The sequence below is a fragment of the Schistocerca americana genome, chromosome 8 (genome assembly GCF_021461395.2).
Source record: "Schistocerca americana isolate TAMUIC-IGC-003095 chromosome 8, iqSchAmer2.1, whole genome shotgun sequence".
NCBI classification, from domain to species: domain Eukaryota; kingdom Metazoa; phylum Arthropoda; class Insecta; order Orthoptera; family Acrididae; genus Schistocerca; species Schistocerca americana.
Window position 1 is genome coordinate 265,721,357 of NC_060126.1, and position 72,089 is coordinate 265,793,445.

Here is a 72,089-nt window from a genome sequence, read left to right on the forward strand (position 1 = left end):
TGTGCATCTGCTCGACGACCCTTCTTGAAGACTGGGACTACCTGTGCCCTTTTCCAATCATTTGGAACCTTCCGTTCCTCTAGAGACCTGCGGTACACGGCTGTTAGAAGGGGGGCAAGTTCTTTCGCGTACTCTGTGTAGAATCGAATTGGTATCCCGTCAGGTCCAGTGGACTTTCCTCTGTTGAGTGATTCCAGTTGCTTTTCTATTCCTTTGACACTTATTTCGATGTCAGCCATTTTTTCGTTTGTGCGAGGATTTAGAGAAGGAACTGCCTTGCGGTCTTCCTCTGTGAAAAAGCTTTGGAAAAAGGTGTTTAGTATTTCAGCTTTACGCGTGTCATCCTCTGTTTCAATGCCATCATCATCCCGGAGAGTCTGGATATGCTGTTTCGAGCCACTTACTGATTTAACGTAAGACCAGAACTTCCTAGGATTTTCTGTCAAGTCGGTACACAGAATTTTACTTTCGAATTCACTGAACGCTTCACGCATAGCCCTCCTTACGCTAACTTTTGACATCGTTTAGCTTCTGTTTGTCTGAGAGGTTTTGGCTGTGTTCAAACTTAGAGTGAAGCTCTCTTTGCTTTTGCAGTAGTTTCCCAACTTTGTTGTTGAACCACGGTGGGTTTTTCCCGTCCCTCACATTTTTACTCGGCACGTACCTGTCTAAAACGCATTTTACAATTGCCTTGAACTTTTTCCATAAACACTCAACATTGTCAGTGTCGGATCAGAGATTTTCGTTTTGATCTGTTAGGTAGTCTGAAACCTGCTTTCTGTTACTCTTGCTAAACAGATAAACCTTCCTCCCTTTTTTTATATTCCTATTAATTCCATATTCAGGGATGCTGCAACGGCCTTATGATCACTGATCCCTGTTCTGCACTTACAGAGTCGAAAAGTTCGGGTCTGTTTGTTATCAGTAGGTCCAAGATGTTATCTCCACGAGTCGGTTCTCTGTTTAATTGCTCGAGGTAATTTTCGAATAGTGCACTCAGTATAATGTGACTCGATGCTCTGTCCCTACCACCCGTCCTAAACATCTGGGTGTCCCAATTTATATCTGGTAAATTGAAATCTCCACCTAAGACTATAACATGCTGAGAAAATTTATGTGAAATGTATTCCAAATTTTCTCTCAGTTGTCCTGCCACTAATGCTGCTGAGTCGGGAGGTCGCCAAAGGGGCCAACTATTAACCTAGCTCGGTTGTTGAGTGTAACCTCCACCCATAATAATTCACAGGAACTATAAAAAAAATGGTTCAAATGGCTCTGAGCACTATGGGACTCAACTGCTGTGGTCATAAGTCCCCTATAACTTAGAACTACTTAAACCTAACTAACCCAAGGACAGCACACAACACCCAGCCATCACGAGGCAGAGAAAATCACTGACCCCGCCGGGAATCGAACCCGGGAACCCGGGCGTGGGAAGCGAGAACGCTACCGCACGACCACGAGATGCGGGCACTCAGGAACTATCCACTTCTACTTCACTACAGGATAAACTACTACTAACAGCGACAAACACGCCACCACCGGTTGCATGTAAATCTATGCTTTCTAAACACCGTCTGTGCCTTTGTAAAAATTTCGGCAGAATTTATCTCTGGCTTCAGCCAGCTTTCTGTATCTATGACGATTTCAGCTTCGGTGCTTTCTATCAGCGCTTGAAGTTCCGGTACTTTACCAATGCAGCTTCGACAGTTTACAATTACAATACCGATTGCTGCTTGGTCCCCGCATGTCCTGACTTTTCCCCGCACCCTTTGAGGCTGTTGCCCTTTCTGTACTTGCCCGAGGCCATCTAACCTAAAAAACCGCCCAGTCCACGCCACACGTCGGCCGGAGTGGCCTTGCGGTTCTGGGCGCTACAGTCTGGAACCGAACGATCGCTACGGTGGCAGGTTCGAATCCTGCCTCGGGCATGGATGTGTGTGATGTCCTTAGGTTAGTTAGGTTTAATTAGTTCTAAGTTCTAGGCGACTGATAACCTCAGAAGTTAAGTTGCATAGTGCTCAGAGCCATTTGAACCATTTTTTTTCCACGCCACACAACCCCTGCTACCCGTGTAGCCGCTTGCTGCGTGTAGTGGACTCCTGACCTATCCAGCGGAACCCGAAACCCCACCACCCTATGGCGCAAGTCGAGGAATCTGCAGCCCACACGGTCGCAGAACCGTCTCAGCCTCTGATTCAGACCCACCACTCGGCTCTGTACCAAAGGTCCGCAGTCAGTCCCGTCGACGATGCTGCAGATGGTGAGCTCTGCTTTCATCCTGCTAGCGAGACTGGCAGTCTTCACCAAATCAGATAGCCGCCGGAAGCCAGAGAGGATTTCCTCCGATCCATAGCGACACACATCATTGGTGCAGACATGAGCGACCACCTGCAGATGGGTGCACCCTGTACCCTTCATGGCATCCGGAAGGACCCTTTCCACATCTGGAATGACTCCCCCGGTATGGACATGGAGTTCACATTGGTTTTCTTCCCTTCTCTTGCTGCCATATCCCTAATGGGCCCCATTATGCGCCTGACGGAGCTCCCAACTACCAGTAAGCCCACCCTCTGCGACCGCCCGGATCTTGCAGACTGAGGGGCAACCTCTGGAACAGGACAAGCAGCCATGTCCGGCAGAATATCAGTATCAGCCTGAGACAGAGCCTGAAACCGGATCGTCAGACGAACTGGAGAGGATTTCCGTTCAGCCCTCCGGAATGTCTTTCGCCCCCTGCAACACCTCGAGACGACCTCCCACTCTACCACAGGTGAGGGATCAGCCTCAATGTGGGCAGTATCCCGGGCAGCCACAGTCGTAGTCCGATCGGGGGATGCGTGGGACAAGCAGGCCGTCCCCGACAAACCCCCATCCCGACCCCCTCAGTGATGCCCATTGGCAACAGCCTCAAGCTGTGTGACCGAAGCCAACACTGCCTGAAGCTGGGAGCGAAGGGATGCCAACTCAGCCTGCATCCGAACACAGCAGTTGCAGTCCCTATCCATGCTAAAAACCGTTGTGCAAAGAACGTCTGAACTAATCTACAGAGAGCACAAACAATTCGACACAAAATTTAAACGGTTATTAAAATACAAGATTGCCTAATAGACGCAGTAGTGCTGCTACTTGCGCACTGCTGACACACTGCTCGGCGGCGGAAGGAGACTACGCGATTTTGCACTATTCAGGTACTAAAAACACGATGCTACACTCAAATACTATAATATGCCCGAAATTTATGAATTAAACAATGCAAGTACCAAAAAAGCGCAAAGAAATTAAGAATTAAACTATGTAACAAATAAGTGGGCTAAGAGTAAAAGACTTGCTGCTGCAGCTGCTTATCCAACGGCGGCAGGGAGCACACTGGCTGTGACCAACCGACACTGACCGTTCAAAACAAAAACAGAAGACAGACGACTACGCGATTATACACTATTCAGGTACTAAAACGCGATGCTACACTCTCAAATACTATAATACGCCAGAAATTTATGAATTAAACAATGCAAGTACTAAAAACACGCAAAGGAATTAAGAATTAAACTATGTAACAAATAAGTGAGCTAAGAGTATACCACTTGCTGCTGCAGCTGCTTATCCAACGGCACAAGCTCTTCCACCAATATGCCGGTCTACGACGTTAAAATCACCGTTCTTGAAGTGTTGAAACCACTTACGACACGTTCTTTCACTAATAGTGTCCTTACCATACGTACGCGAGAGCATTCGATGACACTCAGCCACTGTTTTCTTCATATTGAAACCAAACAGTAATACCTCCCACAAATGACGAGAATTGTGCTCGTAAACTGACATTTTCAATCAAGAACAACTTTATGATGCAAACACAAATCGACTAATGTTTGAATGAGGTAATGTTGACCGAGGTTCAAACTAACTGCCTGCCGTCTGGGATCTGGTTCTTTAAACCGCTACTTACCGTTGTCGCCACCTATCGGCAAACGGCGGAAGCAAAGTTGTACACCTTTTACATACAACAGAGATTTTTTACAAGCCGCTTGAAGATGTTCATAAATTAAACAAAGCGGAGCACGTGCGGCCCCCAAAAAAATAGCGTTTTAATCAGTTGCACAGACTGACCAAGTCTCCAAGAATACATTTACTGTTCAAGCAAACACGGACACAAGTGGAGAGCATTTTGAACAAAATCGTTTCGAGGTGAGTATGTCACAAAAATGCTCAGGAAACCTATTGGTGTAAGCTGTAAGAAAGGCGTCGTACATAGCGGAGACACCGAGTTTCAAACAAAGCTACATCGTCCATACAAGGCCATAGGTGCTGCGTTAAATATTTATAGTGGTTCGGTTGTAAATTTATTTGTTGTAACTGAAACAAAGATACGATGTCTTATGTAGTACCACAGTCTAATACATACAGTCACCACACTGGTTCAAATGGCTCTGAGCACTATGCGACTTAACTGCTGAGGCCATCAGTCGCCTAGAACTTAGAACTACTTAAAACCAACTAACATAAGGACATCACACACATCCATGCCCGAGGCAGGATTCGAACCTGCGACCGTAGAGTCACGACACTGTCTGGTGCAAAAGTTGTGACCGTTTGACAGCTGAAGCGACACTAGGGCACCAAGCGGCGAATAAGCAGACACATGTGTCATAAAGAAAATGTTTATTTTTAATTATTTTATACTTAATTAGCGTTCCATTCATTAGTAAAGTTCGAAGAGTCGTGAATTATCGTGAAGTGTATGTATAAACAGTCGAATCACACTGATTCGGTGACATAAGGCGCAATTCTTTCGTGAAGAAAAACTTTCAAATATGTGTATATTTGCAGCTTACTGCGCTGAAAGCAAGAGAATTTTAACTCTTTTTCATTCATGAGAATCATATATTTTTGATGTTGTCTGCTGTTATCATCATAGACACCATGTAACAATCAAAAAAATTTCACGGAATCTAATGATTCGACCATTCTTCCACTTCACTCAACGTTGTATTACACGAATATGCTTGCAAATTTACTTTTGCTTCAAAAGCCAATGTGCTGAAGATTCTTGCCGTTTTTTTTTGCTCAGATTTTGCAACAATATTGTGGAATTTTTTCTTCTGTGATGGGAGACAGTTTTATTGCTTTTGACGATTTATCATCACATCTGTGTGATTTTCCCTTGGGCTACAGATGTGGTGGCTTGTTTTGTGCTTTAAATAACGCAGGTATTACATCCCATATAGGTTTCTTAAGTTGCACATTCACTGATTCGGTTGAAAGTACAGTGAACAAAACTCCACTTTTCTCTGTAGATACATGAGTTCTTTCCGAAAAAGGTCAGGTTTTCTGGTATTAACTGGCAATCGTTTTGCTATTAAAGAAAAATGATATTCAGCAAATATCTGAGCGTTAGTTGACAATTGTAAATAAACTGTCCTGTAATGTACCATTTCGTACCTCCCTGGGTTCTTAGGAAACTAAAGGTGACAAATATGAGGTCATTTCTTAATTATTGTCGATTTCTGTGGCACAGCATAACGTTCTTACCGAAAAAACTACGTTACAGATCAATACAAACATGAATATTCGTACTCATCGGTAATTTTCAAGAATGATTGCCTATCGAAGTCGCCGGGTTCAAACGATACATATGGAACGTGCGATTGGAAATCGATCATGCGACTCTGGTAGCGTTACAAAAATACTTATAATTGCAAAGGAGACGACTTACCTTACTCATCGTCGGTGTTGTCATGTGAAAGTCCATTACGGTGGTCTGGATGGATAATTTGGAAGAGTCGAATCATATATTCTTCCTGATACTCGTTCTTTTCCCGCACTGTCCGCAATGAAATTGTAACGGTATTTCAGCATCGAAACTGATCTTACGAAGTTTTACACACTTCGCACCACCACTGTCTACACAGTCCATTCTTTCCTTGTCTGGTAGTACTCTATATTTAGGACAAAAAGTCGAACAATTTTCTACGCTGGATAAACACGGAATTAGATTCTTCCATGTGAGAGAATCCGCCAAAGAAACGTCAAGAACATCAGACATCCCACTCACTAACAATATATATCGTCTGGGTTCCCCTAGCAACTCACACATAATTAGCTGAGGTATGTAATTTATAGAAAGTAAGGGAACGAGGCAAAACAGATAAAAATTATGATCGCAAATAATTTGCCACAACGCCAGCCACCAAAGTCGCATGATCGATTTCAGATCGCACGCTCGATATGTATCGTTTGGACCCAGTGACTTCGATAGGCAAGCATTCTTGAAAATTACCCAGTCATCCGATACCTTTTTCAAAAATGTCGATTGCTGGCCGCTTGGGGCGCTGCTATCGCTCTGGGTAACAGAAACGACATGAGGAGTGGCGACTGTTTGTTACACTGTGGTAATACTATCATTGTATAAAATATTTGAACTTAGTTACGATCTTCAATTGTCAAAAATACACTCCTGGAAATGGAAAAAAGAACACATTGACACCGGTGTGTCAGACCCACCATACTTGCTCCGGACACTGCGAGAGGGCTGTACAAGCAATGATCACACGCACGGCACAGCGGACACAACAGGAACCGCGGTGTTGGCCGTCGAATGGCGCTAGCTGCGCAGCATTTGTGCACCGCCGCCGTCAGTGTCAGCCAGTTTGCCTTGGCATACGGAGCTCCATCGCAGTCTTTAACACTGGTAGCATGCCGCGACAGCGTGGACGTGAACCGTATGTGCAGTTGACGGACTTTGAGCGAGGGCGTATAGTGGGCATGCGGGAGGCCTGGTGGACGTACCGCCGAATTGCTCAACACGTGGGGCGTGAGGTCTCCACAGTACATCGATGTTGTCGCCAGTGGTCGGCGGAAGGTGCACGTGCCCGTCGACCTGGGACCGGACCGCAGCGACGCACGGATGCACGCCAAGACCGTAGGATCCTACGCAGTGCCGTAGGGGACCGCACCGCCACTTCCCAGCAAATTAGGGACACTGTTGCTCCTGGGGTATCGGCGAGGACCATTCGCAACCGTCTCCATGAAGCTGGGCTACGGTCCCGCACACCGTTAGGCCGTCTTCCGCTCACGCCCCAACATCGTGCAGCCCGCCTCCAGTGGTGTCGCGACAGGCGTGAATGGAGGGACGAATGGAGACGTGTCGTCTTCAGCGATGAGAGTCGCTTCTGCCTTGGTGCCAATGATGGTCGTATGCGTGTTTGGCGCCGTGCAGGTGAGCGCCACAATCAGGACTGCATACGACCGAGGCACACAGGGCCAACACCCGGCATCATGGTGTGGGGAGCGATCTCCTACACTGGCCGTACACCACTGGTGATCGTCGAGGGGACACTGAATAGTGCACGGTACATCCAAACCGTCATCGAACCCATCGTTCTACCATTCCTAGACCGGCAAGGGAACTTGCTGTTCCAACAGGACAATGCACGTCCGCATGTATCCCGTGCCACCCAACGTGCTCTAGAAGGTGCAAGTCAACTACCCTGGCCAGCAAGATCTCCGGATCTGTCCCCCATTGAGCATGTTTGGGACTGGATGAAGCGTCGTCTCACGCGGTCTGCACGTCCAGCACGAACGCTGGTCCAACTGAGGCGCCAGGTGGAAATGGCATGGCAAGCCGTTCCACAGGACTACATCCAGCATCTCTACGATCGTCTCCATGGGAGAATAGCAGCCTGCATTGCTGCGAAAGGTGGATATACACTGTACTAGTGCCGACATTGTGCATGCTCTGTTGCCTGTGTCTATGTGCCTGTGGTTCTGTCAGTGTGATCATGTGATGTATCTGACCCCAGGAACGTGTCAATAAAGTTTCCCCGTCCTGGGACAATGAATTCACGGTGTTCTTATTTCAATTTCCAGGAGTGTATATGAGGCACGAATAGCATCCTACCTTCTTCTTTCCGTTTTAATCTGCCCATGTCAATGTAGGGACGAACTTTTATGTTACGCTCAGTATTTTTAATAATATTCGTAATAGTTTGAAATACGTGTTTCATTTTATTTTAATCACTTGAAATACCATGAGAATTAAATCTCCAGCAATTTTTTGTGTTTTAGTTGTAATTACGTCGGGAAGCGACCAGTTTGGTGATGTGTCGATTTGCGCGTCGTCTGTACTACATTATGCGCAGATTTACATTTTACTACAGTCGATGCTTGGCGTCTATATTTCTTTCAGAAAGTTAGATTAATTTTTTTGCAGTGTAACGTAAAAAAAGATCGCATTATACGACATAATGTCGTGGTCTGCCGTCATCAAACTTATCTGCTCGCCAACAAAGACCGTCTGACGACTACTAAAGCAGATAACTACATGAGTCTCTTAGACCATAAGCAGGCTAGATTGAGAATGTTTATTAAGTCTTTCCATGCTCTGCTTTTGCTCTGGTCGCTGTGATGTCTCGACTTCCGAACAATTATTTTTTGGAAGAAAGCGATACTAGCAGATCGAATTGAATTTCTCTTCTTATTTCACAGAGACAACGTTACGGTTTAAATTATATCTTAAACGAGTTGATTGTGTTGTTCCGACTTATTGGTACACTTCATTCGTTACACTGCTTACTCTTGTCAGATCATTAAGAACATCAATGAATAGCTAAGTGTATAAATGGTTATTATTGAGGAGCACAAAGCGTTGGATGTGATGTCTTCAGAGTTACATGAACAGTTTTTAAAATCTTACTGCATTGTAGATATTCTCAACTGTTTCGAAATTTAGAGCTGTTTCATAACTAGCCTCTAAATTGCCTTTAAGGACGAAATTAAACTTTGAAGTGATTTTATACACAGCATTGTTCACGCCACTCTCGGCATCCGAAGACTTTCTCGCATCCAGACCCTTTTACATACTGTCTCTCATTCGACTGAGAACCCAGACTGATCTTTCCCATGAGTAGAGGTGGTAAATAATTCGCGTACCTTTACGTCAGAATGATTTCCAGAATTATCTCTAATTATTCTATCCCGAAATAATTCTCTTTACTGATTTTACTAATTCATTACTTTTTCATTTTAAAATTTCTTCATCTTTCCTTTTTTTAAAATTTAAGATCCACCTATCCCAGCCAGTCTAGTTACACCCTGCTACATCGCTGCATAGTTTTCTGAATTGTTCGTGATTATTTTCTTTATAAATTTCAGTCATCCATAAACATCTAGGTTTTGTCAATTAATTGCACCCTAATCACAGATGTCAAATCCCCTGCATCTTTCTGAGGATGCATAACAAATTTTCTAGGGCATGTATATTTAACGAATGTGAAGCTCGTTAAGTCTGCAGCTATTTTCACGGTTATCTGATTTCGAAAACCAGTCATCCTGATTGATGTGCATTTTCAACATCTCGCGGCGTAATGAATAGTCCATTAAATTTCGGGCAAGCAGCCGGCTCTTGGGGTAATTAAACTGCAGAGAAGTCATCATGGTGTCACCACCGCCGATCATACATCGATAAGCGAATCGAATGTTTGTACGCCTTCGCCACAGGCGGCGCATGTGTAAGCGTATTTCTTTGCCGCCGATCAGCGTCTGTGACCCGCATGCGCAGTAACGCCGCTCTGGAGCATATAAGACTGCGCTTGGCATCTTGTCAGTCTTGTGACTACTCTGAGGGTGGCCGGAGAATACGCGGCCGAAATACCAGTGGAGGAAACTTTATTTGCGCGGCTGCATGCCTGATTGTTTATCTAAGTTTGTCTGAGGCACTTTCTTTTGGAAGCGCATGAATTTTTGCAGGAAAATCGGAATATTACAAATTAGACATTCTTCTAAGAATTTCCCGGGCCAGATAGTCTCCGTATTCTCTTGTACAGACATTGTTCGATACGTCGACTATGTCACCATGGTGTTTTGAAACGCTTTCTCGAAGCACGTATCAGAAAAATGTATTATAATCGGATTTTCTAACGATTATAGTCGAATTCCAGACATGCAGGACTATGACAGACAGAGTGCAGGAAACCTTTCCATTGAAAACATGTCGACGGATGAAACAGCTACTTTCTGTAGGAGACAAAATGCTTCATAAAAAAATACTTTGAAGAGAAGGGACACACAATGATGACTGCAGTCAGTGTAGGTAGACAGAGATACGGTGGACTGAAGGAAATAGACAGAACCTCCCATTCAGAGACGCAAACGTCCGTTGAGGGAGGCATGTACTTACGGCTAGTACACCATTCAGTCCAGCGTAACATAAATAACTCAATTTTAAATGCGTTTTTGATAAGGTTTATCTCTAATTCTGACAACAGTTCCGCAGTGGAACATGTCTAATATAGAACGAGTGAATGAGAAAACTGAGTGAGGCTAACCGTATGTTCCTTCTTCTTCAACTCTTAGAAGCCGCAAAAGAGATTTTTTTCCTTGAGTCTCTACATCTGTAAATGAAACCACTTCATCTACCAACTATGAAACCGATTTCTTTTCTAAGGAAATTTGGAGAAACATTGAGTCTGCCTACGCAGTCATTTTGACTGCATATTGAAACGCGTTACTGCGACTTGCTCGTAGGGCTCAATACGGAGCGCGCTAGCATATCAAACAGGGAGGTGAGCAAGCCTTGGACTAACGACTCCTGGGTCTGGTACACCGCGCGCACGAAGTGTGACTTTCAGGCAGTTTCAACGAGATCGATTTGGCATCTGGAGAGCTGTTCCTTTTTTCCGCTCGAGAAAAAAACACGATCCAGAAACTGCTAAAATACAGTTCGCACGCTACAGGCCTAGACAGCATCCTAATACCCACAAACACTAGCTAGAATAGTAATCTAATGTTGAAATTAAATAACAAAATTAAAAAACAAAATCAGTAAACGCACGACACTTCACCAACAGCACAAGTTGTCTCCACACAAACAAGCACTCACAATGACAAAATACTGATCGCTTACAAGAAAGAAGACTGAAGAAACGACGCAGTGACACACAAACGCACACATAAAATAACTAACTTTTTCAAAAGACAAGTTATGAACATCGATTCCCAGAGAGACATTTCAGTCCAGAAGTACATCTCAAAATAGTAACAAAAATAAAAAAAGTACGGATATCCACAAAAAATGGGGAACGGAGCATGACTAAACCAGTCACAACGCAGTACATGTAATGGGAAGTATGTGAGGCAAATCGGTAAAATATTCGACACGAAGAACACAGCAGAGCCTGGAAATACGGGAAAGCTACTCAACATTTACAGAGGACACCCAGGACCTGTTAATAATGTGAAACGCTTCTAATTGATTAAATACATTGATTTGCAGCATACAAAAGTTCTTTTAATTGATACAAATTGAATAACTGCTCCTGAAACTCATTATTTGAAGCATGCTACTAAATAATACAAAGTTTAAATCACTCGCAGTCGATTGACAACATTCATAATGTAGGTTAAGTGGCAGGAAGGACATTCGCGAACTATGTTAAATAGAAGGTATAAAGTAAAGGAGTCCAGTACATGGAAACAATAAAGTCTCTACGAAAAATAAGGTACTTCTATTGTTACATACCTCTGGTAAATTAAAAGTGAGTGGATAAATTAAATCTTCATCTGTATATATGCAAGGAAATGAAATGTATCATGCATGCTTTGATAAGTGTGCAAAACACACGTGTCGTTATCGCTTCGCTACTTGCCTTAATGCATGAAAAAACAAAAGCGAATTTGTTGACAGTTGACTGTTTTAGTGAATTTATGATTATATATAATGTGCTCTTGAATAATTACAAAATTGTTCAAATGGCTCTGAGCACTATGGGACTTGCCTTCTGAGGTCATCAGTCCCCTAGAACTACTTAAACCTAATTAACCTAAGGACATTACACACATCCATGCCCGAGGCAGGATTCGAACCTGCGACCGTAGCGGTCGCGCGGTTCCACACTGTAGCACCTAGAACCGCTCGGCCACCCCGGCCGGCGAATAATTAATTTCCTTCCCCCGTTTCCCATCTTTTCTTACACATCTTTAAATGAAAGAGGATTCTGCTAGATCTGGGTTAAGGAAAATCTCTTAAAGTGAGAAAAAGGGCTAGCGAGATACTACTATACGCAAAAACAGTTCCTGATCTCTTGAGTTCCTGGAGGTTTGTCCATACTAGTATTTGGCACATCATAACCGTCAGTTTTGAATGAAAACACAACATAGGCTTGTATAACACGACAGTTGACTACCATGGTTGTTCCCACGTCCATGTATGCACAGACGATTGACACCATACTATATGCTCTTTCACCACCACTACCTCCGTTCATAGCGTACTTGTCTGACACTAAAGGTTTCTACGCAAGTCTGTTTCCTGTTCGTACCAGGCAACACGCAGAGTTTTTAAAAGTTGGAAGTTAGACGCAGGGGCGATTGCAAGGGGGCGGGTGGGGGGGGGGGGGGCTATGGAGTATCATATTACACTGGATAAAATGACTACAGAAATAAGCGACTTTATTACTCCAACAGATTCAATCATTTTTTTTAATAATGATGTAGCAATATAGGTCACAGTGTATTTCAAACACATTTTAATAGAAAGATAAGTGCGGAAAATAGCTTACTATCTAAACCAATAAATATCATTTAACTTAAAATAAGCATCTTATTTATTAAAACATTTTTTACCCTTATCTCCAAAACAGTTACCAAAACTACTTTTAGCAACAATAAATTATACTATTTTGTCGCCAGAGGACTCAAACTCTCCTTTTGTTAAGCGATATTTGAATCCCCAAACCACCTCCCCGCCCCCCCCCCCCCCCCCCCCCCCATTAGCCCACCCCTTAATTCCTTGATTGACATCTAGAATCGCCCCTGGTTGGACGTTAATATTTTGTTGCGAAGTTCGCCATTGATTCTGCTGGTGTGCATACACAGATTGAGTATGAGATATTATTATCGCGACTAATAGCGAGCGAACAATCGTTGAGAAGTGTCAGAAGTGTTGCTTGCTTGCGCACTGGAGGGAGTCGGTTTTTTGCATGCATACATTAAGGGTAATATTCGTATCTTTGTTAGCAGAGACGTGTTTATTGCGTAGAGACATTGCGGAATAATTAAAGTGTGAGAAGTTTGCCAGTGTTTAAATACTATATCTTGCGAGCATAGTAAACTGAAGTCTTTATTGGTTTCTTTCATTTCTTTTACTCTCATTAACGATAGTTGACCGAACTACTACTCAGCATTGAATTTCTGTATATAAAAGAAATGTGGCAGTAGTTATTGCATTTATTATGACCATACATTGCGCTCTGCATGGATTGCAGTATTGGTTTCGAGGTATTTTCAACATGTTGCTGGTCACGCAGTTGCAGCGGAAAGTCGAGGTAAGTTGTCCGTTGCGTACAGGAGCGTTGCAGTACAGTTTACAGACGTTCTTGGAGATTTCTTTTACAACTCGCAGTCAGATATTTAAGAATTGATTTATTTATGCTGTGGCCGAGCAGTTCTAGGTGTTTCAGTCCAAAACCGTGCTGCTGCTACGGTCGCAGATTTGAATCTTGCCTCGGTAATGTGTGTGTGTGATGTCTTTACGTTAGTAAGGTTTGCGTAGTTTTACGTCTAGGGGACTGAAGATGTCAGATGTTAAGTACCATAGTCCTTAGAGCCATTTTGTAGAAAGAGTAACATAGTAGTGCGCTGTGAATGCACGTCATCATCTCTAGTCACTCGCGGATTTACGGTACCCCAAATTCTGCAGTTCTGCTCGTTGACGTACACACTGAGATGGAAGCGATCCCCATCTGAGAAACTTATTCTTTTTATGGAGCTCTCGCTCACCGCTTGTCGAGCCAAGATCCATTGAGCAAATGGATGTCTCTTTCCATGATCTGCAGGCTTCAACTCTTGTGTAAGATTAATCTTGTACGCCTGCATTTTCAAATCATTATGAACTTGGTGACAAACTCAACTCTTGAGCTCGTCGGTGAACCGATTTTGTGGGGCTTAACGGTCACATTGTCACGCACGGCAGCAGTGTTTTCTTGTGTGCGAACAGAACACAGTCGTCCTGTTTTCTTAACGTTTGAAACAGAACCCGTAGTCTCAAGCTTCCGGATCAACGTCCTACCTGATGATTCGGTTGGAGCAGCATTCCGTCCGAGTGTCACACGAAATTAACGAGCGTTTGCCGTGGGAATTTAATTGTTTTTCTAATAACTCTATCACTTGGATACGTGTCTCACTTGTCATCTGCTCCACGACGAAAACAAACATCAACACTCACCATACAAAATTTATCAGGCTACTAATGGGAAGGATCACAGATAAACTCGAGAAAACCACGGCTGCCAGCTGTCTTGATACAGAGATGCAAGTCACATATTTCTGTACGTCATTCAGCAGAACAAAAAATTACATATACACATGAGCTTACAAAATAATTACGAAGCTGTTTCAAAGTTTCTGGAGAAGTTACAGTGTGTACTAAAAATAAAGGTACAGACTGCTGGTAGCAGTCCGCTGCTCAGAGGAGCGTTATCCGGTCTCATATGAGGCGGCATCTCGTCTGGGGCGGTGTTCTGCGCTGTTACCGTGACAGGACGCTGAAGGTTAGCCCGGCGTCTCCATCCACGGTAGCGCGGCGGGCGTCTTATCCGAGTCGAATTCGCCGCATTTGGTAACCAAATCACCAGCCGCGTCCTCGCCGCTAGAGACAGGGCCCCGCCTCCAACGTAAGCAGTTTGGCTCGGAACGCCGCACCGCCACACACCGTAATGGAATACCGCAGCCGAATTTGCGTCATAAGCGTTCCCGTGCATTGTGTGCGGCGGCGCGGAATAGCCGAAATGCAGCTCAGAACTTGGGCTGTTGGCATATTTTCGTACGGCGATAGCTCAACAGTTCGCATTCCTGGCATGGGAATTGAACTTTGCTTAACGCCTCTACCTCCCCCTACTTCGTAGCCGAGGTATTTACATCACCCTAGTAGAGTGGTGGTTTAACTGGAGGTACGAAGCTCGAATCCTGCTGGTGAAGAATGCACGTTGCCATTGAAAGTTACTTATATTTTATGAGTTGCATGACTGCAACACGTAAATTCTTATGGAATGATGGGAGTCCGTAAGAAGGCTGAACAACAGCCACTTTGCAACTTCTCTCACTTGGACACCCTTTCGGTCACTTGCGCACCGTGAACGTACTCGGAAAACCTACTGTGGAAATGGGATCTACAGTTTAACGTGGGATCCTGGCATATGTATGCAGATATTCGTACGTCTGTAAAAATCTGTTCCTGAGTACAATCGCTTAGTTGGTCGAAGGTTTCTACCCAGTCAGCCATTGACCACTCTGATGTGGCAATAGAAGGTATCAAATCGAAATCCGAAGTTTTAAATCTCGCATTTAAGAAATCATTCGTACAGGAGGATCGTATAAACACACTGTCGTTTGACCGTCGTATAGACCTCCGCATGGAGGGCGTAGTAATAGGCATCCCTGGCGTAGAGAAGCAAGTGAAAGAATTGATAGTAAATAAGTCGCAACGTTCGGTTGAGATCCCAATTCGGTTTCACAAAGAGTGCTCCACAGCATTGGTCCATTACTTACATTGTATTTATCGCGCGTCTTTCGCCCAGCACACAGTCCCAAGTGACGAGAAAAAAAGAGCAGGTAACTCCTGATATAAGAAGAGTTAAAGAACCAACCCGCAAAAGTACAGGCCAGTATGGTTGATATTGGTTTGCTGTAGAACTGTTTACATATTCTCAGTTCGAATACAGTAAATTTAGTAAATTTCCTTGAGACGGAAGGGCTTCGGTCCGCAAATTAGCACGGATTTAAAAAGCATCGCTCTTTTGAAACTAAGCATGCTCTTTTGCACATATCATACGAACCCTTAAGGGGGAGGCAACAGCCAGATACAGTAGTCCAGGATTTTAGAAAAGCGTTGTATACGGTGCGCCAGTGCCGAACTCCCCTAAGGAAGTGTGATAGAACTATTACTGTTTACAGCGTACATAAATGATGTAGTAGGAGCGTCCGAATGTCTTTAAGATTGTTCGGTGATGATGTGGTTTTCCATCCGAAAGTAGCAGTTTCAGAAGACAGTATCGAATCGCGGAATGATCTGAAGAGATTTTATGAATGATGGAGGCTCTGGCAGTTGAGCCTGAACGTATACATGGGAAAAGAAACCAACTGCTGTACCACTACACTATTGATGACAAAATGCTGGAAATAACATTTTCCGTAAAATATCTAGGAGTAAAAATCCAGAGCGACCTTAGGTGGAACGACCACATAAAACAAATAATAGCGAAAGCAGATGACAGATTCACAGGAAGAATCTCAAGGAATCTTTAACATAATGCAGCGCGTCAGCAACCGTATATGTATAGAAAATAAACAATTTTTCTCAGCCTTCAGTTGCAAGGTAATTTTTACTCGTTTACCTCGGTTTCGATTCCAGTAATGGAATCTTCTTCAGAACCTATAAATTAAACCACATACGGACGTATATTACTCACTGAAATGCATCATCAGTCTAATGATTGAATAATAAAGAAATCGTGATACTTACAAAAAATTAAATTATTTTGAGAGCCAAACACTGGCCATGTCACAGATTAAAAATTAAAACAATAAAAACAATAAAGACGCATAATCATAAGATTATGTCTGCCAAGATTAAAACCATGAAGGCGAACGTAGACGGAGCTACGCCGGCCAGAAATAAGGACCACATGTGAGCGACACGGAAACTAGGCGTCGCGAGCAGTTTCGCGGCGAGGCTCGGACGCGGCCAAGCGCACGCGCGAGCGCAAGTGCAGGCGAAGGCGCGAGAGACTAACTGTCTCAAAATTATTTAGAGCAAATATACATATAAACAAAATGTGACCGAAAGCCGTCCTACAAATGGACAAACCTATCTATTGGTATTGCAACATTAAACAATTTACCTGAGAACAAACTACGAAACCAAGGTATAAAAATTATTTTACATTTAAATATTATAGTAAGAGGGCGAAGCCCCGCTACAGTAACTAAAAAATTAGTGCCGAAACCATGCGTGCTAAGCATAAAATGTCTAACATAAAAACGCCTTAGCAACTACGTGTCATTAACAAGCATATTACGAAATACAAAGACACATGTACAAAAAAAACCTACGGTGTAAAGTTTCATATTCTACCACCAACAACCTCAAAAAGAATTTAGTTCATTCTCTGGATAAAGGTACTGATAAATCATTGCTGTCAGGTGTGTATAAGGTCACGTGTGCTGAATGTCCTTATTACATTGGCCAGACAGGAAGGGCCCTGTCGGTTAGGTTTAAAGAGCATCTGCCGACAAAAAGCGGTGATGGAACACGAGGATCTACATTTGCTGAACATCTGGTCCAAAAGGCGCATGCTCCCAAGCCTCTAAAAGACGCTGAGTGGATGGAACAAATTTGTGGCCAAAGAAGCCATACTGCACGTGCCATTCTTACTGTTGTGCAGATATTTTCAGTGTTCTATAGATACAAAGACAAAAGATGATCAAAAGAAATGCAGTTACCCTGTAACGAACGGTTACAGACTACGGGCTACTTGTACCAAAATATTCAGAAAATCTCCCTCAACGTCCTCAGCAATTTTGCCATTGATCTTCTTGGTCACCCCATGTAACTTGTCCCACTTAGCACTATAAAGAAACCGACCTGAATAAAAGCGCCCACTGATAATTACGGTGATGAATTAAAAAAAAAAAAATCGAATATGCTCCTCCATATGGGATTCCTACAGAAGAGTGGGGAACCCGCTGTCAGTCCTCATTCTGCTCTCTCCAACAAAAATTTTGTCATGGCAACGAATTCACGCTTTTTTGTGCTGAAAGAGAGTAACAGAGATACAGTGACGGTGGAAGAGGGAGGAAGTTTTTCCCACTTTCCCCCATCCGTTATACCCATGTCTACAGGTCAAAATGCCAAGCAAATCGTCCCCAAAGGATGTATGTGGAGGCAAGAGAATGGTGGTTGAAGAGAAAGACAGCTGATTATAAGCAATAGAGAAAGTGGAAAAGGGTGAGAAAAATAACGGAACAAAAACAAGGGCAATGGGACACAGACGGCCAGTGAAAGTCTTTGGAGGAGTCTGTACTAAGGACGAGCGAGAGAAAGGGATGAAGACAGTAGCAGTGGGAGAGGTAGACAGGCAAAAGTACCAATCGGTGAAAAAGGAGACAGTGACAGATGCTGAGTATGGATGCTTCACTACAAAGAGACACGCGGAGATGGATTTAGAACGTTCTTTTGTTGAAAGAGTGCGAATATATTCGCACATCAAAATTTCTGATGGGGAATGAGGCAGCTACTTCCCTATTTTTCTGTACGAATCTTTTGATGAGGAGCGTATTCACCTGTTCTTGTTTCGACAGGAACATTTTTTAGCTGGTTTTATTACGTTCCATTTCTACACGAGTTTGCATGGGACCAGGAGACCATAATGTTATTAGTAATGGAAAGAGTGATTACATAATTCACAGAAAGCTGGCGAGACAACTCAAAAACCAAAACTGAAGATTACAAGAAATTAAATACGACGCAAAAATTATTGACAATAGCATTTACGTTGGCGCCAAACCGTGGAATCCTGCTTTTTATGGAATGTCTAGGTCCGGCGTTATTAACCTTTTTTACCCACGTTAGTAGTAAAATTCTCTAACCACCCACCGCTTTCCTAGTAATTGCTGTTTATAAAATTACTTTACTTTACAAAATATATAAAGTAGTGTTACAGCAAGTAAAAGCACACAGTAATAATTAGTTACCGAATACTTTGTGTCAAAATTTTATGAAAACCTATTGATAATGTTTTTATAAACCATACCACCTACCGCCCACCGTGAGACCTGGGACACCCACTAGTGGGCAGAAGCGAACTGGTTGTCTACCGGCGTCCTAAGCATGTGTAGAATACCAAAAATTATACTGCAGGGTATCAAATGCATCTTATTTAATACTTTGCCCAGGTATCTGATAGAATGCCGATTACATTGAAAGCAAAATATGAAAGAAGAAGAACTGAAATATTCTGGCAGTTATAACGTCTACTGATACTGTTTTAACAGTTTCGGTTCAGGTTGAGTTCAGGGAAGTTATATGCAGTCTAAAGTGTCGTTTCAGTTTTCTCGGTTGCAGTAAAAAATATGACTACAACTACGAAGTACATAAAAATTGAAAGTTATATTAATTATTGTTATACGATTGTAACAACTGTTAAAAAATTTTCACTTGTTCATTATTACTATCTACTTGCCGACTTGCAGAAAAAATTGTGATAATTTTCTTGTTTTAATTTAACTTTCATTACATATATAAATTACATTGTAATTTGATGCTTTGTGTCCATCTCGCATTTTGAAAAATACTGGGCATTTTGTACGTTTCCTATCAGAATTATTAAATGAAAGTTAAATTAAATGTCTTGCCTGAAGTTCTAGGCATTGTGTGTATTATTTAGTACTGAAATTAGCCAATGACGTCATCGCGCTCGCAAATTCAGGTAGTCTTCCAGAGGTGGTGTTCCCGAACGGATTCTTTGTTTGGTTAGCTGAAACCGAAAGAAAAACAAGGGAAATAAGTGGCCGGTAGCAGGGATCGAACCAGCAGCCATTCATCCTGGTGAACCCTCGTTTGTAAATAATTGACGAAAAAAATACGGAATTACGCGTAATATCCTAATGCCTTAAAAATAAGGTTATACGCAGAGTAGTGGCGTAGCGTATCGTTAAGGAAAATTGATAACGTTTCGGATTTTCTCAGCTATTAGAAATTTTTACTTTTAAGTTGTTATCGAAATGAGTTATTATTTGGATGCAATTAATTGGTTTAAATATAGTCTAATGATTTTTTAAATTTCTTCTTCTTTGTATCGTCGTATTAGTCGTCGTAGTAACGTTTTATTTGGCTTCATTTTTTTCTTTCTATATTGATTTACCTGTTGGAATCTTTGTGCAAGTGATCTGGATTATTAATACTGAAACGTTTGAAATTGGCGATCGATAGGTTGAAAACCAAAATACGGAATATGTTTATATGGCCGGTGCAATGGCGTGAGAAATGCACTTTTCATTAAAAGATGTGGATGTTGTGGATGGTAATTGAGATAAAAATATTTAAAAGAAAAAATGTTATTGCACTACGGAAAAAACACAGATGAAGATGTAAGTAAAAGTAAAACCGAAATTCAGCCACAGTGGGGCACAGAAATAATGATTGCAGTAACATGGACAATAACGCAAGTTGTTAAAACGGATGAAATGAAATCTACGTTAATACAAAAAAATAACCAGAATTTCATGAACAAAGAGCCCAAATGAAAAATCAAAAGGCACTTTCAAATTCTTCTGCGGTTTTGTTTTCTTTAACTGATGTACAGGTTTTTCCTCACTTTGCACAAAGATGTCTCATAAGCAGTATCGATATGCAGTGTAGACCCTGAGTTGCGTCTCTGAGACACTACAGGGTAGCGTGTTTACCTTTCTTGAGTTCCGCACGCTTACAGTCAATCAGGGAGCTGGCGTTTAGTCGGGCCATATTTGCGAATAACTTTGAAGCAAACATTGCCCCAGGGAGGCGAGCGGTGAGGGCTGCGGCAGTTCAGAGAAGGCAGCAGCAGTTCCTGATTTGCCGAGATAGTTTCTACATCTACATCTACATCTACATGACTACTCTGCAATTCACATTTAAGTGCTTGGCAGAGGGTTCATCGAACCACAATCATACTATATCTCTACCATTCCACTCCCGAGCAGCGCGCGGGAAAAACGAACACCTAAACCTTTCTGTTCGAGCTCTGATTTCTCTTATTTTATTTTGATGATCATTCCTACCTATGTAGGTTGGGCTCAACAAAATATTTTCGCATTCGGAAGAGAAAGTTGGTGACTGAAATTTTGTAAATAGATCTCGCCGCGACGAAAAACGTCTTTGCTTTAATGACTTCCATCTCAATTCGCGTATCATGTCTGCCACACTCTCTCCCCTATTACGTGATAGTACAAAACGAGCTGCCCATTTTGCACCCTTTCGATGTCCTCCGTCAATCCCACCTGGTAAGGATCCCACACCGCGCAGCAATATTCTAACAGAGGACGAACGAGTGTAGTGTAAGCTGTCTCTTTAGTGGACTTGTTGCATCTTCTAAGTGTCCTGCCAATGAAACGCAACCTTTGGCTCGCCTTCCCCACAATATTATCTATGTGGTCTTTCCAACTGAAGTTGTTCGTAATTTTAACGCCCAGGTACTTAGTTGAATTGACAGCCATTAGAATTTTACTATTTATCGAGTAATCGAATTCCAACGGATTTCTTTTGGAACTCATGTGGATCACCTCACACTTTTCGTTATTTAGCGTCAACTGCCACCTTACAGCAATCTTTTCTAAATCGCTTTGCAACTGATACTGGTCTTCTGATGACCTTACTAGACGGTAAATTACAGCATCATCTGCGAACAACCGAAGAGAACTGCTCAGATTGTCACCCAGGTCATTTATACAGATCAGGAACAGCAGAGGTCCCAGGACGCTTCCCTGTGGAACACCTGATATCACTTCAGTTTTACTCGATGATTTGCCGTCTATTACTACGAACTGCGACCTTCCTGACAAGAAATCACGAATCCAGTCGCACAACTGAGACGATACCCCATAGGGCCGCAGCTTGATTAGAAGTCGCTTGTGAGGGACGGTGTCAAAAGCTTTCCGGAAATCTAGAAATACGGAATCAACTTGAGATCCCCTGTCGATAACGGTCATACTTCGTGCACAAGAACGATGTTGTCTGAAACCATGCTGATTACGTATCAATAGATCGTTCCCTTCGAGGTGATTCATAATGTTTGAATACAGTACATGCTCCAAAACCCTACTGCAAACCGACGTCAATGATATAGGTCTGTAGTTAGATGGATTACTCCTACTACCCTTCTTAAACACTGGTGCGACCTGCGCAATTTTCCAATCTGTAGGGACAGATCTATCGGTGAGCGAGCGGTTGTATATGATTGCTAAGTAGGGAGCTATTGTATCAGCGTAATCTGAAAGGAACCTAATCGGTATACAATCTGGACCTGAAGACTTGCCCGTATCAAGCGATTTGAGTTGCTTCGCAACCCCTAAGGTATCTACTTCTAAGAAACTCATGGTGGCAGCTGTTCGTGTTTCAAATTCTGGAATATTCCATTCGTCTTCCCTGGTGAAGGAATTTCGGAAAACTGCGTTCAATAACTCCGCTTTAGCGGCACAGTCGTCGGTTTCAGTTGTTTTCAGCTGTTGTTAACAAAGATTTGGGCCACTTAATTCGTGTGCATTCGTACTGAGCGGTTTACTTTGCAATAATATCTCATGCAAAGCTTGTAATGAAATGCGAATCTGGAGTGATATTTAGGTGCGAGATTGTACAGATGTTCAGGAACTTAGTTCTCTTCGTACGTTGGAAGCTCTTGCTGTTTCACGTAGCAATTGAGTGCGAAGTATTATGCACTCAGTTTCGGCATCGTCTCGTGTACTTCAGACTCTTCTATGCCTTAGAAAACTCACATACAAGAGCTTGAATATTGATAGAATTTAGATTTTTGTCCCACGTGTATTGTGTTTTTACCTAGGCTTGTGTCGACTGCTTGTTTAATTTCAAGGTAATATAAATATTCCGTTTGATTTTGCTGTTACTCATTTCTGTTTTTCTAAATCATTTACTGAATATTAACACGAATTTATGGTGCATTCTTTGTCTGGTGCCAAGTTACACCTGTTGCAATATTCCCCTACGTCTACATAATGAATAAAAATAGTGTAGATAACGAAATAACTAGTTCATTCGGTTTTCCCACATTAATAATAATTAATATCCCGTTCATCACACGTGTAAATTGGAGGTTTCGAATGTAAGCTTAGACGCTGGTTCCTGGATGCAGATTTTCTCTGGCAGATTTTTGTACATTGTATAACACTGTTCATGTCTACACAATGTAACTTGTACACAGTATGGTACTGATGTTTTTAACATTCCGCAAAAGCTCATACAAATTCAGCCTTTCGAGTTGCATCACTCTTCAGCAGTTAGTGATTTTTGTTTGACGTAATGTTACTACATATAAGAGCCATGATTTCATTGCACCATGTTCACCAATAATTTCATATCTTTTACGCTATGTAGATTTAATAGGATCTTACGTGCATTTTCACTTATACGAACTATACCTGCTAATTAGCTGTTGCGCTCGATTTACTGTGACTATTACTGTGATTATTCTTTTTCTATTCACGAAGTAAGATTTCGTTACAAAACTGACAACAAGTTTAATAACAATAAGACATTGTGACACTACTTGCTGTACTTGCCAATATCAATGAAGTTCGCCGACAGCCGTGTAACAGATGTTATTTTATTTTATTTTGACGACTATCAGTTTCGGCATTTCACTTTGCCATCTTCAGGCCTCATATGTATCTCTAAAAATAATCAATAATGTCTTACAGTGCCATATATCCCTGGATGGCGTGAATTCAGACCCCATCACAAGTGAATTCATTCGAAGCTTCGAATGAAACGGTTTGAATTCACGACATCCAGGGTTATATGGCACTGTATGACATCCTTTATTTTGAGAGATGCATATGGGGCCTGACGGTGGCATAGTGGAATGCCGAAACTGGCAGTCGTCAAAATTAAAATAACATCTCAGGTACACGGCTGTTGACACTGACAATTACTTAACCAGCTGATGTCCCCCGTCCATGATGGATGAACACACTTGTTATAGTAGTCTCGTTTCAAAAACAGTAGCCTTCTTACAAGGTTTCAATGCAAAAATATAAACCAATTAGAGGAGTTGCTGTACAGAATTAAAGGATTCTGCAATAAAAAAGGCTTTCAACTTATAGTTTTAAATCTTGGATTTATCACTCAAATTGTACAGTTCTTCTGGAACTCCGCTGAGCTACGGTCGCAGGTTCGAATCCTGCCTCAGGCATGGATGTGTGTGATGTCGTTAGGTTAGTTAGGTTTAAGTAGTTATGTTCTGGGGGACCGATGACCTTAGATGTTAAGTCCCATAGTGCTCAGAAACATTTGAACTCCGCTGAAAAAGCTTGCAGAACAGGGCACAAACTTTTGTACTATAGTTGAAGAAGTATCCTTTAACTCTTTATTGTTTACTGGATAATATGACAGTTCCCTTTGAATTAGTCAATATTATTAAGCATAAACCTTTGAAAAAATACATACATCAAAAGAAGTTTTGCATCACCTCGGTTCCGACAGTTCCGGAACTGGAATAGAGATCAACATAAACATCATTTCCGCCCTTTTCGTTACTCATGAAAACTATACATTGCTTGTTGCACCACCATACAGCGAGACCGTCAGAGGTGGTGGTCCGGATTGCTGTACACACCGGTACCCGTAATACCCAGCAGCAGGTCCTTCTGCATTGATGCATGCCTGTATTTGTCGTGGCATACTATCTACAAGTTTATCAAGGCACTGTTGGTCCAGATTGTCCTCAACGACGATTCACGTAGATCCCTGAGAGTAGTTGGTGAGTCACGTCGTCCGTAAACAGTCGTTTTCAATCTATCCCAGGCATGTTCGATAGGGTCATGTTTGGAGAACATGCTGGCCACTCTAATCGAGTGACGTCGTTATCCTGAAGAAAGACATTCACAAGATGTGCACGATGGGGGCGCGATTTGTCGTCCATGAAGACGAATGCCTCGCTAATATGCTGCCGATATGGTTACACTATCGGTCGGAGGATTGCATTCACGTATCGTACAGCAGTTATGGCGCCTTCCATGACCACCAGCGGCGTACGTCGGCCCCACATAATGCCACCCCAAAACATGAGGGTACCTGCACCTCGCTGATCTATCTGGACAGTGTGTGTAAGGCATTCAGCCCGACCGGTTTGCCCCGAAACACGTCTCCGACGATTGTCTGATTGAAGGCATATGCAACACTCATCGGTGAAGAGAACGTGATTCCAATCCTGAGCGGTCCATTGCGCATGTTGTTGGGACCATCTGTACCGCGCTGCATGGTGAGGTGGTTGCAAAGCTGAACCTCGCCATGGACGTCGGGAGTGAAGTTGCGCGTCATGCAGCCTGTTGCGCACAGTTTGAGTCGTATCACGACGTCTTGTAGCTGCACCAAAAAGTAGTATTAACCATGGTGGCGTTGCTGTCAGGGTTCCTCCGAGCCATAATCCGTAGGTAGCGGTCATCCACTGCAGTAGTAGGCCTTGGGCGGCCTAACCGTGGTAGGTTCTCGACAGTTTCTGTCTCTCTGTATCGCCTCAATGTCCGGAAAACGTCGCTGTAGTTCACTCCGAGAAGCCTGGAGACTTTCCTTGTTGAGAGCCCTTCCTGGCACAAAGTAACGAAGCGCACGCGATGGAACCGCGGAGCTTACCGTCTAGCATGGTTGAACTACAAACACGAGCCGTGTACCTCCTTCCTGGTGGAATGACTTGAACTGATCGGCTGCCGGATCCCCTCAGTCTAATAGGAGCTGTTCATATACATGGTTGTTTACATATTTGCATCTGGTTTAGTGACGTCTCTGATCAGGTTAAGGGACTGTGTCTGTGATACAGTATCAACAGTCAACGTTTATCTTCAGGAGTTGTGGGAACCGGGGTGATGCAAAACTTTTTTTGAAGTGTGTATATGTGCTCGGATCACAGATGTGGAATGCCGACAAGCTTCAACAACAGTCTACAAGAAGTTCACACTCTGTTGCCGCAGATCGCTCTGATCCTTTCCAATGATAATGTTCTTTCTGACAGAATAAAGTTGCTCAAAAGTATGATACAATAGAATACAATACGGTGAAAGTGTGCTAAGTAAATATGTTTTCGCGTTTCAGTTCAGAGGCATAGGAGATTACGCACTTAGTGAAGGTAACTGCATTTTGTGTGAACTAGAGAAGATTGTCACCTACAAGGGTTGGACAAAACTGTGAAAATACCGCGTGAAATGCATGGTTCATCATAAACAGAAATGCTAGCCAAACCTATAGGTGGCGCTGTTGTATTCGACCACGAATGGCGCCTGTGGAACGTTCTCAATATGTTGCAAATGTCAGTCGTGGTCAGAACAGCGTTCTGTGTAGTTGTGAGAACACTGTGCCGGAGTTCAGTGCATTCGAATGTGGGCACATCGTTGACGCTCGTACGGTGGATGGTTCCGTATCCAAGCAAGCCAGAGGGTTTGGTGTTTCAAGTGGCATCGTATCGAAGAGGTATGCCGCACACGGGGAATGCGGAAACATATCTGCTATGCCACTACGTGGACTAAAATGTGTGCTGATTGATCGTGACGATTGGTCATTGAACAGGACTGTCACTAAAAATAAAACGGCAGCTGTAAAAGTCGCTGCACAGCTGTATGTCATACTCGCGAACACTGTCAGCACCGAAGCACCGAAGTGAGTTCCAGGAATAGGGAATTTCAGGGAGATCTGGACTTCCAAAACGACTCATCACTGACGCAGAAACCCGTAACAGGGAAATGTGTGCAAGCCATAGAATCTAGACTATGGAGCAACGGATGAACGTCATTTGTCGGAAGAGTCTTTTTCACTGTTTCCAACTTTTCTCCGAGTCCACGTCGCGAGAATGATACACGGCCAGGGTTCGGTGCTGATATGCCCAACTATTTCATGCTATTCCATGGACCCTGTTGGTTCTTTGTAAGGTCACTTTAACGCTTACAATTATGTGACAGTTTTGAAAGATCATATTCGTCCGATCAATTGCGATGCTGTGATCCACGGTGATAGGGCCCGTGTTAACACTGTTCGTTTCGTGAAGTTGCCACTATTCTGTTGGATGAGTGATGCATGATTATCTTGAAAACCATACAGGATCTGTGTAGGGAGCGTGTCAGAACTATCCGTTACACTGAAAACAACATATCCAACTTAACGCTATTCTTTCCATTGTGTAAACACTCAGATATCGATAGTAACAATCTGAAGGCGAAACATGGGAGCGCGATTCAAAGCATTGTTGGGAGACGAGGTATGTGTGCGAGAGTGGAAGTGGTAGTGTCGGTAGAAAGCTAAGAGACAGGAGATATGTTTTTTTTTTTATTTTTTTTTTTTGGGATTTAAGGGCGCTCAACTACTGAGGTCATTAGCGCCCAGTCACAATTGGTAGAGCACATAGAACCTAGTAAAACTCAAGGGGAGGGGACACCAGAAAGTTCTTACAAAGATGCAGATAAAATAAGTGAAAGAGTTAGATGTCTTTGGATAAGCCAGTCAAAGTAATAAAACGAAGAACACGAGCAGCTGCTCGAGCGTCATCAGCTAAAATATCCTGTAAAGTAGATGGCAGAGACAGGACAATACGAGATTGACTAAAACGGGGACACGACAATAAAGCATGGCGCACTGTTAATACATGACCACAAGGGCACTGTGGGGCTGGGTCACCGGAGAGCAGGTAGCGGTGGCTAAACCGGCAATGCCCAATCCGCAACCTGGTCAGAAGGACCTCTTCTCGCCGAGATGGTCGGGAGGAGGTTTTCCAAGCAGTTGGGAACGGTTTTACTTCCCGGAGCTTGTTTCCTTGAAGTGAGGACCAAGCATCCCACCACAACGACACAAGCCTCTTACAAACAACCCCACTAACATCAGATGACGGGACACAATGGGAGGCGGGCCGAGGCAGGAGGACTGCAGCCTTGGCTGCAGCATCAGCAGCCTCATTCCAAGGCACTTCTACATGGCCGGGAACCCACATGAAGCGGACAGGTGAGCCACCATCAGCAAAAGAATGGAGGGAATGCTGGATCCGTTGCACCAAGGGATGGACCAGATAAGGAGCTCCAAGGCTCTGAAGAGCACTGAGTGAATCAGAGCAGAGTACATACGATGAATGGCGGTGGCGGCGGGCATACTGAACGGCCTGATGGAGAGCAAAAAGCTCGGCCGTAAAGCTGGAACATTGGTGGAGGAGCCGGTATTTAAAGGTGACGGCCCCGACGACAAAGGCACAGCCGACACCATCGACAGTTTTGGAGCAATCAGTGTAAATAAAGGTGTGACTGGCAAGTCGCACACGAAGTTCGACAAACCGTGAGCAATACACTGCAGCCGGAGTATCCTCCTTCGGGAGCGAGCGGAGGTCGAGATAAATATGAACCGGAGCCTGGAGCCAAGGTGGAGTCGGGCTCTCACCCTCTCTGAAGGTGGTAGGGAGGGCAAAATCCAATAGTCGAAGCAGGCGACGAAAGCGGACTCCAGGAGGCAGCAGGGCAGACACATACAACCCATACTGACGGTCGAGAGAATCGGCGAAGAAGGACTGATAAGAGGGGTGGTCAGGCATTGACAACAGCCGGCAGGCATACCGACAAAGCAGTACGTCGCGCTGGTAGGTCAATGGTAATTCGGCAGCTTCAGCATAAAGACTCTCGACGGGACTAGTGTAGAAAGCTCCGGTCGCAAGACGTAACCCCCTGTGGTGGATGGAGTTGAGACAGCGTAAGAGGGATGGCCGAGCAGACGAATAGACGAGGCTCCCATAATCCAGCTTAGATCAGACTATGGACCAATACAAGCGAAGCAGGACAGAGTGATCCGCTCCCCAAGATGAACCACTAAGAACTCTGAGGACATTAAGGGAACGTGTACAACGGGCAGCCAAATAAGAGACGTGTGGAGACCAACAAAGTTCCCTGTCCAGTGTGAGCCCTAGAAACTTAGTTGTTTCCATGAATGGGAGAACAACGGGACCGAGATGTACGGATGGCGGAAGGAACGCTTTATATCGCGAAAAGTTGATGCAAACCGTCTTCTCTTTGGAGAACCGGAAGCCATTTGCCACACTCCATGAGTATAGGCTGTCGAGACAACGCTGAAGGCAGCGCTCCAGGAGGCATGTTCTCTGGGCACTGCAGTAGATCGCGAAGTCATCGACAAAAAGAGAGCCTGAGACATTAGGTGGAATACAATCCATAATAGGAATGACCGCTATGGCAAAAAGGGCTACGCTCAAGATGGAGCCCTGAGGTACTCTGTTCTCCTGGAGGAAGACGTCGGACAAGGCAGAACCCACACGTACCCTAAACTTTCGGTCTGTTAAAAAGGAATCAATAAAAAGGGGCAGGCGCCTGCGTAGACCCCACCTGTGCATAGTGCGGAGGATACCTCCTCTCCAACAGGTATCTTAAGCCTTCTCCAAATCGAAGAACACGGCTACCGTTTGGCGCTTTCGCAAAAAGTTGGTCATGATGAATGTCGACAGGGTCCCAAGGTGGTCAACAGCGGAGCGGCGGCGACGAAAGCCGCATTGAACATTGGTAAGTAGCCGTCGAGATTCAAGAATCCAAACTAACCGAGCGTTAACCATGCGCTCCATCACCTTACAGACACAGCTTGTAAGAGAAATGGGGCAGTAACTAGAAGGAAGGTGTCTATCCTTCCCGGGTTTGGGTATAGGAACAACGACAGCGTCACGCCAAGGCATGGGGACTTGACCTTCGGTCCAGACGCGATTGTAGGTACGAAGAAGGAAGTTTTTGCCTGCCGGAGAAAGGTGTGCCAGCATCTGAACGTGAATGGCATCTGGCCCTGGAGCAGAGGACCAGGACAGTGCAAGTGCACGTTCGAGTTCCCGCATAGTAAAGGGGGCATTATAATTTTCCAGATTCAGCTAGTGGAAGGAAGGTCGCCGAGCCTCTTCTGCCTCTTTCCTGGGAAGGAAGGCAGGGTGGTAACGGGCGGAGCTTGAAACCTCCGCGAAAAACCGGCCGAAGGCGTTGGGGACATCCACAGGATCAACAAGGACCTCAGTACCTGAAGTCAGGCCAGGTACCGAGGAGTGGGCCTTAATGCCCGACAGCCGGCTCAGGCCACCCCAGACGGCAGAAGAGGGAGTAAAACTGTTAAAGGAGCTGGTGAAAGAGGCCCAACAAGTTTTTTTGCTGTCTTTGATGACTCTACGGCATTGTGCTCGGAGTCGTTTGTATCCAATACAATTCGCCAACGTAGGATGGCGGCGAAAGGTGCGTAAAGCACGTCGTGGAGCATGGATAGCGTCTCTACAAGCCTCATTCCACCAGGGGACGGAAACGCGACGTGAAGAAGAAGTAGTACGAGGAATGGAACGTTCGGCAGCATTGATGATAACAGCCGTGAAGTATTCGACCTGACTGTCACAACTGAGAAAATCGTGGTCCGGAAAGTTCGCCAGGGAGGAGTAAAGTCCCCAGTCAGCTTTCGGTATGTTCCAGCTTGAAGGACGTGGGGATGGGGTGTGGTGTAGGAGACGAACGACACAGAGGAAGTGGTCGCTCGAATAGGTGTCAGAAAGGACATACCACTCGAACCGACAGGCAAGAGTGGTAGAACAGATCGAGAGGTCCAAGTGGGAGTAGGTATGAGTGGAGTCAGAGAGGAAAGTCGGGGCGCCAGTATTGAGGCAGACAAGATTGAGATGGTCGAAGACATCTGCCAAGAGGGAGCCTCTCTGACAGGATGCAGGAGAACTTCAAAGGGGACGATGGGCATTGAAGTCGCCAAACAATAAAAACGGCAGAGGAAGCTGAACAATCAGGTGTATCATGTCAGCCCGACTAACTGCGGATGACGATGGAGTGTAGACGGTACAAACAGAAAAAGTAAAGGCAGAAAGAGTAATACGGACAGCTATTGCTTGGAGTGGGGTGGTCAATGGGATGGGATGGTAATAGACACCGTCCCGAACGAGCAACATGACCCCACCATGAGCTGGAATACCGTCCTCAGGGGTGAGGTCAGTCCGCTCCGAGGTATAGTGGGTAAAAGCAATACGGTCAGTTGGGTGCAACTTGGTTTCCTGGAGACCAAGGACGAGCGGACAGTGCAGGCGGAGGAGCAGTTGTAATTCCTCCTGATTAGATCGAATACCTCTGATGTTCCAATGTAACAAAGCCATCGCTAGTCAGAAAAAAGGGGGGAACGAAATGGGTGAAGAGCTGGTCACCTCGACGGCCGCAGAGGGCCAGGTTTCGAGGAAACAACGCTACAACTGGCGGGAGGCGGATCCTGTTCCAGCGAGTCGTCGCCAGCTGCGGCCGCTTTCCCGGGTTGCGTAGGAGGGGCAGCATCATTCGCCGACGAGAGGCCAGCTGAGCGCCTGGCAGCAGAGCGTCCCGGCGAAACTGAGGACGGCCGGGAGCAGCGACTCGCGGATGGAGCATCAGACGAAACGCGCCGGGGTGGAGATGGGGATAAAGATTTCTTCTTGGAGGCCTTCTTGGAAGTCATATGAGGCACGGGGATGGTGGGCTGGACCCGAAGAAGGTCCTCACGCGCGGGGTCCGTTTTGGAACGCCGGACCTCGGAAGCTGGGGTCTGGAACGTTTCTCCGATGGACGCCTGAGAAGAGGATCGCTTCTCAGGCGGCGGAGGGGGAGGAGGAGGAAGGGTGGCCCCTGGGGCAGAGGGGGCAGGGGCTGCGAGGGAGGAGGATTTGGAAGGGAGGGATTTGGGAGGCAGAGGCATAGACCCCGAATGGGGTGAGGAGGTGGAGGGGGGACAGGATAGGGGTGAAGATACTGTGGATGGAGTGGACATGACTGAGGCAAACGAAGTTGTCAACGTCACGGGATGGAGGTGGTCATACTTCTTCCTGGCCTCAGAATAAGAGAGATGATCCAAAGTTTTTAGTTCTTGAATATTCTTCTCCTTCTGATAGGCGGGGCAGTCTAAAGATCTAGGCGAGTGGATGTCAGGACAATTGACGCACCGAGGTGGTGGGGTGCATGTATGTTCCTCATGAAGAGGACGTCCACAATCGCCACAAAGGGGCTCAGCCTCACACCGTGATGACATGTGCCCAAAGCGCAAACACCGAAAGCAGCACATAGGAGGCGGGACGCATGGTCGCACGTCGCACCGGTAGCACATCACCTTTACCTTCTCCGGGAGAATGTCTGCCTCGAAGGCGAGGATAAAGGCTCCGGTGTTGAGCGACCTGATACATGTTGACGTTTCATCTGCGAAACGTCCGCCCCAATACCACCCACTCCGACCAGGGGCTCTCCCCATGGGCGCCACCCAGCCTCAGCAAGGGCCACCTGGCAGGATGACCATTGCCGGGAGTCCTGATGCCCCAAGGAGACGGGCGTCTACTCCTTGGCCGACGTGGGGAGGGTGCAGCTCAGGTATCGGCAGTATGATCCCTGTGTTGTCAGGGGGCTACAACCTAGAGGGTACATGACGACCCCACCACAACGGGCTGGCTACCGTGCTGGATTTCAGGTGCCATGGAAAGTCCATCATGATCGCAGGTGCAGATGGGGACGCACTATGGGTGGAATGTGTGCCACCCATCAGGCGTTTAGGCCCAATTGGAGGAATAGTGGGTGCGGTTACAACGCCGTTACAATGCTGAGTGCCAAGGTCTTAGTGCACTGAGGGCCAGTGATACACCACGTAAGGTGTCCTTCCACAAAAGGCTCGTACTTATGTAGAATTTTGAAAAAAGGAGGTCAAACCCCAAGGCAGACCATCACATGGAATGCCGAAACAGTTGAAACTCCTTTTAGTCGCCTCTTACGACAGGCAGGTATACCTCGGGCCTATTCTTACCCCGGACCCGCAGGGGGGGGAGACAGGAGACGCGTCATGCTGCCCTCAAGTCGGTGATTGCAGATCTTACCACACTCAAGGCCTGATTTCATTCATATAGGTAGGAGAGATTTAGATGGCTTAACTACGCTTGAAGATGGAATTAAAGGCGAAATTCGCAAGCATAGCATAAAAGCAGTGCAGGGTTAGGCCGGTGATTGTTAGTCCGAGGTTGCAATGTTCCCATGTTTTGCTTGTCAGTTAAAGAAGCCTTATCCTCCAAATAATAATAATTATTATTATTCTCCACATCTAATTAATAAATATGCTGTCGTTATTGAACGTTAATGTAACATTGAAATTGAAATAATTTGTTAGTCTGACACTCAGCCATTGATACCTATGTCATTTTAAATGTCATTGTCTGTTATTGGTTGTGGATTATGATGGTTCTGAAGTTTTTAAGTAGACTTAATCTATGAAATCCCTTCTCAAGTTGTTTAGTAGTTAACAGGATCCAAGCAAACTCCTTTTTACTAAATTCATTTTTAGTAACGATAAGCTTTAGCCGCTGCTGCTGCAAGCTGCTGCGAATTCCTGTAAACCACATTGAAAATGGCAGTCATTTAAAGAGGTCAGTGTAAAACTTACGGTCCAAACACAGACACCGACACACCACAAAATGTCATGTACTCTAATCCAGTAAATTCTGTTGCTCAAGTCCAGATTCTGCATCACTTGTAAATTATCATTGAAACACGCAGTCAGATAACTTATCCCATTGTTAGTTTTAAGTTTTTCATGTAATGATCTGTTGAGGGCATACAAACGCACACAGTGTTACGCAGGTTAAATTCCGTTTACTGGCAGCTCAGATTGCTGATCGAGTCTATTTTCACAGACGACCATAGGCATATTTGTTGTAGCTACACACATATTAGTTGCAGATGCGTGAAGTATCCGTTTACTGACAGCTCAGGTTGCTTGTCGAGTCCAGTTTTCCAGACGAACATAGGTACATTGATTGCATATACGTTACATATACTGGTTGCATATACCTTAAACCTGTATTGATCATTGTGAAAAGAATGGAAACTATTTTGAATGTCAACGGTTTTCCTACACCGTATTAGGTATGGTAATGTGTTGTGCATTTGGTGTTTAGGTATTTATGTCAACCTCTGTATCTTCAGCTCAAAACTTTAGAAAGTTCCACTTCGCTAATTATTTGATAATTATGCGACAACACAACCTCGCTTTTACAAGACTGCCGCATCAGAAAAAGTATCTTCTGTTTTGCGGCGAATAAGCTCAACTGACCGCATTACAATCTCTTCAGACTTTTCTGCAAACTGTCTTTTCCTTGAGGAAGTTTCTCCGGTGTTTGACCATGTTTTGCATACTTCATGGATTATGCTGTTACGAATTCCGAAAATAGCTTATACCTACTATACACGGTCCACTCACAATGTGGCCACCGCCTGTGTTTGACGTCAACTTGCAATAGCCATTCTGACGTCCAGAAGGGCATGATCACTGGCTTTCGGACCAAGGGTGCAAGCATTTCCGAAACGGCTGAGTTTCTAAACTGTTCACGTGGCGCCATGCTTAAAGTATACCGCGCATGGCAAAATGGCGTTATCTAAAACCAGCGACAGGGGTGAACCACGGCTGCGCAGACGAGTAGGAGCGGACAGACAAGCAACTGCTGAGAAACTCATCGCCGAGATGAACCAAGCGGCTACCAATAATGTCTCCACAACGACCGTTCAGCAAAAGCTGCTGCGTATCGGCCTACGTAGCAGGTATCTGGCTCATGCACCCATGCCAGCTGCCGTTCATAGGCGACTAAGGCGGATTTTGCATTCCACTGCTGCAACCGGACGTCCACTGAGTGCCAAGTGGTCTTTTCAGATAAATCACATTTTATGCTCTGTCGGACAGATAGCAATTGACGTGTACGGCCCTGCAACAGTCGTCGGAAGGTTTGAGGTCGGAGGAAGGAGCCTTATGGTCTGCAGAATGATTTCATGGCATTCCTGGATCATTCTGGAAGGCACAATGGATCAACACAAGCATGCAAATATATGAAGATAGTAACTTCTCGAAAGAACAGATACCATTGATGACCATGCAGCTTCTCTGGAATCTGCAATCTTCATATAGATATTTAGAGGCTACCCAGCCATTGACCTTCGTCTGTGCGAATGAGCACAGGTTGCCCCAACTCTTACGGGAATCGTCACCTTAGTGTGCGCGAGTAATGAGTGGATGGGCAAATATCTTTTAGGTACATTACGTATATAGATTGCGGACAGTTGGGAATGTGGGTCTCACGGGAAACGTGCAAGGGATAAGTCCCTGCAGTGGCGTTATTCATCTGTGTCCTCGATGGCTCAGATGGATAGGGCGTCTGCCATGTAAGCAGGAGATCCCGGGTTCGAGTCCCGGTCGGGGCACACATTTTCAACTGTCCTCATCGAGGTATATCAACAGCACCTGCCGGCAGCTGAGGGTTTCAATTAATTATCAAATATGCTTTTATCCCTGAGGATTAAGCTGAGCCCAGCATGCAATTCGTTTTTCCCTCGGCACGATGGTATCTACCACTAGGACATGCAACGTGTTAGACTTCCCGCATTGCACGTGCATGGTTCGAAGAGCATCAGGATGAGTTTACCGTACTCCCCTGGCCACCAAACCTGCCGGATTCAAACCCAATCGAGAATCTGTGGGACGACCTCGATCGGGCTGTTCGCACCATGCATCCTGAATGTTCCACGTTAAGTCAAGCGCCGGCACGCCGGTCGGGAACGTTAGAGCAGAGAGGGCTGTGAAGACCTCAGCCCACTGGACGCGGACCGACCCCTCTCTACGACGACAACGCAATAGCAGTACCCTCCCCGCGAAGAGAACACAAGCACTGCATCCAACTGGCCACGACCTAGTTCTGCCAGTTCTACGAGTTCTACAGCAGCGAGTTCAAGAATAGCATCAAGACTAGTCATTTCGCTTCTACTAGATTGCATTGTCTGAACTGAAGAGATTTCTTATTTTGTCTGTCGCCCTTTTCTTGCGATACACCTGTTTAAAACAAAGTTAAGTATTACAATCATTTCCTTTCAGAATAAAATTCATTAATACGATTTTCTTTAATTGTTGTCTAGCGATCCGAGACAGCATGTTTCCTAGGCACGCTTTATTTGACGAGTAGGCAGTATACAACACTGTACTGAGAAACATACCGCAGCTGGCCACAGCCCTGGAATCGTCATGGCTGCACATCCCTGTCGGAACCTTCCAAAACCTCATTGGCTTATTCTGCACGTGCGCGGTCTGAAAGGTGGTTATTCAGGCTTTTGACAAGTTCAAAAGTGGTACAAATGGCTCTGAGCACCATGGGACTTAACATCTGAGCCATCAGTCCCCTAGAACTTAGAACTTCTTAAACCTAACGAACCTAAGGACATCACACTCATCCATGCCCAAGGTAGGATTCGAACCTGCGACCGTAGCGGTCGCGCGGTTACAAACTGAAGCGCCTAGAACCGCTCGGCCACAGCGGCCGGCTTTTGACAAGTACTCACATTAATGTAAGTCAGCCGTGTATTAACTGTGTGAAGAATCCTAAAACAGAGAAAATCACTTTAGATGGGGCTCGGATGCAAAATACTTGTTCAAAGAATTATTGAGAATCGATTTGCAACTGGATAGCGTAAAAGACAGCGAACACTGAAGCAAGAGCTAGATGCCTAATTCAGTGGCTGTGAGGGCATCACGAATTGCCGATAAATTCCTGAGGAAGAGCTTTTCAATATTGGCAGAGCTCACACAGCAGACAAAAATTATTCACTCCAAGAGGACATCAAGCTAACACCACGTGACACCGGTTCTTGCCTTCGTAGTAACTTCAGTACGACTAGGAAGAGAGTCCACATGTTACTACAGGTGCGCCATATGCAGATAAAGACATTCATCCGTAATTAGATTCCAATGAGTTAACAAATTGTGGGAATGGTGACCGTTACGTTTCACCCGCGGTTCCAAATAGTGCCAGATAGTTTCTGTGGGGTTAAGATCAGGAAATATAGTGAGCAGACCGAGGGCGATATTGTACCCGAGTGTTCGCTAAACGTGGAGTGTACGTGTTATGTCGTTCGAAGGGCGCGGTGCCAAAGAAAAGGTTGTTAACCCGCAACGCAAGCACAGGAGAACATTGGCGCTGCAAGCCCCGTCGATGAATGAGCGGCACTGGCGTAGCCGCACACACAAACGTTTCTTCTTCTTAGGCCCGTGCACAGGACCGCTCAAGCCCAGTACGCGATCATCGATTCGACGGTAGCATCGTCCGCTACTAGGTCAACTATGTTATCCGTGTATTAGGCAGAAATCTAAGCGAAAGTTAAATGAACTCCGAGCGAGAGACTTATCTTGTCCGGATCAACTGATACATTAATCGAGAATGAAGTTTTTACTCTGCAGCGGAGTGTGCGCTGATGTGAAACTTCCTGACAGATTAAAACTGTGTGCCGGACCGAGGCTCGAAATCGGGACCTTTGCCTTTCGTGGGCAAGTGCTCTACCATCCGAGCTGTCCAAGCAGGACTAACGACCCATCATCACAGCCTTAATTACGCCAGTACCTCGTCTCCTAACTTCCAAACTTTACAGGAGCTGTCCTACAGATCTTGCACAGCTAGCACTCCTGGAAGAAAGGATACTACGGAGACATGGCTTAGCCACAGCCTGGGGCATGTTTCGAGAGAAATGTGTTCGTCACCAGGGTAACTACCTTGAGAAATAAATATGTAGACATGAACAATAAAGATGCAGAACATTAATAGTATTTGTTTCATTTAAAAAGACTTAAGGGTTTTCACACAAAAAACTAGGAGGCCCTCGTGTACCCATCACTCACTGCTCGTTAATTGCTTCGATAGTCCGTCGTTGCAGTCGAAGTCTTTTAACATCGCGAAAGAGGCGAAATCACGAGTCCTCGGATCATACTACACAACTCCAGTCAGTATCTGGTGAGATTCTTTAAGACATTCAGCTTTATTTGCGCTGTGATCAGTGGCCGTTTCTGAAATGCCGAGGCCATACACCGTTTGAAATATTCTGTGCACAACGCTCGCCCAGAAACTGGTTGAGATGGGCAGGTGGATCAGTATTCACTGAAATCAGCGATTCCTGTTTGATATGAAACAGACAGTCTCTGACAAGGCGAGACTCTGACCTCCTGTTCCTGGCGTTTGGAATCCATTAACAGAGACTGTTCTTACGGTGTATTCTACGGTTCCAGATGGTACACTATTATTTTTAGACGAGTTGCACATTCCGGTTTGATACGCCATCAAATCGGATATATCTATTCACTACGAGATCATAAGCACGTCCATTCTGTAGCACATCCACATTGATATTACTGCGCTGATTACATGTAACAGAGTAGCACGTACACATCACTTGATTATCATGAAGTACGTCAGCGGTGAAGGGTCATATGACAGCCTGGTAGCTTTTTCATATCATCTACAGCGCTCTAAAACGACCAGTGGTCTATTTTAAGGGAGAGATTAATACACTGCTAGACAAAAAGTGAAGTGTTAGGATGTTATGGTTAGATGTCAATGTAACTTAGTAAATGTATACACCACGCGGTATGTGAATGGTTACAGTTGCATTTCTCTGAGATAGGTAGCACAAACACTTGCGTTCATTAGCGTTGTTGGTGTTTGATGTTGCCAGGCCTGGTAGGGAGATTATAAGGTGCTTGAACAGAGTCCGATGTCAAGCGATCGCTACGAAGGACACGGGAATGCCGCACACTTTGAGACGGTGTTATCGGACCCTGGCAGTTTGAAAAGGGTCTCATTTTGTGTTTCCATTCGGTCAGCTGGTCGTGTGGAGCAGTATCCAGATTGGTGGGGTATTCGTATATGACAGTGGCCCGATGTTCTATTGCATGGAAACTTGAGGGCAGGCAAACTAAATGTCAAGGTTGCAGTCACCGACGTCTTACAACAACAATGTACGATCGTCGTATTGTGTACCAAGCACACCGTAACCCTCTCACATATGCGTCTACAATCCGAGAACGAGTAATGGATTGCCTGAAACATTCAGTGTCAGCCCATACAATTGGTCGGAGAATAGCAGGACAGGCAATTACCGCCGCATGTATAGGCTGCCGTTAACACCACGGCAGAAATGGCTGCGTTTGGATGGTACTATGTCCGAGAAGCATTGGCTACTAGAAATGACGTCGTATTGTATTTAGCCATGAATCGCCATTCTACAGTACCCCGCAGCTGCACCGTCAGCTAGTACGACTGCGACCGGTCGAGGTGTCCTATAGTTGCTGTATTGAAGAGGCACAGCGGTTTACTCCCGGAGTCGTGGAGTGAGAACGCATCGGATGTGTCTTCAGGTCACGGCTAGTAAAACTCAGTGGACTGACGATACAACCGTACATCATGTGTCACCTCTCATGTGACATTATCTTGGCGCCATTTTTCAACAGGACAATGCTCGTCCACTAATGGTGGGTGTGCCTATAACTGTTTAGGTATTCTCGTTGGGTGCAAACTCCCCAGATTTGTCCCCGATAGAATACGTATGAGACCAGCTCGGACGTCAAGTCTGACCGTGTTCCAGTATCTGGTTTATCAAGGACACATTGCGGCAGTTATGGGCCCGCTTGCTTGATGAGAGAACGGCTTTATGACACTCTCCTCAACCGAAACAGTGTCTGCATGCAAATCGGTGAAGAATCAGTGATAAGTGGGCTCATACAGCCAAGTACTTTGCAGACTTTACTCCATATTGTAACCACTCAAATAACATCCCATACTCTCTCAACCTCAGAAGTTTCGTTTCGTTTCCTGCAGCCCTTCTGTAGCGGGTGTATTTTGCCTGGTGAGATTATTTTACATCGTTTGTAAAGAAACATATTACATCTTCTAACACTGACCGAGGAGGTGGCGCAGTGGCTAGCACACTGGATTCGCATTCGAGAGGACGACGGTTCAATCCCGCGTCCGGCCGTCCTGATTTAGGTTTTCCATGATTTCGTTAAATTGGTCCAGGCAAATGCCGAGATGGTTCCTTTAAAAGGGCAAGGCCTACTTCCTTCCCCGTCCTTCCCTAATCTGATGAGACCGATGACCTCGCTGTCTGATCTCCTTCCCCTCCCCCCCCCCTCCCAAAAAAATCTTCTAACACTATATTCACGTAGAGACCAGGACGGCACAAATTTGAGCCGATACACAGGTCTTCTCGCGTATCACACGAAAACTAAACGAAAGGACGAATTAGTTCTGATACACTTTGTACCCTCCCACCAAACAATGAATGATAATCACAAATGTACATTAATGTCAAAAATTAAAGCATCAAACTGCTACTTCCCCGTTCTATGTCTAATTCACGACGTAATCATACAAAATGTCAAAAGATGTCGTTACGATCGTGTTCTTCACGGAAGATGGCATTCTGGTCAACGGACCACCACGCCAGCAATGACGTCAGGCACATATCAAGCGGGGTAGTGTTTGCAGCGTAGTTCCACATCCGCAATTGATGTGTGCACCGTCACAGACGGTGCAGCATGGCACAGAGAAGACGTCTACAGACTCTCCGATTTGTAGGGCTATAGGAAGAATGGAAGCAGGAGAGTTGCGAACTTATGTGGCCTAATGGCTTAATGTGAATCGCTCTGTTGTCTCTCGCATGAGGCGACAGTTTAGAGAGACTGTAACTATATTCCGGAGACAAGGGGAGGGCCGATCACGTGTGACATCAGAAAGAGTGGATCGTTATATGGTTGTTAGGGCACAACGGTACCGCAATAGTACTATACTGCCACTGGCACCTGACCTCGCAACTTCCTCTGGATGTGTTTTACCGTGGCAGACGGTTTCAGCAGAGTGGTCTTTATTATTGAAGATCTGTTGTCTGTCTACTTCTGGTGTGTTTTCACAGAAGGGAATCTCTGAGTGGAGCTGCACCTGGACGGTGGTCTGCAGAGATTCTCGACGGATTCGAATTTAGAGGGTTCGGGGAGCACGATTTCGGGACACAAACATTGTGGAAAGAGACTGATGATGTCGAGGACAATCCTTAATGGTGTAACCAGTCGAACGCCTCTTCATGGAACTGAACGGGTGAATCAGCAAGATCAAATTGCTGTCAGGTACCGTGAGATCGATCTCATGCGCGGTTATTGCGAGGTGCTGTGGGCCCAGACTTCGTATTTATGGGCGATGATGGTCAATCTCAGAGCACGGGTGGTTGATGTTTTTTTGGAAACTGAAGATATTACACGCATGGCATGGCCTGCTTTCACTCTCCCGATTTGAAACCCATACAGAATGTTTGGGATCCACTGGGAAGACGGGTTATATCACATCAGCATCCACCAACCACTCTCCAAGACTTATGAGCAGCTCTGCAGGAAAATGGTCGTTATTGCCTCAACATGAGATTGATCACATCATTCACAGCATGACCCGTCGTTGTCAGGGCTGTATTGGTGCTAGAGGTGGTCACACCCAATACTGAGCACATTAACTAGTAATCACAATGTGTGTGCAAATCCCTTAAGATGGAAAGAAACGAAGAACATTTTTGTCTACCATTGTGCATGTTGCAGTTCACTACGTTCTGTATTCATTACATTGTTTCTGCTTCACTGTCACCCGTTTACACTACAAAAGTTAGCAAAATTTCCGTTTGTTGCTTTAATTTTGGACACCAGTGTATATAAGAATCGACGCCAACGCTACACACTAAATGGCCATTACTGTATAAAGCGTACAGTACTACTGATACTCCTAAAGCTTACAAGTTTTCAGCAGTAAAACTTTTTCAGATGTATCCTGGCTGTTCTAGAATCTTGTAATCCCCTGAAACGATTGCGTCAGGAATTCGCGATGAGAACCGCAAAGGTTTTGAAGACACCCCTTTCACTGTAGTATCCCCACATACATAATTCGAAACAGTGTGCGTAGCAGAAAGCTCAACCCCCCCCCCCCCCCCCCCCCCAGCCTCGTTTGCAGTACGGGTAGTTTCGGCTGGTTAGCTGGCATTGCCAGCGGTGCACGTGCGACCGGCAGCACGCCATGTCCTCTGCCGCACGAAGCCGCCCCCGCTCCCCCCCCCCCCCCCCCTTCCCACCGACCGTTCTCTCAGAGGGATCATAAATAAAGCTCCCGAGTACCATCAAACGTTACACAGTGCTGCGCAGTTCATATTGCGATAACTTGTCGCTATTTTTTTAGTAGCTATCAAACTCATAATTCACCGAATGTGTGTCAGTATTAATTTGGTCAGACACCTGGATGGAATACGCCCTGTAAACTTGGTAACACTGGAGAGTATGATTTACCGTCTGTTTTATATGTCCTTCCAGAATATTATTGACTTCTCAGATTGTGCTCCTCATAATAATCTTTTTAGAAGATGAGGTTTTAAATGTTTGGAGTGTTAAAAATGGTTCAAATGGCTCTGAGCACTATGGGACTTCACATCTATGGTCATCAGTGCCCTAGAACTTAGAACTACTTAAACCTAACTAATCTAAGGACATCACGCACATCCATTCCCGAGGCAGGATTCGAACCTGCGACCGTAGCGGTCACGTGGTTCCAGACCGAAGCGCCTATAACCGCACGGCCACACCGGCCGGCTTTTGGAGTGTGAATGCCTCATTAAAATGTATCACTCGTCCATTTATGCTGTAAACTTTACCTTGTGAACACATTCGGAATCGCTAGAGAACAACAAGAAATTAGAATTTCTCCTCTACCTTTCTCTGCCAATCTTAGGCAGATCTAAATGGCAAAACGTTTAATTTCATCGTTGTAGTTGGAAGATAGAAATGATCATATATGACCGGATCGCGAGAACACAATGGTAAGCACAATTGCCGTGTATTTTGAGTAATAGGGCATTCGGCGCCGCCTATGAGCAAAAGAATATACAGAATATAACACATCACGAAAAATTTCTAATTCACTCAACGGAAATCTGGACGATGCTTCAAGGTCAACAGCAATGGTTGTGTGCTGCAGGGAAATAATGATAAGCTACAGGTAAAATGGATGGTGCTCAGAACGACTGGAGTACGTTTTCCGAGATCGCCACATTTTAATAATTACAATAAAACGAAGATGATGTTAATGATCCTGTTACACTAAGTGATCAAAAGTATTAGGACACCTCCAAAAACATACGTTTTCATATTAGGTGGATTGTTCTGCCATCTACTGCCAGATACTCCATATCAGCGACCTCATTAGTCATTAGACATCGTGACAGAACAGAATGGGGCACTCCGCGGATCTCAAGGACTTCGAACGTGGTCAGGTGATTGGGTGTCACTTGTGTCATACGTCTGTACGCGAGATTGTCACACTCCTAAACATCCCTAGAACCACTTTTTCAGATATTATAGTGAAGTGGAAACCTGAAGGGACACATACAGCACAAAAGCATACAGCCCGACATCGTCTGCTGACTAAGACCGCCGACAGTTGAAGAGGGTCGTAACGTGTAATAAGCAGACGTCTAGCCAGACCATCACACAGGAATTCCAAACTGTATAGGATCAACTGCAAGTACTGTGACAGTTAGGCAGGAGGTAAGAAAACTTTGATTTCATGGTCGAGCAGGTGCTCATAAGCCACACATCACGCTGGTAGATGCCAAACGACGCCTTGCTTGATGTAAGGAGCGTCAACATTGGACGATTGAGCAGTGGAAAAACGTTGTGTGGAGTGACGAATCACGGTACACAATGTGGTGATCCGATGGCAGGGTATGGGTATGCCGAATGCCCGGTGAACGTCATCTGCGAACGAGTGAATTGTCAACAGTAAAATTCCGAGGCGGTGGTGTTATGCTGTGGTCGCGTTTTTCATGGAGGGGGCTTGCACTATCACAGCCCACGTCTAAACTGATGTTTTAAACAATGTTGAAAAGCAATTCGGGAATGGCGATTGCATCTTTCAACACGATCGAGCACCCGTTCATAATGTGTGGCCTGCGGCAAGCGTATGCAAATACGGAGATACGTTAACAGGAAGAATATGGCGCTGTGGTCGGCAAAGCCTGTATAAGACACCAAGTTTCTGGCGCAGTTGTTAGGTCAGTTACCTTTGCTGCAATGAAAGGTTATCAAGATTTAAGTGAGTTTGAACGTGGTGTCAGAGTCGGTGCACTAGCGATGGGGCACAGCATCTCCGAGGTAGCGATGAAGTGAGGATTTTCCCATATGACCATTTCACGAGTGTACCGTGAATATCTGGAATCTGGTGAAACATCAAATCTCCGACATCGCTGCGCCTGGAAAAAGATCCTGCAAGAACGAGACCAACGACAGAAGTGCAAGTCTTCCGCAAATTGCTGCAGATTTCAATGCTGGGTCATCAACAACTGTCAGCGTGCGAACCACTCAACGAAACGATATTGGCTTTCGAAGCTGAAGGCTCAATTGTGTAACCTTGATGACAGCTTGATACAATGATTTACGCCTCACGTGGCCCTCTCAACACCGACATTGGATTGTTATGACTGGAAAGATTTTGCCTGGTCGGACGAGTCTCGTTTCATATTGCATGGAGCGGATGGACGTGTACTGGTATGAAGACAACCACATGAATCTATGGACTAAGCATGTCAGAAGGGGACTGTTGAAGCTGGTGGAGGCTCTATAATGGTGTGGGGTGTGTGCTGTTGGAGTAATGTGGGACGCCTGACGTGTCTAGATGAGATTCTAGCAGGTGACACGCACATAAGCATCCTGTCTGAACAACTGCATCAATTCATGTCCATTGTGCATTCCGACGGACTCTGGCAATTCCAGCAATAAAATGTGACACCCCATACGTCCAGAATTGCCAGAGTGTCTCCAGTAACACTCTTCTGAATTTAAACACTTCCACTGGCCACCTAACTCCCCATACATGAACGTTATTGAGCATATGTGAATGCCTTGCAATGTGCTGTTCAGAAGAGATCGCCACCTCCTGGTCCTCTTACGGATTTATGGACAGCCCCGCAGGATTCATAGTGTCAATTGCGTCCATCACTACTTCAGACACTCGTCAAGTCCATGCCACGTCATGCTACGGCACTTCTGTGTGCTCGCGGAGGCCCTACACGATATTAGGCAGGTGTACCAGTTTCTTTAGCTATTAAATGTAAATATCTAGTTCTGGAAAAACTGTAGGAAAAAGGGATGAACGGCCTAACTGCTACTATCCTCTTGGCTGTTTTGAGAAAGTAGGTGAAAGCAATGTGAGGCAAACGTTGAAGACATTTAGGGAAACTGATGACTTCGATGTTCAAAATGTATCTGGCTGTCAACTTAAGGAATGTATGCAGGTGGCTTCTGAAAGTTCATGATCCTGTTTCATCAGTGAGATATTGTCATGACATGTGGCGCAAAGGAAGTTTCAGGAAACGTGGGAGATAAAACACTGTTTCTACTCTTCGATGAAAATACGACGGACCAAGACTCACTTAAATGAGAACAGTTGCTCAGGTTGTGCCCCTATCCCCTCTTGGATGAAATCCCTCCCATTCATCGTTTTTACTTGTCACTGAAACCACAGTGTTTGGACATTGGACATATCTGTAATGAATGATTAAGTTCTTTCAAGCAACGAGCTATACATCTAAATCTCTAGTAATTCTCTGTAGAAGTTCTCATGCCATTCTGTATTATTATGTTTCGTTGTCGGCGTATGTTAGTTGGGTAACAATTGGAATCCCCATTACAGTGGTGTGTTTATTTATCTATATTTCATATGTTATAATCTGTTCTTTGTTCTTTTTATGGCTGTTTGAAAGAATGCAGATGTTGTAAGCCATCCAAAACAAAACTCATGGTAAAATAAAATTACTCAGATTTGTGGATCAATTGCAAACTTTAATCCTCTGTATTTCCAACTCCCCATTTTGTTCCTCCAGCAGCTCTTGTATGTAAGTGATACAAAAAATGTGATATATTACAAGGAAAAAAACGCAACCGACAAGAGTGAATACAATGAAGTTGAAAGCGGCAACGGAAGCTTAAGAAATGATGGTATAGCCTAAACGGGCTGCTGCTAAGTAGAATTGAAATAATGGGACAAATTGGAAAATTGTGGTAATGTCTTATGGGGCAAAACTGCAGACATTATCGATCCCTAAGCCAACACACTACTTAATCTAACTTAAACTAACTATGTTGTCCTATGGACAACACGCACACATCCATGCCCGAGGGAGGACTCTAACCTCCGACGGGGGAAGCCGCTCGGACCGTGGCAAGGCGCTTGAGACCGCGTAGCGACAAATTAGAGATAAGAGCCCAAGGAAGTAGGGCGATAGAGTGCACCTCATACGCTCAGAACACACATTTTTCGCCTGACTCTACACGAGGCAGCTGGCTGCAAATGAAAGCCATCCTTGTGGAATTAAGCTGTTGCTTGTCTACTGTGCCTTCGTCGCCGTCACCAGTGACGTCCACGTGGATTAAGTCGGTAGGCCTTGTCCGCATGCGTTCATATATGTATCGTGATAAAAAAACATGTGCAATCAAATGAACTTTGGCTGTTAGTATCGCTCATATGTTAGCGCTTCATGACCCTTACCTCACCACCACTCATTCTGTTCTACATAAGTTATGTAACTAACTTAATCAGGCCGGCAGGTGTGGCCGAGCGGTTCTAGGCGCTTCAGTCTGGAACTGCGCGACCGCTACGGTCGCAGGTTCGAATCCTGCCTCGGGAATGGATGTGTGTGACTTCCTTAGGTTCGTTAGGTTTAAGTAGTTCTAAGTTCTAGGGGACTGATGACCTCAGATGTTAAGCCCCATAGTGCTCAGAGCCATTTGAACCTTTTTTAAAATTTAACCAGTACTAGCTACAGTTTTCACAGCCGTGGAAGCGCCAGGTAATAAAAATATTCCATCTACACTTCAATTATATTCTTCCTTATTTTGCTAGCGTCTTTGTCCCGTATCTTCGCGCAGCGCCGGCACGGTTAAATCAAATTTGGCATGCTTAATTTTTGTAGGGGTTGCCAGATGCCCTTCCTGCCGCCATCTCGTACCTCCCGGGAGGGAATTAGTGTACCCCAACTGTCTGCGTCTAGTGTAAACCATGAAATAGTGCAAACGTGTTTCAAATGTCTGCGAGCCGTGTGACTGAGGCAGGACGTGGGAACTAGCCCGGTATTCACCTAGGGGATGTGGAAAACAGCCTAAAAACCACATAAAGGCTGGCCGGCACACCGGCTCTAGTCGTTAATCCGCCGGGCAGATTCGATCCGGGGTCGGCGCGCCTACCCGAGTCCAGGAAGCAGCGCGTTAGCGCTCTCGGCTAACTTGGCGAGTACTCCAATTATATTCTACACTGCAACAGTTTTCTGCGGGCTAACTTCCGGAATTATGATTTAATATCAAAACAAGAAGTGTCCGACGCAACGTGTTTTAATGCGACGAAATAATTTTTAATGTTGAAAATATCATAGTTATACAGGCGGTTCGAATTTTGTAATGCCGCGACGTATCGACTAGTGTTGTAACCGTCATCATGTGGCCAATTCAGAACTGAATAGGTGACAGCTCTACTGAAAGATGAAATTTTTCCTTCGCCAGAAAATATTAAGCTTTGTGCTTCACCAAGATCGGCATCTGTAACGATATGCTCGACAGACCCAAAGATATCCGCATTTAACGATTTCACTCTTTTTAGCACTAGAGTGTAAAGCTTAATTACTGGCACGAAATGCAAGTAGATTTCTAAAAGAAGTCTGAAGAAAAACTTAACAGCTAGGCAAGCAGACTAGTTTTGCGCCAGTAGCGTCTGCCCTTTCCTGCTGATCTTGCTGTATCTATCTATTAGGCAGCGTTATTGAGCTTTATTTGTGTAGTCGGCACCTGATGGATACCATAAAATATTTTCCATAGGATAAAACACCTGAAACAAGAAATCACTGCTTATGTTCTGACTGTATAACTTCAAGGGACCACAATATTATGAAACGCGCCATTTATGTATTGGGAAGAATAAATTATCTTTGCGAATTATGCAGGGTGAGTAACTATTGTCACCAAGAATAATTCCAAAAGTATGACAGCAGCTGAAATGTTTGTGGGACAAAAGTTGCATGGGGCAACGGGGGCCATAATGTGACGTTGGTTTTTTGTTGCTGGGTGGGGTGGCTTCAGAGATATGAAGGTCAACATGTTTTTTTTTTAAATGTAGTACTATAGTTTGGTTCTTATTTTTTGGTACCGACTATCGAGGCGAATCCAATGATGCGTAACAGTAAAGTCTTTGAAGGTCAACAAAGATCACAATTTACAGAAGGTGTTCGAAGTGATGCCCATTGGTATCAATGCATTGCTGCAATCTTCTTATCATGGATTGAGTGGTATTCCTTATCACATCGGCACTTATCGAAGTACATGCTCTGACAATTCTCTCTCGCATATCTTCAGGTGTAGTTGGAACGTCTTTATAAACAATGTCTTTTACGAATCCCCACACGAAAAAATCCAAAGGCGTCAAGTCTGGCGAACGAGCCGGCTACGATATCTCCTTCGTGTCCAATCCAACGATATGGTAATTGTCTCTGCAACTTATTTCTAGCCATCAGCGAAAAATGTGCCGGACACCCATCGTGTTGATACCACATCCTGTTTCTTGTTCCTAAAGGAATTTCTTCCAATAACAGACCTAATGTTTCTTGCAGGAATGTGGTGTACTTCCTACCATTAAGATTCCCTTCGATGTAATAGGGGCCTATAATTCTGTCCTCCAGAATCCCACACCATACATTCACCGACCACCATTTTGGTGTGCAACTTGCCGCAATCAGCATGGATTTTAAGTTGACCAATAATGCATGTTACGCAAATTAACATTTCCATGGTTCGTGAATGTAGCCTCGTCAGTAAACAAAATCAAATTAATAAATGTGCCATCCCTCTGAATCTGAAGTTGCATGGAAACATAATGCGTAACAGTAGGGCTTCGCTCAGCGTCACCATTGGACGATTGGATCGTCATAATGGCACAAGACTTAGTGATGAGGACCATAACTGAGCAATCTCTTCCTTTGTCACTAAATATGTACGAAGCAAAATTTCTTCCAACAGGAGTATACGATCTACCTACCTTCAGATTTGAGAGACAATTTCGATGTTACGCTTCATTTTGGACGAAAAACTTTTGAAACGTAAAGACACATTCATAATATTTACTGGTCTAGAATAAACTTTGACCGTGTATAGTTGTGCAAAATGTTTGGAATCTCCAGAAAAGTGGGTATAAGCAATTACGCATAATAAATAACGCAAGAACCAAGAACGACGATATGAATTAAATATCAAGAGGGAAGAGTTCGTATTAAAAAATGTAGTCAGAAGTGGGATTTAAATTCAGTGTGAAAGGATAGCAACTATAAGGGTCGCTGATATCATTGTTATTGCAGGACCTGGGACCGGTGAATGGCATCAACAATCTGCTGAGCAAAGAATATAGCTTGACAGTAAATGACGAAAGTTTCGAGGAGAAGCCAAAGTGAAACGAGCAATAAACTTAGCGTCAAATTAGAGGACCACGCAGCAGACGTAGTACAGGAATTTTGCTACCTTGTAAGCAAAACAAAGCACGACAGATGATACAAGGAGGTGTCACCTAACGCTTAGCGATTTTGTTTCAGACGTTATTATTATATGATAATTAGTTGTGTCAGTTTGGTAAATTTTCCTGGGAGTAAACTGTAGTCGATATCTCAACAGATGTGACTGGTTGTTGGGGTTGATTTGGGGGAGGAGACCAAATTGCGAGATCATCGGTCTCATTGGATTAGGGAAGGAAGTCAGCCGTGCCCTATCAAAGGAACCATCGCGGCATTTGCCTGAAGCGAGTTAGGGAAGTCACGGAAAACCGAAATCAGGATGGCTGGACGAGGGATTGAACCGTCGTCCTCCCGAAAGCAGTCCACAGATGGGACTGGGTCTGGAGAGCTTGGTAGTCTCTTAGCGTCAGCAGAAAGCTTTTTATGGAATGCTACATGGCATGCCTGTATTTTCACGATGTACTGTGCGATGTCCTTCAGATATGCAGATATGCAGAGAGATCATAATAACACGGGTACTGGAGTACAGTGTTTCGTGGCAAGACAAGGCCGCGACAGTAATCTCAAGTCTCTCGCTATGTGAGAATCGCAGCAGTTGTGCAAGTACGGAACACACACACACACACACACACACACACACACACACACACACACACACACACTGTGACATGTGGAAGTTTCGGTCGGTCCTCTAACTGTGCTCTGATGGCCAAGACAGCTAAGGCTATCGCTCATGTAAAGTGGGGAATCTGGGCTCGAGCCCCGGTCGGGGACAAATTTCCAATGTCACTAATACATTGCGTAGCTGGAGTGTGATAATATTCGCAATTGCTAACACGGTACTTGTTTCTAACCGAGGCTCAATAGCAGAGAACAACCCATTCTGAATGGCAGGCAGTTTTCGCCGAAACTGGTCCTGTTTCCCGAAGTGCTTATTGCTGACAGTTCCTGGCCCTAATTGTCTTGTCACAGGTGCGGGGCCGTCGGTCGGCACAGAGTCCCCTGAGGCAGAAATTTGACTTTCTGTCGGCACATCAAAGAGGAGCCGCGTAGTAGCGCTTCCCTGGCGTGAGAAAGTTTGTTGCTCCCTACAAAATTACAGACTGTCCAGTCGGAGTTAACTTCCCCGTCACGGGACGCGGGACGTACGGTGTCAACCAATGGGGGGAGAGAGTTCGAAGCCAGTACCGACCTCACGAATCATAACGATACTTTTTCCACGGTTTGAACTACAATCTGCCGATCTCCCCCGTTTTCACAAGGAAAAGGGACCATATTCATTCGTCAGGTTAGCGACAGCATACAATCCCCCTCTCTCTAAGTGGAACCTGGAAATTGAAAGAGTTCAGGAGAGAAACTGAAGTGAGCAGTCTCCTCCTGGCTCCGATTTAATTCTGGCTGACGCCATCTCGCTATACTTGAAGATGCAAATTTCGTTCAGGCAGTGGCATAATCCATCTTCGGAGCAGCTTACTTTAAAATCGTTTGGTTTTGTATCTTGAATTCTCAATTATCTATATGAAATATTAGTCTAATTTATCCTGCATTTGCGAGCTGAAAGGGTGTGGCAGTATTACTCATTTCTGCTTCCTGCGGTCTTCCAATAAATGAGAGTCCTGCAGAGATAAGATTCATTTTAATTGTGTTTGCTACAATTTTCCAAACATTGCTCTTCATTACTCACTTTCAATTGTTTACTTGGTTAGATTAAATAAAAATTTGTTATTCTTCATCTGACTTACTTTTTGAGATCCCAAATGTCCAACAGCTTTTCTATGATTAGGCGACGCTTAAATAATAAACATTACCAGCTGCATTCCTAGCATGTCTGCTTCATTGCGACGAGTTTTCTTGTGTACAGCAGTGAATTACTATTTCTTAAGATATAAGAGGTGAAGAGGTGGCTAGTGTCAAAGGCTCATTTTTTCATAGCACGAGTAGCTGGTGCTGAACCGTCAAAATTACTGCTGGTTCACCAAAGGTTATTAATCAAAATTAATACACAATATGTAAAGTGGAAGTAGGTGCCAAAGAATAACTGGTGAAATTACACACAATTTCCAGTAACACTCTTTATTCAAATTTGGTGCAAGACTATTTTTAAAAATCCCAACAATCATTTAACGATTAAGTCACAAGTTGCGATAGGAAAGGACTTTCAAATTACTAAATTATTATAAAAAATTTCACGCCAGTAAAAGGCAAGACCAGGCAAGAAATTTAACGTATACAACGCGACAACGTATAATATTTCAAGCTCACCTAAATTACGGGTGAATTTCCGTCCATTCATTAAATGGCGCAGAGTATAACGTGTCTGCAACATATAAAGACAATCCTGTTTACAAAAGTTCTCAAAATAGAAAAACCAAAACGCATGAATCATGCACGGTGGGGGGAGGGGGGGGGACACTCACAGTTAATAAGATTAACATTTCCAAAATATATAAAAAAACAAATTTTACAAATTTCTGCTAGTTAACTTACGGCAAACACACACGCTCGCAAGGTAGGACTTGCGAACCTTTACAACATTCTCCTTTCAAGGCAACAATTCCTACCCGCAATGAAATTGCAAACTTTTGAATGGCAAGAAAACACACTAATAACCAACTACCTGTATAAGGCACATAAGTACGCTGAGTAAAAGCCTTTAAATGTATTGAATTGGAAAAACACACAACAGTTTTTGCTGACTAGAAACAATATTAAAAAAATCCACTACGGCGTACATTAACAACCTTGCTTGATTATAGCCAAATATACATTAACACAAATTTACGTAAGTTGCAGCTTCCAGATGAGCAGGAATTCGTTATGTAATTGACTAGTTCTTACCACGAGGCAAAAGGAATTTTTATTCTTTCTTAGAGTACCTTTTACACGTGAGTCTAGTACTACAAGTTATAGAAGGCGAGAGAATGGATCAGGTCTTAGAGCCTTGCATTTTAAACAGTACAGTCATTGGTGCCTTAGACTTTCACAGACATGGCAGAGCCTAACAGTCGAATAAACCCGTAGGTAAGCTGGGAGGGGTTTTACTCTGACTCCCCTCCCCCCCCCCTTTCATCCTCAAAAGGGGCAAACGGACCACCCTTTCTAGTATTACCACCTGCCCGCGGGTGTGTGGAGGAGAATGAATGGCGGGAAACCCTCAAAATATACGATTGGTATAATTAACAAGAATAAGTAAATTGAATTCAATTAAACATCATAAAATCTGTTAACAATCAATACTCAACTTCTGGTGCGTTACTACTCTCAGGACTGAACCAACGCAGCACCTCCAAATGCCCTGCCGAGCGGCCCGCTGTCAGCCGTTTCAACGGACGCAGGAAGGCGTGCCGATTTTCAGAACCTCCTCGCCGGTCGACAGCATACGGCCGAACTGCAAATTAGGCTCCTCGCAGACCCACGCTCAGGAAGATTCCTTTCGCGACGAGCAGTTTAACGCCCCATACCACAGAGTCGCTGCTCGCGTAGCTTACGCTGATGCCGCGGTCTGCGTGCTGTCTCCCTAGCACCGGCAGAGAAGTCGCTTCCTGATGCCCCGACTGCCAACTCTCCCCGAGAGCCCTTGCAGCCACTTCTTAAACCCATGCGAACAGCCCACTTTTCCCCGTTCCCGCTAGAGGGACAAACCGAAGCCCTGAACTGCGACAACGGCGCCACCGCCAGAAAACTGAGGGCGACTGCTTCACGCTAAGCGCTGCGGCGCGCTTTTCAAAGCTAACCTTACTACGGCTCAGGTGTTCAAGCTATTGAAACTCACTTCGACGTCTTCCAAGTTTTAATTGTGTCACTATGTCAGTTGTGTCATGTGTCCTGTGTAAGAATATTTTTCATACTTTGCAGTTAGTTTTCACAGACACTAAATCAGCTAATTACTTACTAATATGCATCATCTTTCTGAACGAAGCAGGTAATTTTCAGACAATATAAGAAGCTGACTAACTCAGGCAAAGAGGTCATTCCTCATCAAATGTCTTCTACTATCGTCTAACCTCGGCTTATGAAAAATTAATGGAAGTGTACGTTTCGAACACAGTATTGTTTGAAACTGAGTCATGAACTGTAGGATAAGGAGAGAATTGGGACGTTTGAGATGCGGTGATGTAGAAGGTTGTTGATGATTCCACCGTTAAGATATGAAGTAAGAAGGTTCTTCGCAGCTGAATCTACAAGGAAAGGAGTATCTGGAAAACACTGACAACAAAAAGGACCAGGACGATAGCGGGATGTGTACTAGAGAGCCATAGAGAGCAAACCTTTGAGTACAACACAGAGTCAGATTTACATGTAACAAACTATTGAAGATGTTGGGTGTAGATGCTGCTCTGAGCTGAAGAAGTTGGCACAGGAGAGGAAATTAAAACAGCCAGAGAAGAGATGATAGTAAAAAAAGGTCTTTAGTCGTTAGCGAACTCAACATTCTGAGATCCACTGCGTCAAGAGAGTGTCCGGCACTGCCTCTCACTACGGACAACACAGTAGGTTTGCGTATAGTTGTCAGTGCTGACAGACAAGCAACACTGCGTGAAATAGCCGTGGAAATCAAAGCGAGACGTCGACGAACATATCCGTTAGGTCAGTGCTGTGAAATCTGGCGTTAATGTGTTGTGGCAGCAGACGACCGACTGGAATACCTTTGCTCACAGCACGACATCGCTTGCAGCGCCTCTCTTTGGCTCGTGATCATACCGGTTGGATCCTAGACGACTGGAAAACCGTGGCCTGGTGGAATGAGTCCCGATAACGGTTGGTGAGAACTGATGGCACGGTTGTAGTGTGGTGCAGATCTCACGAAGCCATGGACCCATGTTGCTAACAAGGCGTTGTGGAAGCTACTGGTAGTCGTATAATGGTTACGTGGAATGGGTATATCCTCTGGATGTTCAGCTGCCTGGAGACCGTTTGCAGCCATTCCTGGATGCCATATTCCCCAACAGCGATGGAATTTTTATGGATGAGAATGCTTCATGTCACAGGGCCACAATTGTTCGCCATTGGTTTTAAGTATTCTGGACATTTCGAACGAATGATTGGGCCACTCAGATCGCCTTGTCTGCGTTTTATGTCCGCATCTAACATTTATGGGACATAACAGTGGTATCAGTTCGTTCACAGAATCGTGTGCCGGTAATAGTTTTGATATTATGGATGGCTACACGAGGAACTGAGCTGTGGTAAAATTTATTGTTTTGAAGAGCGCGCCGCAGCGCGTAGTGTGAAGCAGTCGCCCTCCGTTTCTGGCGGTGGCGCCGCTGTGACAATCGCATCTTTGGTGTCTCCCTCTGGTGGGAAAGCGGAAAGGTTGCCTGTTCACGTGCATTTAAGGGGCGCTATGAGCTCGGCAGTAAGTCAGTCGGAGTGGGGCTAGGTATGTCAGTCTGTCTGTCTGTCGGTCAGTCAGTCTGTCTCAGCGAGTCTGGTTAGTTGGTCAGCCAAGTCAGTGTGGGTCTGTCTCTCGTCCGCATTGGTGAGGCAGTTAGTATCTGTCTGTCTCTCGTCCGAAGTGCTAGTATGTATTAGGCCGCCAGTCTGCTCGAGTTTGCTCAGGCAATGGGCATTGGCGGTTGGATCGATCGGTTGGTCGATCGCGCACTGAGACACAAGATGACTTGTCCGCCTGGAGCGTCGGCGCATGTGAGGTCGCCACGTAAGTCCAGTGGCCGAGCCGTATAGCGAGGGGTAGTGGTTTCGCAGCCGACAAGAGAGCTAAAGGAGTGAAACCACGACATCGGTCTGGCCGGGGCGAGTTGCGACACCGTGAGACGGGAGATCGGCGCGCCTTCCTGCGTCCGTTGAAGCGGCTGGCAGCGGACGGTTCGTGAGAGCGTTGGGGGTGCTGAACCAGGTCTTCGCCAGATATCGCAGTTTATTAAAGGTTAAGTGAATCGTGATGTGTTGTTCATTTACTTGTTACATTCTACTTGTGTTCTTGGTCAGTCTCTCGTCCCCAGCTTGCTCGTCTGTCTCACGTCCGCATTTGTTAGGCAGTTAGTGTGTCTGTCGGTCGGTCTGCCGTACGTTAATAGCTGCCTCTGTCATGTTTGTCGGATTCGGTTTTAACGAATTTATAGAATTAAGTGGAAAGGCCGAATTCCTGAAATTATATATGTAATATAGAGCATATTGTACATTTTATGTAAGTTTGAATTTCAAGGGTTTTATTTAAATAGTCATTTTTATAAAGTTGCCACCGCCCCACCGTAAGAGTCCTTTTAAAAACAAGTTGCACTTTCGGTGGAAAATAATTTCTTAGTGTGAGTGTTTGTACCATTTCCATCCCTCTTACGGGGTGCATAGGTTAATGTGTTTGTGAGAGTTGTTAAAATATTTAGTTTAAAGTAATCTGGTGTGTTGCAGATTTGCACCAGTGTATCTTTCAGAGGTTGTTGTGAGCGGTCGTAACTACGGCCGTGTTGAAAGGGAGCGGCAAGATTCTCAGAGGCTTATACTGTCAATATTGTTATTTCTGCCTCTAAATTAAATTGTAACTTGATATTTCGAAGGTGATTTTCTGCTTATAAATTTTAAGTCTGTTTTGAAAAGGCTTTTATGAATAAAATTCCCATTTGTTAAAGGTAATTTCATTTTCATCAGTTACTCCCTGGCAACTACTTCCATGCTCACCTAGTGTGATTAAATGTGTTAATGTTCTTGATGAATCGCTAGTAAATAAAGTAAATTCTTTAAGAAAAGATTTCGAAGGTAAATTCACGGTTCATTACTGCTAAATTCTTTAAGAATAGATTTTGAAAGTAAATTCACGGTTCAGGAACACGACACAATATTTCTCCTGTGGGCTTCCAACGACTTATGGGAAACCACACAGTGTCGAGATACTGCACTACGCCAAACAAAAGGATGTGCGACAAGATATTAGGTGGTGTCCCATGACTTGTCACCTGACCGTATTTCGCCTTATTTCTAGGAAATACTGTTTAACCCGTGCCAGCAGTTCTGTTGCACTTTCCTATGGGCTATACCAGCCTGTTATAATAGTAGCACTACGTCTCTGGATTCGTTCGATGTCTGTTGCCATGCATACTTCGAGAGAACTCCAACAATGGAACAGTATTCTAGAATTGGTCGCACTCCCTCCTTCAGTGTCATTGCTTTACAGATGCACTGCAGTTTCCCAATAAAGTCTTCCATTCAGCTTCCGTAATACTGATTTTACGTGTTCATCACATTTTATATCGATCCTTAATATTGTCCCTAACAACTTAATCGGTGTGACATGCTGAAATGACCGCCAATAATGTATTAATTCCATGCTATTGGATTCTCTCTCTTTGTTGTAGACATTATCTTACACCGATTTACAATTAAAGGAAACTGCATTCAAATCTTTTTTAGTTATATATTTGTGTCATCAGTGTAATGACTGGTATCATGCGGCCTGCTACAAATTCGTCTGCTGTGCCAACCTTTTCATCTCAGATAAGCACTTTTAACCTACCGTCATAATTACTTGCTGAATATATTCCAATCTCTGTCTTCCTCTAGAGCTTTTACCCTCTAGAACTCCCACTAACACCATGGAAATTATTCTCTCATATCGTAAGACATGTGCCATCATCCTGTCCCTTCTTGTCAGTGTTTCCTATACAGTCCTTAACTCACCTATACTGCGGTGAACTTCCTCTTTTCTTACTTTATCAGTCTGCCTAATTTTCAACATTCTTCTGTAGCACCTCATCTAAGACACTTCGAATCTCTTCTGTCCCTGTTTTCCCACTCCATGATTCACCAATATGCAACGCTGTAGTAAAAAAGCATATTCTCAAAAATTTCTTCAGATTAATGCCCATGTTTGACGCCAACAGGCTTCTGTTTGCCGGAAATGCTAACTTTACCTGTGCTGGTCTGATTTTTATGTCCTCTTTGCTTCGTCCGTAATGGGTACTTTATCTTCAAAGGCATCAGTTACTTAACTTCGTCTACTTCGTGAAGTTAAGTTTCTCGTTGCTATCTCTAATTACTTCCATGTTTCTTCCTGTTTATTCTAAATTCCTGTTCTGTACTCATTGGATTGTTCATTCCATTCAACAAATCCTGTAATTATTCTTCACTTTCACAGAGGATAACTGTGTCATCGTCGAATGTTATCACTGAAATCCTTCACATCCTGAATTTTAATCCCATCCTTTAACATTTTTATTCCCGTCATTGCTTCTGCGATGTACAGATTGAGCAGTAGGGCCGAAAGTCTGCGTCCCAGTGAAATCCATTTTAATTCGAACACGTCGTTCTTTTTCCCGATCTTATCTTTCTCTCTTGGTTCTTACACATACTGTAAATTATCCCTGTCGCCCTACAGCTTATCCTAATTTTTCTCAGAATTTCGAACATCTTGCACCATTTCACAATGTCGAACGCTTTTTCTGGGATTACAACCCCTACGAGCGTATCTTGACTTTTTCTGTAGCCTTGCCTCTACAATCAAGCGCAACGTCAGAACTTCACCTTTCCAAAGCCAGAATGATCATCTAACATATCCTCAATCTTCTTCTCCATTCTTCTGTACATTATTTTTGTCAGCCACTTCATTACATCAAGTGGATATATTGTACAAGTCTCTCTACATTTTGTTACGATCATCCAACGACGATAGTTCACTGTAGACAAAAGTATCGCCAGCGGACAACCTTACGTTACTGCTGATGGCATCTGCTAAAACGCTTACATATTTTAAGAACATTAGCCGTGCTACTACGATTCGTTGGAACGCACCAGATGCTGCTTTCGCTTCTGTGTAGGAGGATTTTACTAGACAATAATATTTCAGTTAGACATCACTTCTAAATACCAACTAAGTTGACAAATATATTAAAAATATTCCGTTGCTAGACTTGTTCATGAATCGGGTCTTGCACATAAACCGAACCAAGTTACTTGCATCACTGGGGATTCCCAAAAATAACTTACTTGTGAATGCTCAATTGCAAAATTGCATTGAGAGAAGGACCAGGAACTTTACTCTCTCCTTTTCTTTAGTTATCTCTCTTAGTTACACACATGTTTGAACTAATGGTGTCTAGTTCAGAATGTAGTTGCTCATTATCAAACCATTACCTACGTTAAAAAATGTCACAGGTCGAAATGTTAAAATATATCAACAGTTTTGTATCATTCTAAGTGTACAAATCACAGTCGTTCATTCAGTGATTGTAACATACCTGAGTCGTTCTCAGGTGATTTGTGAAAACATTTCGTAGTATTACAATTATAAATTTCAGGCTGTCCTCGACAGTTCACATTTGATCACAAGGAGCCGTCTGTTGGCGAAATGTCGTTAGGAGTATTTGACAGGCGCCATCTGCGTTCATTACGTATACTTGTGTGATGTTGTCATAGTACAATACTACCTATTGGTAAAACCTGCTTTTATGAATTTTTGAAAGATTTTTGAAGGTCTGTGGAAAACTTTATGGGTAAGAAACCTCCTGGCAGCTAAAAACTGTGTGTCACACCGAGACTCGAATTCGGGACCTTTGCCCTTAGCGGCAAGTGCTCTACAAAACTCAGCTACCCAAACACGAGCCACGACCTGTCCTCACATCTTTACTTCCGCCAGCACCTCGCCTCCTACCTTCCAGACTTCACAGAAGTTCTGCGAAAATTGCAGGACAGTCAGTCCTGGAAGAAAGGACATTGTCGAGACATAACTTAGCCACAGCGTGTGGGATGATTCCAGAATGAGATATTCACTCCGCTGCAGAGAGAAAATCTCATTCTGTGCACATTTGCCGGACTATTCGCTGTTAGCTTCTTTTCGGCGGGTTTGTTAAATTTTTTAAAATTTATACAAATATATACTGGCTAATAGTCTAAGTTTACGACGAAGTGTGAGAGTTAAGAATGAGTAGAGTTTGGAATCACAACTACAAAAGCAAATCGTATTGCATAATACCCGGACTTCATATGCTTTCAAGGTAGGTAATGTTTTGAAAATGAAGAAATATTTGTAATTAGCCACAATTACGTGAAACTCGTACGCAGCTAAGACATAAAACTAAAGAATAACTAATACTAGTGAGTTGTACATCTGCTTCGACAGTGTTGCAACAGCTTGCGGCAAGACGATAGCAACCTGGTGACGGTAAGTTTCTAGACTGCACGCGCCGGAATCACATAAGCAATTTGTTCGTCCTTGTCCATCGCAGGAAGTACCTGTGATTAAGTATGAAAGATAGTGACAGCATAATAGGCGGAAGTGAATCAGACCTGCGCAGCAGACAAAGGAATTTCTCGGACACGCAATGACGTTGGGCAAACAGCGGCTGTCGCGCGATCACGGCATCCGTGACTCTTACCACGGTGCGTCTCCGGGGCAAATATCTGTCACTGATAGAGTCCACGATCATACCGCAAATACAGCGTGGAACGGAGGTCCAGCGAAGATATCATGAAAGACCTTTTCCTTACCATTTATCAGTTACGGTTGTGAACCAAATTCCATTTCTTAATATCGACGCATGTTTCCGAAACTATCTGGTTCTTATTTCCACGTACTGCAACTTACAGCCTGTTACAACTTCTACATTTTTAATGATAAAAACTATCTTCCCGTCTTTTCCTTTAAAAAAATACCGTGTTCCCCAGTTAAAGGTACATACTGAATGAAAATTACACTACCAGTTTCCATGACAAATTTCGTTAGGTTTATGTATAAGAATGGGAAAGCATTGACAATCTGTGGCCAATTTTGTTATGAAAATAAACTAAATGTGATGCAGCTCTTACAGGAAATTGTGGCATACAGACAACAAATATACGCAAAACTATGAGTTTATTATCAACTTATAATCTTCGTGATATTTTTTTACATCTATAACCACTGATTAGAAGTTAATAACACAAAGTATGACAATTTAACTTTTATCATACTGCTCCCAAAATTGACATGGGTCGTAAGGAGTTCAAATAATACGAAAGGATTCGATATATTTTGCAAAAAGAAAAAAAAAATGAATTCACCGAGCTACTTTTTTTAAGCAGAGATATATTTCTGACTGTAAACAGAGGGTGCTATAAACATAGTATGCAGAAGGAATAGCTATCATAAAGTGAAACTAACTTTGACGACATATTTTATAGTCATGCACAAAGTTAACATATTTAAACTGTATATACGCAGATTTTTCCTGAGTTGACACTTTACTAACGCGTTATATTTAATTTGACCCTGCAGTGAAGTTGATTTTTCTCTGATATACGATAAAAGTATATTGCTTACACCTGTCTTGGTAGTTGTTCTACAACATATGCTACAATATGTTATAATGCCAAATGACGTATAAGCGTTGTGTCCATATTAAATGTTTTTTTAGTTTATGTTTCAGTGTAGTAGAATACGAAAATATATGACTTACATGTATATTAGCGGATGTTTGCTTTATGTCTCAGATGTTACGCCGTGCATTACAATGTTGCAGCCTCGAGCGTCTCTTTCATTAACTCTCAGATTTTGTGCTACTGGAGATCTATATATGTGATCACATCTATAATACCATTTATAGCTGTTTGTGATCACGTTTATAACAACACTTGTAAATGTTTGACAGCTTTCTCCAGTGATGCATTTATGCTTACACTGAATATTATTCGTGAAAAATTAGCGATAATACCGTAAATGCATAACTTTTGTATCGCTAGAACTGTTTCGCTTGGAGATATATGCAAGGTATTTTCCAGAGTTTCTTTTGGTATTAAATCCAAGAGTTTTCCTAATGATACATTGATAGCTCCACCTATTTTCTAAGTAAGGAACTGAGTACACTGACAGATTATATAAATATGATAAAAAATACACAATATGAAGGTAAGATACTGGCTCACGTTTTACAAGACATAAAAATCCATCAGGATGAAAAGTTTGTATCGTTCGACATAACCAACATCTATGCAACTATACTAGTAACAGAAACAATGTAAATTATGAAGTAAAACTATGCACGCAACGGAAAAGTGTTTACCATCTAAGCTTATGAAATAATAGAACTATAAGAACTAACCCCATCAAAAAATTGTTTTGAATTCGAGAATAAAATTTAAAAACAATCTGAGGGACTGGCGATTGGCAATTGCATGGCTGCAGGCATGATTACAGGTATAATTATTAATACATTAAAGGAGAATTTTTTCATTTCGAGTTGGCACGCTTTAGATAAGATTATTTACTGCCTTTAGCATGCATCTTGCAAAACTTATGTTTTAATTGAAAGTGTTGAATCTTATGTAGAGCGTAAGACAACAAATGTGCCACGTTAGAAAAAAAAATACCACGTTACATGTGTATAGAAGGTGCAAGCAGAATTTAACGTACTACAACGTCTTAAAAACCCGTGTCATCCAAATTCACAAATATGCATTTTTCAGATCAATGCTTAATAAAATACAAATGTACCATTTGAAACTGATGCAGTACAAATGGAAATAAAAACATTGTACTAATAAGAACAGCATAATGCTTTCAAATTCACAGTCGTGCTTCGACTATTCGAAAAGTACAGGCAGCCAAAACACACGATGTACGTAGGGATGTTACGCTGAACAAAGGAGTGCATCGCAAATAAACCTGTCTACAACGCAGCGCCACACATTGACCATATTTCGTGGAAACAATCTATTTAAAAGACAAATTAAAACTAGCATTTCGTTCCAGTAATAATTTGAAAACTAAAATACGATCAGGAAAAACTAAAATACCGATTTTCTCAAATACGAGAGTTTATATAATCTCTTGCGATGATTGCACCAATTTTTACATTGCACGAACAGATAAAAATTTCAGAATAAGTTTCAAGGAACACGTCCGGGACTGTGAGAGCAAGCGATCTGTATTTTACACTTACCTGCTAAACCCAAAATACGATGCAAAAAAAAATAGAGTTAAAATTCTATCCAGGGTACTCAAAGGATATACAATGAGTATTTTGGAAGAACTTGATGGTTCAAGTGGCTCTGAGCAGTAAGCGACTTAACTTCTGAGGTCATCAGTCCCCTAGAACTTAGAACTAATTAAACCTAACTAACCTAACGACATCACACACATCCATGCCCGAGGCAGTATTCGAACCTGCGACCGTAGCGGTCGCCCGGTTCCAGACTGTAGCGCCTAGAACCGCACGGCCACTCCGGCCGGCGAAGGACTTGAAACGCACCCCACACGGACCCATAACCAAACGTAATTCTCGATGAACAAATACAACTTATAAAATATCTATAGGAGTTTATCCATAACCAAAAATAAAAAAAATAAATTTTCAACGCCTCGCGACACAAAAACAGAATACTGAACACAAATATCTTTGTACGAGAAGCGAAAAGTAATAGTTATACAATTACTACAATATACTTATTATCGTTTATTGTCCGGGAATAATATTCACTATAAACATGTAGGCAGCACTGGAGAAAGATGTCATACACTTATAAATGTTATAAACATAATGACAAATATATATTATGTTATTGTAAATGTAATCAAATAAAAAATTATCAATAGCGCGAAACCTGAGAGGTAATTAAAAAGGCGCTCCAGGAAGCAACATCGTAAAATATCTCTTAGTTTTTGGACGTAAAGAAAACACCTACTAACGTATGCGTAAGTCATACTTTTGTATCGTACTATACTAAAATTTAATCTTAATATAGACATAAGCCTTTTACTCGAGCAGCGTAATTTATTGTAGCAAATGTTGAAAAACAAACAGCTACCAACATGATTTTCGCTACATAAAATACTAACGCAGATCTTGCTTCGTTTTCCTTAACTATGCTCTAAACAACTTCCCTAGCTTTTAGTTTTCCTGTTACGTAAACTATTACGTCTGGTTCATTCTGACGGGGCGAGATTCCGCGCTCGTGACCCATTGAAATGGCACTCGGGAGGACGACTGTTCAAATCCCCATCCGGCAAACCTTATATAGGTTTTCCTTGATTTCCTTAAATCACTGTAGGCAAATGCCGGGAAGATTTATTGAAAAGGACATGGCTGTTTCCTTCCTCATCCGCCACAATCCGAGCTGGCGTTCCGTCTCTAAAAATAATGACATTAATGGCACGCCGAGCCCTAAGTGTCCTCCAATTGTTACTGGTCACGTCCATTGTGCACTGCAGCGTGGAGTGATACATTCAGTTTAAATTTCGAGTCTACGTATAGTAATTTGAGTTGTTTACAATCGCCGGTCGTTGTGACCGAGCGGTTCTAGGCGCTTCAGTACGGAACCGCGCGACTGCTACGGTCGCAGGTTCGAATCCTGCATCGGGCACGGATGTATGTGATGTCCTTAGGTTAGTTAGGTTTAAGTAGTTCTAAGTTCTAGGGGACTGTTGACCTCAGATGTCAAGTCCCATAGTGCTCAGACCCATTTGAACCATTTTTTGTTTACAATCCACGTAAGCCTTGGGAAATTTATGCTACGTTTGTACCAACGCTTTCCCATAGATTATGTTTCTTGCTCGTTAGCAACTGATGCGAATACAAAAGAACGACAATAATTACGTATTATTATTTACACATTAACCTCTGCTTTCTCGGTCCACAAATGTGGACCTTCGTTAACTATTATTTTTCTCCACAAATACGCGGCCAAGTGTGGACCTTCTAGTTTTTACTTTTAACACTACCTCGCAGCATCTTGCAAAAAAACGGTTCGTGTGTTAGCTTACAGTTGGCCGTGTGCTGTAAATGGCTGCTCCTAAAAATTGGAAAGATTTAAAAATAATTATTGTGTCTAAATGTTAGACTGAGAATTGTTTCTTACCTGCGTTCGCTAACAATTCTAGATCGAGAGAGCTAGTTCACATTTGCGCAAGTTTAGTTCATTACTATGAACGAAAACTTTAGCGTCCTCATACGTATACGTCAGGTCATAATGCAGATACGAGAAAAGGAAGTTAGATGTTCCACAACGAATGATAGAGAAACTCTATAGTGAAAAGATAGGTGTTTTTCTTTCCGACTTTTTAAATATTACCGATGTTATATTCGCACAGGTAGAGGGGTAGTGTGAATTTTTAATTATTTCGTAGGCCATATGATTGCCTGCTGCTGGGTGATAGAGCACACATGGTGCTCAGTCAACGAAATAGCTGAACAAAAAAGACTGTCAGTGGTTGACTACAAAATATATGTTGACAAAGTTATAACTGAGTACAAATATGTCATACTAGTTGCTAGGGAAAGAGGACCTTCTTGTAGAGAATTTCTCTGACAGTAAAGATGTAGATGAAGTAGAAAATCGGAATAAATGGCACAGGAGAGCTCTTTTGCAACCAGCTGCAGTTGAGCACCTATTCAAATTTTTTGAAATGTTTCAACATAACAGCAAACGTAGCTGCAATTCCAAGACCACAGTCATGCGTATTAAATGCGAAATATTCTTATCTTCTGCGTAAAATAATTGTTTTGAAGTTTATGCCGGAAAGAATTTTTTTTACTGGTAGTAGCAAATTATTACTTACTATAAACTATTGTATGATTCTTATGTCCTTGTATTTATTAAGCCGTTTCAGAGTATCAACAAAAACATTTATTGGAAAACCATATTTCGAAAATGTTAACATTGAGAGACGTATTTTCTATGTACCGGGTGATCAAAAAGTCAGTATAAATTTGAAAACTGAATAAATCACGGAATAATGTGGATAGAGAGGTACAAATTGACACACGCTTGGAATAACATAGGGTTTCATTAGAACCAAACAAATACAAAAGTTAAAAATGTCCGACAGATGGCACTTCATCTGATCAGAATAGCAATAATTAGCGTAACAAAGTAAGACAAAGCAAAGATAATGTTCTTTACAGGAAATGCTCAATATGTCCACCATCATTCCTCAACAATAGCTGTAGTCGAGGAATAATGTTGTGAACAGCACTGTAAAGCATGTCTGGAGTTATGGTGAGGCATTGGCGTCGGATGTTGTCTTTCAGCATCCCTAGAGATGTCGGTCGATCGAGCTACACTTGGAATTTCAGGTACCCCAAAAGCCAATAATCGCACGGACTGAGGTCTGGGGGCCTGGGAGGCCAAGCATGACGAAAGTGGCGGCTGATCACACGATAACCGCCAAACGACGCACGCAAGAGATCTTCCACGCGTCATTTTGTGAACTTTGTTTTTTTCTGGGTCTAATAAAACCTCATGTCATTCCAAGCATGTGTGTCAATTTTTACCTCTCTATCTACATTTTTCCGTGGTTTATTAAGTTTTCAAATTTATACTGACTTTTTGATCACCCGGTACACTAGCATATGAACTTGACTGAGATAATATAAATATTTTACTGTAACAGGAAGATAAAATGCAAAGTAAAAGCTAGTACGTTTTCACGATAAGTGAGTGTGAGGGTCCACACGCGTGGACTTCCATTCATACTCCAATGAATCATGAAAGGTATTTCATCTGAGTTCATGTCATCCTTCTGAATGTTTTTGTTGGAAAATATAAATAGAAAAATGTCCTGTGAATTTTTTAATCTCAGGAGTGAAGCTGATACTGTTTGATTGTTTTGTATACGTATGGCAGATTCCTTGTGCTAACACAAGGAGTTTCGTTTGTTTTTCATGACAAAACTGGCCGAAAGTTAAACTTTTTTTTCCATTAATCACCTGCTTCCGGGTAGTAAGCCGACCCAGTGTACTTTAGGTACTGCGAGTGTTGGTTATGTGTACTCGCCGCCTGGACAACCCTCACAATGAACTTCAATTGGTCAAGCGCAGTTTTTTTTATAGCTGTATTCGATCCAATATGCCAACTAAGTTCTTTCGTGCTCTTGATTTGCAGAGCTTTCATTGATATTCCGTGAAACACAAGTTATCTTAGCGTCTATTCTCTTAGCGTTCCATGTTGTGATGGATATGATGACCGACTAGAACGTAATAAATTGAGCGCCGGCTCCAACCCTTGTTTAAATTGAAACCTCCGTCCCTGTTAATTTCATTTTCCGACAACTTTATTGCTATTGACTTCTTAATTACACTGTCCCAGTAACTTGGTGCTTGTACTACGATACCGGCCTCATCGTATTTCATTTCATGCTTCTGTTGGAGGGAGTATTCGGCGACAGTTTACTTGATCTATACCGTTAGCAGGGTGTGTCGCTGATCTGTTGGTCTTCTCGGTTGCTGTAAGTATCTGCCCCACACAAGAAAAGCCACATTCACATGGAACGTGGTACACACCCGGCTTCCGGAGACCTCCATGGTATTCGAGATAGTGAAGAAAACGTTTTTTTATCTTTGCTTATGGAAGAGAAATACATTGGACGCCATATTTCCGGATATTGGGCAAGCGTAAGAATATCTAAGCAATTTTTGGCTTCTCCTCCTCTCTGCCTCAGCCTTTCCTCAGACGTTCTTGATTTTTACCTGGAAGCTTTCTTCTGAGAGCTATTCGTAGGTGTTTTAATTCTCTGGTAGGGTCTCCTCGTCTGAAAGCCTCCGAGTTCTATGCATCAGAGTACTGAACACTCAATTTATTAGTAGCGGTTGACGATGACCCAAGGCTTGGGGATGAAAACAGCGTGCGTGGGTTTTCTGTATGGGCTGACATACAGTTCCGTTCGTTCTTGTCTTTACTGACAAAGGGAAGCTAGCGGACACAACTCTATAATTTCCATCCTGAATTTTATATTAGGATGGATAGTGTCCAAATGTTCCAGGAAATTTGACTTTTTCGTTCTACGTGGATACAGCACAAACGCGTTTAATATCGAAAGAAACGTTTATATGAACTTAGTGGATTCCAGTGTCTTCCCTTCAAAGTCTTCCATGTACACATTCGCTAAGACTGATTAACAAATGGCAGGCTATCGATTTGTTCATAATATTTTCCGTGGAACAAGGAAAATTGATATCAGAACACGGTTAGTAAGTGAAGGAATAACTGAAATTTACGGCGACTACTTCCAAGTACTCAGAAAATAACACTCTCGTAAACAGTGAGAGTACATATAAACTGGCCACAATGTCCATATCCGGTAACCGAAGTTAACTGTATTGTACAAAGTGGACGTAGTTGCGAATGTGTTGTTCGCACTTCCCAACGTATTCGCTGCGATTGTTCGGAAAAGTGGAGACAGAGCGTTTAACGGAGTGTTGTTATGGTATAATGGACGTCGGGCATAGAACTCAGTTACAAACAACGGTGCGTGACCAACAGTAATTTAGTGTTGTGGAGTCCACGCTGCAAATACACCAACAGTATAACTAGTAACCCCTGAAGAAGACGTTTGAGTGAGACGTCGAAATATTGTGACCAATTTGGAAGCTCGACTGAATGACTGAAAGCGCTCCATTAACCAACTGTTGAGAGAAAGCCTGGGAGACGAAAATTATGTTGATGTGTGTGGCCTAAACCGCTATCTACACTACTGGCCATTAAAATTCCTACACCACGAAGATCACGTGCTACAGACACGAAATTTACCGACAGGAAGAAGATGCTGTGATATGCAAAGGGTTAGCTTTTCAGAGCATTTACACGAGGTTGGCGCCGGTGGCGACACCTACAACGTGCTGACATGAGGAAAGTTTCCAACCGATTTCTCATACATAAACAGCAGTTGACCGGCGTTGCCTGGTGAAACGTTGTTGTGATGCCACCTGTAAGGAGGAGAAATGCGTACCATCACGTTTCCGACTTTGATAAAGGTCGGATTGTAGCCTATCGGGAATGCGGTGTATCATATCGCGACATTGCCGCTCGCGTTGGTCTAGATCCAATGACTGTTGGCAGAATATGGAATCGGTGGGTTCAGGAGAGTAATACGTAACGCCGTGTTGGATCCCAACGGCCTCGTATCACTAGCAGTCGAGATGACAGGTATCTTATCCGCATGGCTATAACTGATCGTGCAGCCACGTCTCGATTCCTGAGTCAACAGATGCGGACATTTGCAAGACAACAACCAGCGGCACGAACAGTTCGACGACGTTTGCAGCAGCATGGACTATCAGCTCGGAGACCATGGCTGCGGTTACCCTTGACACTGCATCACAGACAGGAGCGCCTGTGATGGTGTACTCAACGACGAAGCTGGGTGCATGAATGGCAAAACGTCATTTTTTCCGATGAACCCAGGTTCTGTTTATAGCATCATGATGGTCGCATCTGTGGTTGGCCACATCGTGGTGAACGCACATTGGAAGCGTGTATTCGTCATCGCTATACACCCGTACCACCCGGCGTGATGGTATGGGGTGCCACTGGTTACACGTCTCTGTCACCTCTTGTTCTCGTTGATGACATTTGAACAGTGGACGTTACATTTCAGATGTGTTACGACCCGTGGCTCTACCCTTCATTCGATCCCTACGAAACCCTACATTTCAGCAGGATAATGCACGACCACATGTTGCAGGTCCAATACGGCCTTTTCTGGATACCGAAAATGTTCGACTGCTGCCCTGGCCAGCACATTCTCCAGATCGCTCACCAATTGAAAACGTCTGGTCAATGGTGGCCGAGTAACTAGCTCGTCACAATACGCCGGTCACTACTCTTGATGAACTGCGGTATGGTGTTGAAACTGCATGGGCAGCTGTACCTGTACACGCCATCCAAGCTCTGTTTGACTCAATGCCCAGGCGTATCAAGGCCGTTATTACGGCCAGAGATAGTTGTTCTGGGTACTGATTTCTCAGGATATACGCACGCAAATTTCGTGAAAATGTAATCACATGTCAATTCTAGTATAATATATTTGTCCAATGAATACCCGTTTATCATCTGCATTTTTTCTTGGTGTAGCAATTTTAATGGCCAGTAGTTTAACATGGTGTTTCTACGCAAGCTGCAAAACATCCTGGTGATCTAAATATTTACAAACTTCGAGGTACCACCCAAACAAAATTTCTTATTTTCTCCGCCTTGTATGATCTTTTTCCTTTGTTCCAATTAAGTGGATTATGCTTTGTGATTCAGAAGGTGATTCGTAATTATTGACTAACTGTTTCAGTGTAATCAATATCTGAAAATTTGGCCCCTTACAAGTAGAACTGACGCACTGAGGGTTCCGTCCAAACTAAATAGTGTGTTTAAACAGTTTATCCACTCCGGGAATTGATAATCTCGACCAAGTTTGTTTGTTATTGACATTGTTGCTGGCAAGATATCGGCACCAGAGTTTCTAAGTTTTCCGAGTACTTTTTCGTTTCAATTATATAGTTACAACAAAGTCGTGGAGGAGGCAGGCGACCGTTATTACAATAATCAGTAGTTCTCTATTGAAGCTGACTGGCTCGCAACGGTAGAATTCAAATATCAGGCAAGTAATGGCTTTATTGCTCCTATGACGCGTTTCGGAATGCATCCATCATTAGATAGCCAGGAGCGATTGCTGCTCGTAGACATGGCCTTTAAAGTTGCATGTAAAATAAACATTCGCAGTCTACTTTCCTGAACTAGCCCTCATAATTAATTCGCCCGGTGCGTCTTCCCGAATCCAGGAAGCAGCGTCCTGGCACGCAGTTGTTGACACAGTGAATTCGCATTCGGAAGGACAGTGGTTCAAGTCCCCGAGCGGCCGTTCAGATTTAGGCATCCGTGGTTTCCCTACGTCGCTCAATGAAAAAGCTGGGATGGTTTTTCCGAAATGCTACCAACGATTTTCTTTACTGTCCTTGCTCAGGACATTCACTCTGTCTCAAACGATTTGGTCATCGAAGCGACGTCTACCCTGATCTTGCTTCCTCCGGTGAATCATAAAAAGTAACAGAATAAGTTCGCGGTTCTTCCGATTGCATTAGTTTCTTGTTTCATAGTGTTCAGGGTGATAGCTGATTTCGCTTTTAAGAGCATGTCACTACATCTACGTGCACACTCCGCAAGCCACCGCACGGTGCGTGACGAAAGGTACAATGTACCGCTAGTAGTCACTTCCTTTCCTTTTCCTCTCGCAAACAGGGCAAGCAAAAGCGACTATCTATATGCCTCTGTATGGACCCAGTTCATCGTGTCTTAGCTTCGTGGTCCTTACGCGAAATGTATGATGGCGGCAGTAGAATCGTGCTGCAGTCAGCTTCAAATGCCAGTTCTCTAAATTTTCTCAATAGCGTTCCTATGCGTCCCTCTAGGGATTTTCATTTGAATTCCTGAAGCACGTCTGTAATTCTTGTGTGCCGTTCGAACCTGCCAGTAACGAATCTAGCAGCCCGTCTCTAAAGTGCTTCGATGTCTTTCTTTAATCCGACCTGGTCCGAGTCCCACATGCTAGAAAAATACTCAAGAATCGATGTCACTACTGTCCTATATGCGCTCTTCTTTGAAGATGAACCATAGTTTCCTAAAATTCTCCCAGTAACAGACGTAGACGATTCGGCTTCACTGCCACGATCGTCACATACCAATTCCATAGCAACTGCTTTGCAACGTTACACCCAGGTATTTACAACGTGACTGGGTGGAGCAGGACACCACTAATGCTGTATCCGAACATTTCTGGTCTTTCCTACTCATCCGCAATAACTTACATTTTCCCTAAGTTAGAGACAGCTGCCATTCATCACACGAACGAGAAATTTTATCTAAGTCATCTTCTATCCTCCTACAGTCACTTAACTTCGACACTTTCCTGTACTCCTCAGCATCATCAGCAAATAACCGCAGATTGCTGTCCACTCTGTCCACTAGAACATTTATTATCATTTCCATTGGGCCTTTATCCCATTTCTACGCGGCGTCTGCCTTAGTACTATGGATTTTGCAGTGTTAGTGTCAGAGGGCGGCCAGAGGCTCTTCCTGTCGCCACCCCAAAGTCCCCAGGTTGAAATTAGTATACCCCAGCTGTCTGTATCTAGTGTAAGCCATGAAATAGTGAGAACGTTTCCAAATGTCTGCGAGTTGAGTAACTGAGGCGGAACGTGGGGACCAGCTCAGTATTTACGTAGTGCGATGTGGAAAGCCGCCTGAAAACCACATTCATGCTGGCTAGCATACCGTCCCTCGTCATTAATCGGATTCGCTCTGGGGCCGGCGCGCCTACCCGGGTCCAGGAAGCAGCGTATTAGCGCTCTCGGCTACCCTAGCGGGTCCACCAGATCGTTTATGTATACAGAAAATAACAATGGTTTTATCACAGTTCCCTGGGGCACTCCTGACGATACTCTAGTCTCTGATGAACACTTGGCGCCGAGAACGACATAATGGGTTTTACTTGTTAAGTAGTCTTCGAGCCACCTGAATGCATGGGAATCTATTCAATACGCTCGTACCTCCGTCAACGGTCAGCGGAGGGGCACCGTGTCAAACGACTTTCGGAAATCTGGAATTGTGGAAGCTGCTGGTTCACTTCATCCATAGGCGGCAGTAAATCATGTGACAAACGCACACGACGAATTTCGCACTAGTGATACTTTCTAAAACCATGCGGATTACGGACATTAGCTTCTCTGCCTCAAGGAACTTTATTGCGAGGTACCCTCCGCCACGCACCGTATGGTGGATTGCGGAGTATGTATGTAGATGTAGATTGCAATCGAAGTGAAAATATGTACAAGAATTCAGCAGCAAACCGATGTTAAGGTTATTGATTTGCAGTTTTGCGGGTTCGTTCTAAAAAAAATATGGTTCAAATGGCTCTGAGCACTATGGGACTTAACATCTATGGTCATCAGTCCCCTAGAACTTAGAACTACTTAAACCTAACTAACCTAAGGACAGCACACAACACCCAGCCATCACGAGGCAGAGAAAATTCCTGACCCCGCCGGGAATCGAACCCGGGAACCCGGGCGTGGAAAGCGAGAACGCTACCGCACGACCACGAGATGCGGGCTGGTGCGTTCTGTTACCACTTTAACATGCAGGGGTCATCTGTGCCTTTTCCCAGTTGCTTGGGACTTTGCGCTGGGCGAGGGATTTGCGATAAAAGCAAGCTACGTAAGAGT

General features: G+C 43.8%; 1 non-coding gene across 1 annotated transcript; it reads left to right on the forward strand.

The window, feature by feature from the left end:
- The first annotated feature begins 34,927 nt into the window (after positions 1 to 34,927).
- On the forward strand, positions 34,928 to 35,001 carry Trnat-ugu. Its single transcript has one exon. It is a non-coding gene; the product is annotated as a tRNA-Thr (tRNA).
- The last annotated feature ends 37,088 nt before the right edge of the window (positions 35,002 to 72,089 follow it).